We start from the raw sequence: 72,089 nt of genomic DNA on the forward strand, positions 1-72,089 counted from the left end.
AAGAGATTCATACATAAAAAAACAAAAATCGCGCATGCGTGTACTATTATAAAATTTTGAAACAACGCCAACTTATTTTAGTTTGAAAAAAATGTACTATCTTGCTATCTTAGTAACCAAAAATGGTTGTCGTAAAGAACGTGTGTCAATAACATTTAGATGTGCAGTTGTTATCAATCTGCCGTTTTTGTATTATTTTTGTATTTTTTTTAACTTAAAAAAAAAGTAATTTTGACAGTTTTAAAATGGATGAAGAACACATAGATTTTCCAACTGGAAGACGATTAATAAATATTGAACATTTTTTTAAACAAATATTTGAAATGCAGTCTCATGAACCGTTTGGGTGTACTATACATGATATGGTACTAAAATCAGAAAAACGAAACGGTTTGATTAGTACATTTAAATTAGAATGTAAAATGTGCAACATTACCCGCATAATTAGAGGATGAGACCCAAATTTGAGACTTTTTTTGAAAATTCGAAATAAAATACATTATCAACTTTGTTTTGTTTTATATTGTTTTACAGTACTCGGTTAGTGTATTAACAAAACAGTTGTGCCATAAAACTACATAAAAAAAGCAATTTAGAAAAAATATTGAACTTAAAGTAACTTTCTGCAAATTGCTCTCTATAAAAAAGAGGTGCCTAATTTGAGACAGACTGGCGTCTTAATTTGAGATAGACATACTACTCAAAAAAACCTTTTCCTTCGCAAAAAGAATACACAAAATTAACTTCTTTAATTTCCCCGCAGTCTTCATGGGCCCATCTGCTGCACTGAACACATTTTGCCCATTTCTCGCCATGTTTGTTTTCGGAAAACCTGCCCGAACAAAATAAACATTCAGCATCACTTCCACCGGATTCGTCTGAAGAGGAATCAGCCAAAGTGACACTCTGGTCGGTTTCTGAGCTTGAACTGGAGGATGATCGTTGTTTTTTCTTTTTTTTTTGTAGCCCCGATGTAGAAGGTTGATCTTGTTTGGAAATTGAAGATTTTAGTGAAACTGGAGTAGATTTCTTCTCCATTTTCCTCGACTGTTTTCGTTCTGGTTCTAACCCTCCACTGATCTTTTTCTTAGGTATTTTTGTAACACGTTTCTTTTCAAAACCTTCCTGCAATTCGTTTTTATAAGGAGTGAGAGTGATAATTGCTGCTTTACCACTTCTACCACCCCTACCATTTGGCTTACTGCCTTTGCCTTTGTATGCAGGCAAAGGACAAAGATCCTTGGGAGAAAAATAGTCCCTTTGAGGCCGATTTGCTGAGACTGGACTTGGTGTTCGTTCAGTTCTGTCTTGGGTTGGAAGTGGCAATTCTTCATTCTGAATTTGGCTCTCAAGATGAGGATCGTGATTATTTGATTTTTCCAAGAGGTCTACATCTTGACTCACTGGTGTTTTGTCCATCCCATCATGTACGCCAAAATCATAATCTCTGAAGACATGTCTGTTTAAAGGCACTACTCCGGTTTTCCGAAATCCATTACATGATGTTTCCATAGTTGCAGCTGTGTTATAGGCTTTGCCGAAGATACTAGCTATTGCGTATGGAGATACAGTACTAAATTGGTTTTCGCGAAGCCAATTTTCTATCTCCTGGACATAAAACGTTTTTAACGGGGACATGAACGAAACATCTAAAGGCTGCATTTTGTTGGTCGAATGGGGCGGAAGACAAATTATCGTTACATAATTTTCTTTTGCCAAGTCTATTAATGCAATGTTTCTTGTGTGGGAGTAGTGTCCATCTAACACAAGTAGAACTGGATCAGCAGCTGAGGGTTTTGTAATCTTGATGAAGTGACTCAACCACTTTGTAAATATATCAGATTGAACCCAGCCAGAAATGTGACAGTCAGCTACTGCTCCAGCTGGAGCACCAAGCATTAGCTCTGCCCTCATATTTTACGGGGAAAAATAAGTAATGGTGGTACGTACACTCCTGCAGCATTCATACATGTTACCACGGTGATTAGTTTACCTCTTTCAGCGGAGGTTAATGAGGAAACCTGCTTTTTTCCCCTCAGAGATAAAACCTTGCTATGCTTATGTTGAACTATTGTAATGCCCGTTGCGTCTACATTGAAGACTCTCTGGAAAGGATCTTGGAGCTTGTTATATTCTGGCTCATAGAGATCGAAGAACACGGATACTTTTTCGGGTGTGAAAGATTTGATACGAGCCGCAGACATGCCTTGGGGTGTTCGCATCGAGAGTTGTGGGTGCCTCTTCATAAATAACCTCAACCATTTTTCCCCAGCTGATTTATTAACTCCATTGAATGGATGCGGGAGCTTATTTTTTATTGCAAGCTGGAATGCTATTCTTTTAATATCCCCTGACCTAAGGCCATAAAAGCGCTGTTCCATTTCTAATGCATATTGAAATAGGTCATGTTCTAGTTCTGCAGAAAAAACTGGTTTCCGACCAATGGATAGCTTCACAAGTTCTTCTGGACTTTTTTCTGATTTTGAGTACCTTTCTACGGTGCCTTTAGGTACACCAAATACTTTTGAGGCTTTTAGATATCCCATCTCTTTATTACGTACCGCCTTTACAGCTGCTACCATTGCACGAGGGTTCCATTGTTTATGTTTCTTTGCCATCTGCAACCGAAAAATGATAAACACGAAGTTATTGTTTGGGTGCCTAATTTGAGATACTCTCAAATACGGACACCATTTGGTATCTCAAATTAGGAACTTTCAGTATTACAAATTGACAACAACATTTTAGGTTAGTTATAGAAGAATATTGCCGTATTTCTATGTGACATCATTAAACAACACCTATACTAACTACTACTACACATAATATATTTTTTGCGCGATCGGTCATTTCTGACTATTTACCATGGGTGTTTCCATGACAGTACGTAGAATTTACCAGTTGCTATGATTACGACGACGCCAAAATTACTTACCGATCTAAAAACAGAACAGCAAAATTACTTACCGACGCCTTTTTAAAAATCAACAGTCTTACATTACATTTAATCTTTAATTATTGTTAGGTACATTAAACGTACAATTTGTGCTGCTGTTTCCTATAGCAAGACGCTCATAAAGTCATAAAGGAAGTGCAAAGCTAGTAAACTACATCAGACACATGCACATTGCACATTTTTATGAAATTATTCATTTCAATTTTGACAAGTAAACTGGTTACCTAGTGATGTACACCATACCACTTCGATCATTTCGATTCATTCTGCTCGTTAATTTCTTAGTGCATATTTATATTGGTTGCATAATTTTAATTTCGATCGCGCAAAAAAATGTTATAAGCACGTCGAACGTTAAGGGTTACCGTTCTCAGACAATAATTGGAGTCGTCGCTTCGCTCCTCCTCCAAACAATTGTCTTCGAACGGTAAAAATCCCTTATCGTTCTCCATACTTAATATACTATTATTTACGCTTACCTTGACTGTAAATGCCGGTTCAATCGTATAATCGAATAGTATATTAAGATACAAGTGTATAATCAAGTCTTTAAAGCACGCGCAACGAGTTTAAGGGCACGACGCAAAGCGGAGTGCCTTTAACGTTGCAAGTGCTTTAAAGACCAATTATACACGTGTATCTTATAGTATTTTTTTTATACCTGCAGTATAATTTAAAAATAGGAAATACAATGAAGTCATATTGACGTTATACTCGAATACATGTCTAATTAAGTGGGCTGGGTGTTCGTAATTTCACGATTGCCATGGAAATGTCACTTGACGTTTGCTTATAAAAATCATCGTCTTTGTGAATTAAACGATTTCCATTGAAAAAGATCATACACCGTTCATTAAATCGCTTGTAAAATCTAAACAAACGTTGGTAGGTGTAAAATCCAGCTCCAGTAAAGCCTATTATAAAGAATATGAAAAGTTGTTTCCATGGATGAATAGGAAGTTACTTACGAATACAGTCTTAAATGAATTGATAATGCTGGCATACATGAAGGAAATGTCAAAGGTATTTAAATCTTCTATATTTTGGTGCATTCATTCAAAACTTCCAAGCAATGTTGCGATTAAAAAGTGGAACAGATTTGGAAGCATACCCTAAATTACGCGCGTTTGTGAAAGCTTCAACCAAAGGATAGGTACAAAAGCCAAAGAAATGTTTTGCATTTACAGAAAGCGACCTAAGAGGATTTTTTATTTCATCCAGATGACAGTTTCAAAAGTCATACTTGAAGTATCGTTACTTAGCAACTTTAAAGCACGTGTGTTTTAAAGGCCTTTTTTCCAGAGACTTGTTATAACTAGACCGCGCGTAACGTAGATTTTACTATAAACGCCTGTTGTCAATATAGGATAGGCAACCAACTGTTCATTGCGGGGCAGACGTACGTTCTGCAGCTTGCTTTAGCCATGTTTATTCTAAATTTTAGTAGCAAAAAGAGATAACATACAGCTGTTAACTGTTTTAATCGAATTTATTGGTATTTTATTTGAACTAAATTGGTATATAACTGCCTTACTCTAGTCCTAATTTGATTTATATGTGTATTTTGGTGGTGAACACGTATGAGAAAATATACTCTTAAAACTAAAGATGTAGTAGTAAAATATGATTATTTAGCGGATTTTGATTCAATATATGCCTATCCAAAAACCCAAATGGGCTGTAACTGTTATTTATTTTTCTTAGACTGCTGATAACCATTTTGTTTACAACGCGGTGTGGTGTGGATTGAATGAAAAACCTGAACACATTTTCAGCAATTTTGGCAAATTTTTAATGCATCGCTTGATACGTGCAACAATCCTCCACGATTTTTTCTAGTTAAAAGCTTTGAATGACTCTCTGATGCGAATATCGGATCTGCACATATGGAACATTTAACAGACTTAGCTATTTTTCTTGTAACAAAACCTGAAATATACTTAGTACCCGTAAGTACTTAGTTACGTCTATACCTAATAGGCAAATAGGTATTGCCGTTGTCTTGCTGGTAAAGGATGTCGAATAATAGTTCTACGTTATTTTAAGTGAATGGGAAAGTCGAAAACGCTCGGTATTGCATTATTGTTTAACACCTTCGTAGGTACCTTTCTAAAATCGGCTTCATTCCCCGCAAAATGCATTATGGTGGGAGTAAATTTTTCTCTTCGAATGGCTCTGATCCATTGGCCCTTTAAACTTTTATCCGTTGAAAATCAGCGTATTATTTACAAATTTATCGACAGAGTACATGTTGATAGGCACAAGTTAACCTAAGTTTATTGGTTTATTCTCAACAGAAATTTATCTGTTCACTAATTCGAGCTAATCACGAGAATGATTAATGAACGGAACATCTAAAATATCAGCTTATTTCATTATATTGCATATCATCTCAGCGATTTTTGCCCCGCGGTGCATTGTGTGTTGCATACTGTGTCGACAACACCTTAGATACGTTAAGCGCAGTCTAGTTATAGCAAGTCTCTGCTTTTTTCGCACGCATTTGAGTGTTTAAAACGGAGATTGTGATTCAGGTATAATAAAAAAAACTTTATCAGCCAAATTACACCAAACATGCGGTTGTACAAAAATAAACTTTCCGACGCACTCAACGACCACTGTACCACTTTCTTGCAGTCTATTTCTTTTAGTTTGCGCCATTCCTCTTAGATGGCATTGCATGTATGATGATATAAGACGCTATCTCAAATTAGGCACCTACTACGGATGATTTAAATACATCTTTGGCAATGGATGTAAACGATGCTGCTGTTCTCAGTTGCATTACAACGGGAGTTGGAGAAAGTCAGTTACTTGAACAACATGCAGCTTTAGATTTACCTAGTCTCACTTCTTATATTTATCGAAAAAGCCATTTAAAAGTGTCTGCAGCTATTCGGAAATCTGCATGGAGCTCTATGAAAGAAGCCGGTAAAGAAGAAGCAAGACTTGCTCGCGATCTTGGAGAGGTTACAGAAGACGGAATTCCTATGATAACTGTCATAGCCGATGGAGCATGGTGCAAGCGCTCTTATAAAACTAACTACAATGCTTTATCAGGAGTTGTATGAATATACTGTGTTGTACTTGAGTTTAATTTAATATTGTATTTATTTAGGGATGCATTATTGGACAGAGAACTGGAAAATTATTGTTTCTCGGCATACGCAATAAGTATTGTACATACTGTGAAAAAAATTCCCACGCCGAAATAAAACCAGAGTTTCATACGTGCTTTAAAAATTGGAGCGGCACATCAACCTCGATGGAATCCGACATTATAATAGAAGGCTTTAAAACCTCTATAAAGCTTCACGGATTAATTTTTAAGCGATTGGTAGGAGATGGAGACAGCAGTGTAATGAAGAAGTTAAAATTAGAAAAACCTTATGGAAACACTTTAGTAGAAAAAGTTGAATGTCGCAATCATTTGCTACGAAATTATTGTAGTAAATTGAGAGAACTAGTTCAAAAAAGAAAAAGTTCAAAAGATATCCTTGTTCCTCCTATATTACGTAAATATTTGGAAAAAAATATCATTAGGCTGCGAATCGCCGTAACAAAGGCTGTGGCATATAGGAGAAATACTTCGGATCCAATTGAGAAAAAAATCGAAAGTTTAAAGTCCGACTTAATCAATTCGCCCAGCCATATATTTGGAGAGCATAAAAGCCAGCCACTTGGATATTTTTGTGATAAAGACAAACCCGATGAAGATGACAAGGTGCAAGGTTTGTATATTTGTTGCGCATCAGTTAAGTTTGATAGGTACTTATGATACATCTTATAGATTTTAAACTATGCGGTTTTTACGACGATATAATGTGTTGTGTGCATCGTTTGGTGCAAAACGCATCAAGTTTGCTCATGGATATGGACAACAACGCAGCGGAACTTTATAATTCTATATTATGCAAATTTGTGGGAGGAAAGCGCATACACTTTGCCTCAAGCGGTGCATACCAAACAAGATGCGAAGCTGCAGCGTCGTCGTACAACTGCTCCTATGATTTATACAAAATACTATATCAATCTCCAGGTAGACACACCAAACAGTTTGTGTCTACTAGATTGAAGCTTAAGGCACAACGAAAAAAATACAAAAAGGCTGCCAAAACTAGGACAGTAATCGCTCCAAAATACTTCCCATACATTCGCTGCAGCCGATGAAGATTATGGAGCAGTAGAGGACATGTCCCAGGAGGAGTACCTATGGTCGCAAAAAAAACGAATTTTTAAATTCATTGAAAAAAAATGTAAACGAAAGGTTGGCTCTTGAAGTAAAAACTAGAGGTCAAACCACAAATCCGCTTTGGAAACAAGAGCGATCTTTGCGCCTCAGTCCTCAGTTTTTGGAAAAATCTGTAAGATGAGGCCAACAACATCATGCGTTAAAACTGTGGAGTGGTTACTCTATAAAGATTTTTCTGGAACAGCAGCTACACGATATGGAGTTGAACATGAACCGATAGCTATTGCTAAATTTTCAGAAGTCACCGGTTTAGATGTTCAAACATGTGGTCTATTTTTGCATAAAGACTATCCTTATTTGACGGCTAGTCCAGACGGGTTAGTAGCAGACAATGGACTACTTGAGGTAAAATGTCCCGCTTCAGCCGCAAAGTTATCCATCGTTGAAGCTATTCAAGAAAAAAAATTAAATTCCTGTCTTTAGACAGAAATGGAGAGGTCTGCTTGAAAAGTGATGATACATATATGTATCAAATACAAGGACAGATGGAGGTATGCCAAAAAAGACCACTGTTACTTTGTCACTTGGACTCCTCTAGATTTTAAAATTTTGAAGGTAAGTAAGGTGGGGTAAGTGAGTAGTAAAATTGTGAAAGTTCGCATGAATCATATGTTTCTAAAAACAGATTTATGTTTTAGGTTTCCACAATCTGAGCAATCTAATTAAGGTGCTATTTTGCTACTTTGACGGCTGAGAAATCATAAAATTATATTTTCAGAATTTATTATTATTTTTTTTAAAACAATGCCCATACTACACACTTACCCCTAATAATGGGGCAAGTGTGTAGACAGTTGTGTGCAGCCATATAGAGTAAATGTATTTCCGTCTGGGGCAAGAGTGTAAAACTGCGTACTTTTTTATATATTTGCCATCAAACTCTTTTAGAAAAAAATACTTAAGGCTATGTGAACGTTTTATTAAACTATTCTTATAAAAATATATCATTTAGAGAACATTGTAATGTCCAAAAGAAACTCCAAAACGATAAAGACCTCTTTTTGCAACAGTTGGAGTTGGAAGTAACATCACGATGTCGTTTCTGGGAACGAATGCAATATCTTCAGGATCTGCCCAGACAAAACTATTCGGAACAGAAGGATTTAAAGTAGGGACTGTTCTGGTAAATTTAACTTCTACGTCTTGACTTTCGTCAATCGATATAACTTGTCCCACGTAATGACGTCGAGTTTTTTTGGTTTCAAAAACTGCAAGAATCCAATCCTTGGCAGATATACTGGATATATCTATGATTTCTTCAACATATTTTGCAAGTGACCCTTCCTCTCTAAATTCTTCTATATCATCGCTCTCATTGTAAACTATTTCTTCGTCCGATGAGCTCTCCGATTCTATGAAAGTTCTACTCTTTTTTGATTGAACTTCTGGTTTATTGCTGTTTTCGTTCAAGCGTTTCATAGCCTAATGATTTCTGCTCCACTAGCTACTTTTCTTCGGCGTTTCACACCTGTATTAACGTGCTGTTTTACAGTAGAAAGTAACAGCTCTTCAAAAGATTGTCCGGTATTTAAAGCAGATTTTTCTGCACATTCATTTGACAGCATATTTGTTTCTGACTCTACAGTAGACGTGCTTGTTACAGCAGACGTGCTTGGCACAGTAGACGTGCTTGGCCCAGTTTGCGGCTGTTCAACTCCTACATGCAGGTTTCTTTGTGTTTTCCATCTTTTTAGTACCATCGGATCATAGCTTTCTTCAGGTATGACTTGAGAATTAAATGGCAAGATTCGACCCTTCTTAAAACCATTGGAAATGATTTCCGGATTTGTTTCTCTCCAAATTTTTCCAACCAGTTTACTGAACTGTTTCTTCGGAATTTTATATCCCTGGTTCTGTCTTTGCCATTGTGCTAACATAGCGTCCCATCTTGACTTTACAGAGCGAAATACAGTTAAATCTAATGGTTGTAACAGATGGCTCGAATGCGGCGGTAACTTCAGTATTGTTACGTTATTGTCTATTGCCAATTTTATGACACGTTCGTCAACATGGGATACGTGTCCGTCGTATATGACTAAAACTGGTCTTTTATCGCCAAGTTGCTCTAAGAAAGTTTCAAAAGTTCCAAAATAACGTACAAATAGGTCTGCCTCCATCCAACCATTCGATGTGGCTGCATATGTTGTACCCGGGAAGCTTTCGTTTTCTGGTGCCATCCATTTATCCCAGATGTTTTTGCCCTTGTAAACTATCAATGGAGGCGCTTTATATCCGGCAGCATTTGCTGCCATTAAAACAGTAATATTATCTCTACCCACACCCCCTGTAGTTCTTGAAGATTTATTTTTATTTTGCCTTTATTTTTAAGTGGGCGGGGTTTCAGCCGAGGCTGCTCTACCAACCCAACCCACTATACATTTACAAATATCCATGCCCGAACCCGGATTCGAACCAGGGACCCTGTACCGCAGTCGAGCTTCCACTGAACTGCGCTACACGGGCCGGCATGATGCTCCTTTTTTCCCCACAAGTGTCATTTGACGAGGATTGTCGCACGAGGTAGTTTGCCGCATAAGCCGCGTAGCGGCGAATGCGGCAAAAGCCGAGCGCGACAAGTAGACAAATGACACGTGTGCTTTATACTATTTTTTCTATTTCGACTTTTATTTTAAATAATAAATTATACAAATTATAAATATTGCCTTTAGGCGTTGTTAGGTAATTTTAAACTATCATTCAGTCCTGTATTTTCAAACTTTTAATTATTTGCTCTGTAAGTGTATCGTGATTTGGTCATAATTCCATTTTGCGGCAGTTATGATGAATACGGATGACAAACACGTCTCTTGTACCCCACCAGAGATCCAAGAGATTGCCAATGAAGCGACGTTAAATTTACTGCCTGTAAAATCGAAAGTAAAGTACGAGGAGTACAAAATTTTTGAAAACTGGCTGGCCGAGAAGGGAGTTCAAAAAGTAAGCAAGAATGTACTGCTGGCATATTTTACTACGCTAAGTAAAAATAAAAAAAGTTCTACCCTTTGGAGTATATATTCAAAATTAATCGGAATTAATACAATCGGTCAAGTTCCTCGTACGTGATTTACACTTTACAGGTTATGTTTAGTTTTGATTTGACGGATACCGTTGACGGCAAAAAAGCGAGGGGTACCTGTAGTATAGTAGCAAGCTGGCAACAGCGCTCGAGGCCTGGCAACATCTCGACCTCCATCTATCTGACGGCCTTCGAGAGAACCTGAGCGGAGCGCGAACGTAACAATTAACCTTACTTTTAAGACAGCGATTAACACGAGGTCATCGAATAATATTCTGAAATATAGAGCTTAGTCGTTAACAATATTCTTATTTCAGATTAACAAACACCCCCTCAAACATCAGAGTATAACAGTACCAATCCAACAAAATAAAAAAAATAATACGTTTCTATTTCTTTCAGCATCATTTCTGTCTAGAAACGCACGCAAACTGGGCCAATCAAGTACGGTTTCGGTATTGTTCCCACATCGAAATAGAAAAAAATATTTACCTGGGGTAAGTGTGTAGGTACTACACACATGGCCCAAGAAAATAATACACACTTTCCCCCTCCTACTATTTTTAGTGGGGCAAGTGTTTAGTACAACGTATTTTTTTAAAAATCAACGATATGTAAAAAATACTACGAATGACAAGAAAATATTACTAAAGCTTACCTGTTTTTAAAAAAATATATTTTAAAAGTATCACTTATACCACTGTTGTCGCTAGATTTCGAAAAGCCTGCGTACTCGTGTTAAATCGCCACACGACTGATGCAACAACATCACCGGTTTCTACGAAAATTTTGAATAATTGTAACAGTTTAAAATAGTATTAACCTTTGTAGTCATATTTCTATTTCCATTACCCTGTATTACATGTTCGCGCATCGTTGAGTGCAACCAATATGTCAATTCTCTAGTTACTTTTATATTTTTGTGTTACCTGCCCGTTTTAGTTTCTCGATCTACCGATCAATGACGTCAGTTTACTGTAATTCGATACCTTGCTGTCATTGGTTTTAAATTCGTTTCCTTTATCGATAAGCATTAAATATTACCATTTATGGTATTGACATATCCATCGGCTCTCGTGGTTGGTTGGAATTATTCGTCGTCGGTTGCATCGTGACCGGAAACAAGAAAGTTAGCGTCTTTTTTTCTCGCCACCTGCTTTAGAAAGACGGTCGATTTGTGATCCCGAGTTGGGGGTGCTTGTTATATCTTCCAGTGGTTGATTTGGGATCGAACACCCTTGCGAAAGCATCTTTTAACCAAGTCAACCCAAATTAATGTTTGCACCAAGCAGTTTCGTTTTAATGCTTGAGGACAAACTTCCGTAAGGAATTTTTTTTTGTACTGGAGAAATTTCAAGCCACCTTAATCGTAAGTTATACTCCGTGTGATCGAATCCACTTTACCTTCTTTCTATTTCTAGGGGGAATCCATCGTATTTATGGTATAAGAAGGCTACCTTACTTTAACGAAGTTCTTTTTTTTTGTGTACTCTCTGCTTTAAGAGGTTAGCGCATTATATTTGGTTAACCGTGGCCATAATTACATTATATTTTCGAGTCCTTGTAAGGAGTCAAAGTCCAACGATTCCGTAGCTTCTACTTACTCTCTAAGCGGAACACATCTACGTTAAACGACAATATGCAGAAGTTCCGTGTACTGTAAAATCTGCCATTGAAACGTTACTATCTCTAAGGCGCAGCCAAACAGATACTGCGGACACCAACCCTTTTGACACCTGTTGCGGTACATAGAAAACCGTTAGCCGTTTACACGTACACCAGGAATCTTAGGAACCAGAGACCTACCTATCGTAGTGGTGATATCTTATTATTGTTTAAACTATTGCTTTTGTGTATTTGCATTTCATTTAACCCATACTTATGTGGTAAATGTTAACTGGCCGAACACTAGAGCCACCCATATTACTCTTAATTAGTACGCTTGAACTTGAAAGGGACTAATTTGCTTTAATTAACTGCATTTACTCATGTGAAGTAAATCACCTGTGAAGTACAGAGCTCTATATCATGATTTAAACTTCGATACCCTACAAGCTATCAAGGTATTCAATCCACTGTCAATTTAACCCATTAAACTCTAATCACTGTGCAACGGTAGTGGGTGTTCTATACCTACTTTCAGGATTTTTGGTATGAACTAGTTTCAGCTACTAAATTTATGTAATATTTCATTGGGGGAATTTTATGTAAACCTTGGAATTTGGGATAATTATTTCAACACTTATACTTGGGGTTGTTTAGTTTTTACATAACGTGTTTATTATACTTTATTGATTTTTGATTCCCATTCGGGGAACATAACTTTTGTGTTGGTGTTACGTATGCAGGTGCAATTGCACCCAATAAACACTTATTTTTGTGGGTTATCAGTTGCCTACTTTAAAGCTAAAGCTACCTTTCCTAGTTCCGGTAGTGGCAAGCGAAACTTAACTTGGAATTAGGTGGCGCCCAAGAGATTTTAATTGAAGCGACCAAAAGTAAGTACCTACTGACGACCTAGGCTGGATCGAGGAGTTATAAGTGCCAATTACCAATTGAGTTAATTCTGTTACCCACAACCCTGTACATTAGTCTTTCTCTCCGCTGTTTGCTATTTGGTCAACAGAGCTAGCTGGCCGGTCAGCGGCGTGTGTTTTATTTATGAAGCACATGGTATTTTTTGTAGTGCCTTGCATTTTGCTGCTTGCGCGTTATATAATGCGCGACATTTAATAATGAATTAGTGTACAATGAGACCTTCTTAGAGCACCGTGTAAAAGGCAACTTCTTACATATAACAGAACTAGATTTTATTGGATGTCTACACTCTTGCCCCAGATACACACTTACCCCACTTTACCTTAATTTTAAAATAAAAAAAATTATATTTACATGACCATTTTAGATATCGCGGGACAATACGTTTTGGGAAAGTAAAATGAAAAGTAAATTATCAAACTTTTATGAAACATGTCTTCTCCCCGAAATTATCGACCCTAGATTTCCTAGGAATTTATCCATAAGGAACCCTGAATGATAATTATTTTAACACTTTTCTTATCCGAAGCGTGGGTAGGCAAAAATTTGTTACGACTTTATATTTATTTTTGCATTTTAGTGAGTTTGTCGAGGTGGATAAAATTTCATTTACTTTGCACATTTTAATTGAAACTTCAAATCGTATATACATTTAGCAACGAATTACAAGCAAAAAAGTCAACGCATTGCTTTCCCAATTCCAATATACGTGAAAACCACGGAGAAGGGTTTCGGTACTATTCGGATATTGTACGGAATAAAAAGGTACGTTCTAATTGATATTGGTTCTTGTCTTTCCGCCTTAATTCTGTATTCCCTTTACCGTTGCCCTGCAGATGCAAGTCGAATGATAGTTACAAACAACCTTAACCTTTGTAAAGTGCACGTGGTTGACATGACGTGTTTCCAAATTGAAGTATCATTTTTATGGCATTTATTAGAGGTGAATACTTTCAGTATGCAGTGACTTATTAACAACCATTGTAAATTGTTTACACTACAGAAACAATCTATTGTGTTGTGTAACCAAAAATAACTGGAAGTGAGGCCGACATTTTTGTTACTTTTTCCAAGGTAAGGCGTAGGATGAAATGGGGCGAGTTTGTACAGTCTCATCAAAGAAAACTGAGCGTTTTTAATTGTGGGTTTTGATTCTAGTTCTGAACATTTTAACAACATAAACATGGTCAGGGTATATAAAAAACGGTTGGGTAGTAGAACGTATGGCAACTTTTCTGAGGAACAGCTCAACAGTGCCCTCTTGGATGTAATTGATAATGGAATGTCGCTACGCATGGCTGCCAAAAAACATAAGATATCTCTTGGAACCTTATGTAATAAATTTCACGGACGTAATATTAGGCATACAGGTGGTCACCCAGCCATATCCTCAACAGAAGAAGTTGCTATAATTAATAATGTTCTAAAATGTGCAGAGTGGGGTTACCCATTGAATACAACTGATCTACGAATGTTTGTCAAAAGTTATTTGGACAAGACTGGTAAAATTGTACCTAAGTTCAAGAATAACCTTCCAGGAATTGACTGGGTGAATGGTCTATTGAAACATCAAAGTATTGCAGGTAAAAGGCTCGCATCTAATATTACCGCCAGACGCTCATAAGTAACACCCGACACCATAAAGAAATATTTTTCTAATTTTTTAAAAAAATACTCGGTTCTACTACATTCTTGTTTTGATATGTAAGTGTGTTTTAAACCAATATTTATAATAAAATATTAAATCTTGAGTTGTGTTGCCTCAGGTGTACAATTTCGCCCCCGAATAATTTATTAAGATATTTTAAAAACTGCTTGATCAAATTTCTTCTAAGGCGAGATTGGACACTTAAGATATATACTATTGATCTATGCTATAATATAGCGCCGTTCAAACTCGCCCCGTACCCGTGTATGAGATTGTACACCATATATTTATTTTTTTTCGTCTTCGTTGCACAGTTTTGAAAAAGTGAATTAGTGCCTTATATTCCTTTCAAGTCACTTGATGAAATTGTGTTTAAAAATAAAAAAAAGGGATACATGTAGTCACTTTTGAAACAAAACAAAAACAATTTCCGAACTGTACAATCTCACCCCGTTTTACGGTACTTAAGAAATCTCCTGTCATCCATCCACTTTCTTGAGCTAAACCGAGCGCGCCTACTGGGGCATGGTCCATCAATTCGTACTTCATGTTTTTTCTGGGAAATAGTAAAACGGGCGGCACGTAAGTTCCAACAGCGTTGAAGCAGCATGCAACTGTAAGATGTTGACCTCTTTCTGCACTTGTAAGTATGCCAACTTGCTTCCTTCCTTTAGTTGCAAGTATTTTGGAATTTTTTGTTGGGACCGTTGAAAGCCCTGACTCATCCATGTTATATATATTTTGCGGAGAAAACTTTTGTTTTTCTAAAACTCTTTCCATAGCGTCAAAATACTTTCCAACTACCACCTTATTAAATGCACGGGCTCTGGCTGCAGAAGTTGCCTCTGGTGTGCGAAGTGAAATAGTCCCAACCCGCCGCTTTCGTTTCCTTTGAAAATTTATGCGGAATTTTCTTTGCATCGGCAATTTCATAAGCAAGCTTTCGAACGTCCAATGTGGTTAATCCGAAAAAACGAACTTCTAGCTCTTTTATATGACTACCCAATTCATCTTCAAACTCTCCATTAAAACTTGGAACACGTCCTCCTAAATAACCTTTATTGGCTCCACGATCATTCTTCGCACGCCTCCTTAATGTTCTGTGTGGTACATTAAATGTTTTCGAAGCTAACAGCCATCCCATTCGTCCTTTTTTAACAGCATCTAACGCTTCTGCCATATGTTCCTCGTTCCAGCTTTGGCGGGTTGATTTTCTGACATATTTCCCTACCATTCTTGAAATAAAATCTGTAAAATTTGAATGCTGTTATAATTAAAAACTAATAAGGGTAAGACGGCATAGTAGTAGGTATGACATCTCAACCTGATCAGTACTATGCTATTTCACCCCAAAATGCAATACATTTATACTTGTGACATTTACTCAGAGTTTACACTTACATTATAACGATAAGTTTGTGTGGCGCTGATTTTATACAAAACCCACGTTAAATAAAGGGGATGCCTCGACTAGCGGCTGGATAAACCACACAAAATGTTAATGCTCAGGGTATGATCGTATCGATTGTCCACCTGTCAGTGGGTAATGGTGGTTCGTCTTTCGTCCACTTAGCCGGGATCGAGTGTGCCGTCTATAGCTGGCTTGTGGAGATGGCGATTCAAATAGTAACGTAACTGCGAAGTGGGAACATGGCAACAAGAAGGCAGAATGAAACTCACACAAAAAAAAAGAACCCTAAAAGAATGCCAGTATTAATTTGAATTCCTTTCCCTGTTTTTTATTCATACCTCAATGAAAAAGAGGGTTTCTTTTGTAGTTTACAATAACAAGATGGCCTTGATCGTTAGCTATCGAAATTGATTGAAGTGTACAACAGGTGTCAATCTAAAAGAACGTCATATGTGAACAATAGGTACACGACAGAGATGGTACTTACGTCGAAAAAATTAACATATCCCATAAAGGTTAATGGGCTAAATGGTCTCCACCAAATCCCAACTCATTCGTATTCCATGGACTCAGAAATCTGCCATCAGCGATACTTAATTAACTTAAATCCATGAAGAATTTTAACGACGAAAATTTACAACCTGTTGCTATTCAAGGCATTCGAACAAGAAGGTATCGCCGACCGTTAAATTTATCGGGGAGATAATACTCATGCGCAAAGCAACCCAAAACGCTCAATGTCACATAAAACAGTGGCGCTCACAAGAAAATTGCCCCAAGAAACATAGGCGTAGCAGAATTGAACGGTGCAAGCGAATTTAAACCGTTACAACATTTTTGACCTGACCAATAGTGCGGATTGGTAGAGATTTATCAATAAACACTGCGATATTAACAAACTTAATCGGAACTTCACCTCACTCAACGTAAAAAGCTTTTAACGAAAGCTGATCAGAAAACTTTCCACTCAGTTGGAGCATAAAATCGCGCAAAAAGAAGACTTTGCCATCTGCCACTGTGTTCGTCGCACCATCTGCAGAAGACGTCAGTGTCGCTTCTCCTTTTCTTTTAAAAAGTCTCTACATAACTTAGAGGAGTGTTTGGGATCATTGTCCTCTTGAAATGTGAAGCCTCGTCCAAATAATCGAAGCCCAGTGGGAATTGCTGTTGAAGACAAAATATTTTTATAGTCTTCTTTCTTCATTATGCCTTCAATTTTTACCAACCCACCGACTTTATTATTACCAAAACATCCCCAAACCATTGCTTCACCCTCTAAACATGCTCTCAAATAATGATACTTTTCAATAGTCTGAATTCGGCTACTAGTACTAATTAAGGAGTATCTTGAAATTCCAGCCAATTATTTAGATTTCCATTAAATTTACGTAAACTAATTGCTGACAATTTTACCCCTAAAACATTAGAAGAATCTCCGCCACTGTCGAGGGACCGCAAAGAATTCGCCATTGAATTGCTATTCTCAACAGCTTTATAACTTTTTATGACGATGTTTGCGTTAGTTAAATACTGAATTCAGGAATCAAAAAATTCCTGCCTTTCATCATAATATTGGTTTAAAATGTCCTCACTACATAAACATTCTAATTGTAATTAAATCTCAAATTCTTGATTAATATCTTGAAACTTATCTAACCTAATCTGCAGAGTTATTTGTCGTTAATCAATGACCTCATTGTTATTATAGTTTCTTTTTTTATAGATGCAACACAAGCTTGTTTGGATATCAAGTAAAGGATTGGGTATTCACATTTATGAATGGTTTGCAGATAGTAATAGAAGCCGAGCTGGAAAAATATATTAAGAGATGTTCCGATATTAATTATGGGCTTACGTATGAAGCTATACAAAAACTAGCATACGAATATGCCGTCGTTAAAAAAAAAACATTCCTCAAGAGTGGCATCTTTCACGTTGTGCCAAAAAGGGTTGGAGAATTGGGTTTATGAAACGCCATAGAAGCTTATCTCTCAGGAAACCGGAAAGTACCAGCTTAAGTCGAAGCATTGGTTTCAACAAACCTCAAGTTGAAGAGTTTTTTGAAAATTATAAGTCTGTGCTCAACGACAAAAATACTGAACTTAGATGAAAGTGGTGTAACTACAGTTATGAAACCTCCAAACGTGGTAAGTACATGTGGGAAGAAACAAGTATCTCAAGTTGCGTCGGCCGAAAGGGGGGAACTTGTAACAGTCGTTGGAATTGTTAATGCAGCAGGTCAAGCATATCCACCTGTTTATGTTTTTCCCAGAATAAGAAACGTATCTGAATTGATAGCAGATGCTCCAACATTGAGTTTAGCTCTGGGAAATAAATCTGGTTGAATGACATCAGAACTGTTTATAGAAGTTTTAAAACATGTATCTAGTCATACCAACTACAGTATTAATGATCCAATTATTATTTTGTTAGACAACCATGAATTGCAGGTCAGTTTAACTGCTGTGAAATTTTGCAGAGAGAATGGGATTAATTTGGTCAGCTTCCCACCCTACACAACGCATCGCTTGCAACCGCTTGATGTCGGAGTCTTTGGGCCCTTCAAGTCCTATTGTGAGATTGCTTTTAATGATTGGTTAACTTGGCATCCAGGTCAAACAATATCAAATAATTTAATGTTTTTTATTTTCTTTATGGGTTATCGATTTCGAAGTTTCACTTCATCATCAGACCTTGCTGAAATATAAATGACTCTAGTTTTACATAGAAAATGGAATATTATAGCTTACCTTCATTTAAAATACTGAATGAAAATGGGTACATCTGTATGAAGGATCGTATGAGTTACATTATAATCTGGTAGTGTCGCGACATTTTGCAACATATTTGGTGTCGGCGGTGTGTGAGACCGCGGTATCAAAAGAAGCTTTTTTTTAATGTAGATTAATCGGCAATTATTTTCTAAGGTGTGTTAATAGGTGTAGAATTTATTTCCAGTATATACAGGATCAAAAAAAAGATAACTACCTACTAATTAATTAATATTATTAACGAAATGTATCTTTAAAAACTAAAGCTGACTTGTATAAAAATATGAAAAAATAAGATAGTACATTAATTATATCTCCAATTATTAATTAACATTGAAATTGGAAAACGTTTCCCTGCAATTTTCGCAAATAGTTGAGGAGCGTCTGTTCAAAACCAGACATGTCCAACTTCGAATGAATTTCGTTTTTCGACTGTTTCCGAAAGATTTTATTGAATTAAATACGACTGTGGTAACAGAATTGATCAAAACAGATCATGTCCCTTGTAAAATGCATAGCGAAAGTAGAGCGTTTGATCAAAATCAGACATGTCCACTATTTAACTTCGCAAGTGAATACCTGATCTAAACTAGACATGTCCTTAACTTTTATAATAGCATTTGTAAATAACTGATCATAAGCGGACATGTCCTAAGTGATGCAGATTCCTTTGTATAGGTTTATTTTGCATTATTGTCGCAATATTCGTCAGTGGATGGCACCACCTATTAGCGATACGCTAAAATTAATCACCTGTTAAATTTTGTTGTGTTGTTTCACCGCTAGATTAGTGCTTTTCGCCTTGTGCGCTCTTCAGGTGAAGTTGTGGTTTATCTTATTGAATTTGAGTGTGTTTATCAATGGAAGAACATACTGTTGGCGAGATTAATAGTGGATCACGAAAAAAACGTGTACCTACATCCGCACGTGCTTCAAAGGCAACCATGAGAAGATTTTGTCATCTTTTCCGTGCAATGTTGAAAATGTTGGTTAATATTATTTAGGTACGCAGAGGCCGATCCTGATTTAAAATCATTTAAACGTCCTTGCGACCATCACACTTCCCAGTTTGAATGCAACCTAATAAAAAAAAATGACCTTATAGTTGCTAGGTCGAAATTTTACGAAACTCCAAATAAAATCGAACAGGACCGCAAACTATGCCATTTCATCTCTTGTGTCCGTTCCTCAGAGAAAACGCCCAAGAGACAATGTTGCGGAAAACAAAAGAAAACCAAAAACTTTAAGTGCTTACTACTATTTTCGTGTTGGTAAAGAATTAAAACCAGTGTATAGAAAGTTTCTTAGTGCTGCCCTTAGTATCAGCAACAATAGGCTCACGACAGTAATAAAGACATTACAAAATGGTGACGTTCCCAATGAAAAACGTGGAGGTGATAGAAAAAGTAACAAAAGTACAGCCAAAAAAGACAAAATAAAAGAGTTTATTTCCTCATTTCCGGCTACTGAAAGCCATTATAACCGAAAAAAATCGTGTCGGGTATACTTATCGTCTGATTTGACTTTGCAGAAGATTTTTAATATGTATGACGTGAAATATGGTAACACTGAATGTAAGGTATCTGACTATGTTCAAAGATACTTTTTACAAAAATTTTAATATTGGATTTAAGTCACCTGCCTGTGATGTTTGTGGAACATGTCTGAACTTAAAGAATGCCATAAAAAATGAAAAATTGGAGCAAAAAGCAAAATTAGTTACTAAACGACGAGTTCACAAATTGCGTGCAAAACAGTTTTATATTTTGGCAAAAGAAGAACCTCCCAACTCGATTTCATTTGCGTTCGATTTACAGCAAGTCCATCCTTTACCAAAACCACCCATACAAGACGCCTTCTACTTGCGCCAGATTAACTATTACTCATTCTGTTGCGTTGATATGAAAAGCAGAAATCCCACATTTTATACGTGGACTAAGGAACAAGCGAGAAGGGGATCTATAGAAGTTGGATCGGCTTTACTATCTCATCTAAAGTCTTTAGATTTAAAAGGATGTGAAACTTTAAGATTATTTTGCGATGGATGTGCCGGGCAAAACAAAAATTCCTTTGTTGTACATCTTTTGGCATACTGGTTGCGCCAGAGCTCTTCGTCAGTCAAAAGTATTATGATGTACTTTCCTGTTAGAGGTCATAGCTACCTTCCTGCTGATCGCGCCTTTGGTCGGGTAGAAAAGATTTTAAAGAAACATAACATTATTGTATCTCCAGAAGAATACAATGATATCTACTCCAAGGTTGGAAAAGTGAAAGTTCTGGGCAAAGACTGGGTATTATTCGATATTAAAAGTCTTACCCAACAGATTTATAACAAGCTTCCTGGAATAAAAGATATCAAACGTCTTGAACTAAAAAAAATATATGAAAAAAATAAATGGACTATAAAGTACAGGGGTATGGAATTGTGGCGGCCAGCGCCTAAAACATATACAATTAAGCACGCCGAGACTACCCCCAGCTCGGCACGGCAGTCAAGCACGGCCGAGAACACCCCGGAGACATGCAAAACGGTTTCTCCCCACTCCAACAGACGGCCTTTATAAGGCGAGCCAGCAGCAGAATAAATCAGATGCACCTGTTTCCTTATAGCGGTCATCTCACTAATACTGTGTTGTCTCATAGCCAGTATTCAATTTAGGGCAGTGTTCTTAATAGCCTGCCTCACCAACCGGCGTTCACCGAGCCCGATAAACACAATCAGGTTACCCCAGCCGGCGTTCACCGAGCCCGGCATTCCTACCAGCATCCACCGCGGACAGTACGTCGGGCCCATGCCCCCTACGACGCCCAGGAAGGTGAAGCGCCAGCGACGAAACGAGGTCCGCCGTTTCTTCCAGAGGAGCCCACTCCCGACACCCGTTTCGCCGCTTCCGCCTAGCCCGACGAAACCACAACGCGCGTGGATACTACAGCCCATCGAGCAGCCCGTTTCCTACGGCAACATCGACCCCGGGACCATAGCGACTTAACGATCCCCGCCGATTTATAGTACGCGATCGTCATCGGAAGCAGCTGATCCAGCACCTGTTCGGGGACGACTAGAATTTGCATGTACTGTAATGTAAATGTAATGTTATGTAAATATAGGACACAATAATAAACGAGCACGCATACAACCAAAACTGGTGACCCCGACGTGATCAAGAATCCAAGATGCCCGACCAGGAGCCAGGCGCTGCACAACCAAACATGAACGAAGAGGCATACCGACCGGTAGTCCACAGAGTTCAAATGAAGCTACCTCCATTCTGGCCCGTAGACCCGGAATTATGGTTCGCACAGGTCGAGAACCAATTCAGAATCTGCGGCATCACGAAGGACGAAACAAAATACGGATACGTCGCCAGCAGCCTGGAAGCGAAATATGCATGTGAGGTGAGAGATATCTTAACAAACCCGCCGCAGGAAGACAAATTCGGTAAGCTAAAAACCGAACTCACGAAACGACTGAGCGCAACGCACGAACAGAAGATGAGGCAACTCCTAGAGCAAGAGGAACTCGGGGACAGGAAACCTTCCCAATTCCTGAGGCACCTGCAAACTCTGGCCGGGACATCAGTACCAAACGACCTGCTGAAGTCAATATGGGCAAGCAGACTACCAGCCAATATTCGTACAATCTTGGCAGTCCAACCGCAAGCCACACTGACGGAAGCAGCGGAACTAGCAGACGCAGTCCATGCAACAGCAACCCCGCAACTCCACGCGGTACAACAGAACAACACGGTGCAAGAAGCTATCACAAAGCTCACCGCAGAAATCGCAGAGCTGAAACTACAGTCGAGAGGACGCACCCGCGACAGACGAGGCGATAACGCAAGACGTCCCAGCCGAGGCCGATCACCGCAAAAACAGTATGACACTTGTTGGTACCACTACCGGTTCGGGAACGACGCAAAGAACTGCAAACCACCATGCAAAAAGAGTTCGGGAAACGAACAGGCCAGTCGTTGAAGGCGGTCTACGACTCGCACAACACACCACGCCGCCTACACGTTACAGACAGACTAACAAACATAGAGTTCCTAATCGACACTGGAGCCGAAGTTTGCACTTTCCCAGCCCGCAAAGTTAACAGCAAAAGACCGGCATCCTCATACAAGCTCTATGCAGCAAATGGAACAGCCATCAACACATATGGCACCATCAACATGAACCTGGACCTACGACTTCCCAGAAGTTTTCCATGGAGGTTCATCATCTCAGACATCGAGAAACCCATTATCGGCGCAGATTTTCTTTCGCATTACGGACTACTGGTGGACGTGAAACACCAGCGACTAGTAGACTCGCAGACCTCACTAACACACCAAGGACGGAAGGCCACAAATCATGTAAATATTGTATATAGCACCTGTAAGGCGGAAAAATACCACGCACTGCTGAAAGAATTCCCAGCACTGACAAAACCCGCAGGAATCATGGGAATCCCGAAACACGCAACGAAGCACCACATTCAGACAACGGACGGTCCGCCGGTAGCTCACAAGCCGAGAAGGTTAGCACCAGACAAGCTGGAGGCGGCACGGAAGGAATTCCAATTGATGCTCCAGTTGGGAATAGCCCGACCTTCGGCCAGCCCATGGGCATCGCCATTACACCTGGTACCTAAGAAAACCAGCGAGTGGAGACCATGCGGTGACTACCGGGCACTTAACGCCAGAACCGTACCAGACCGGTATCCCATCCCCCACATAGAAGATTTCGCCCAAGAACTCGCCGGGAAAACAATATTCTCCACTATAGATCTCACGAAGGCGTACCATCAAATACCCGTAGCCGAGGAAGACATACCAAAAACAGCGATAACAACCCCGTTTGGACTCTTCGAATTTCCTTTTATGACGTTCGGACTTCGCAACGCAGCACAAACATTCCAACGTTTCATGGACGACATTCTACGCGACCTGAAATATTGCTACACATACATTGACGACATCCTCGTGGCGTCCGAAAGCGAGGAGCAACACGTGGAACATTTGCAACAGGTTTTTCAGAGGTTAAGCGAAAACGGGTTGGTGATCAATCCAGACAAATGCAAGTTCGGCAAAAACGAGATACAGTTCCTAGGGTACACAGTGACGAGCCAAGGAACACAACCACAGGAGAGTAAGGTGCAAGCCATCCGAGAATACCCACGCCCCGACACAGCCAAGAAACTAAGGCAAGTCTTAGGTATGATAAATTATTACCGCAGATTCGTCAACAAGGCAGCGGAAACACAAGCACCCCTCCACGATCTGCTCAAGGGAAGGTTGAAAGGAAACCAGCCGTTACACTGGACACCGGCAGCCAGCGAAGCCTTCGAGCAATGCAAGCAACAGATAGCACAAGCCACCCTGATTCACCATCCAGTAGCGAACGCGCCATTAGCGATCACGACGGACGCATCAGATTTCGCGCTAGGAGGTGTAATCCAGCAGTACGTTAACGGAGACTGGCATCCGCTCGCATTTTTTTCAAAGAAACTATCAGCGGCAGAAAGCAAATACGGCGCCTATGATAGGGAACTCCTGGCCATCTACAAAACGATAAAGCATCACCGCCACATCCTCGAAGGACGCACATTCGCCATCTATACGGATCACAAGCCAATTACCTATGCATTCAGCCAGAGGCCCGAAAAATGCACACCCAGGCAATTCCGATATTTGGACTTCATAGGTCAGTACTCAACGGATATCCGACACATCGCCGGTAAAGAAAATGTCGTCGCCGATACCTTGTCAAGAATCGACCAAATAAACGGCGGAATCAATTTCGAAGCTCTAGCCGACGCCCAGGAAAACGACCCAGAGCTACGAAGATTACAACAAAGCAATACAAGCCTACAGCTGAAAAACGTACCCACCCAGGGAAACAAGACGGTATGCTGCGACGTATCACAAGAAAACGCACGACCATACCTCACGCCCCAGTTTCGAAAGATAGCATTTGACAGCCTGCATCAACTATCCCACCCAGGATCGCGAGCCACAGTCAAACTCATTGCTAGTAAGTTTGTATGGCCCGTGATGCGAAAGGACTGCAACCGATGGGCCAGGCAGTGTCAACAATGCCAACGCTCAAAAATCATGAGGCACAACAAAACGCCCGTGACAACCTTCGCACCTGCAAATAGTCGGTTCGAACACATCCACATGGACATCGTAGGACCCCTCCCCGAAAGCGAAGGACAAAAGTATATTCTGACGTGTATCGACCGTTACACACGTTGGGTGGAAGCGACGCCATTAGCAAACATCGACGCCGAAACAATCGCCAGGCAGTTCGTCAACACTTGGGTTGCGAGGTTCGGGGTCCCATTACGAGTCACGACCGACCAGGGACGCCAGTTTGAAGCACACTTGTTCCGGAGCTTGGAGACGCTGATCGGGTTCCAACGGATAAGAACCACGGCTTACCACCCCCAGGCCAATGGGATGGTCGAGCGTTTCCACCGCCAACTCAAGGCATCCCTCCGTTGCCACGACCGTGCCTGGACACAAGCACTCCCCCTCGTGCTCCTCGGAATAAGAAATGCGTGGAAGGAGGATATTAAGGCCACAGCAACGGAAATGACATATGGCCAAGGCGTCCGCCTCCCAGGGGAATTCTTGTCCGACTCCACACGGGACACCCAAGTGGAAGCAGAAACCTACGTTACGCAGTTAAGGAAGCAAATGCAAAGCATGAAGCCAACCCCAGCGTCGAATCACAATACACAAAAAAGTACATTCCAACTCAAGGATATCGACACAGCAACGCATGTGTACATCCGAGTGGACGCAGCGAAACGACCACTACAGGCACCCTACGAAGGACCATATCCTGTAGTTACAAGAAACGACAAGACTACAACGATTCGACGGCACGGTACAGACATCACCGTTTCCAACGACAGAGTGAAACCAGCCTACCAAGAAAGGGACGAAGAGCAAGCAGACACCTCAAAGGTAGTACCACCATCGCCAGCTCCACTAGCAAAGCGACCCGTAGGACGACCACCGAAACTATCAATACCACCAGCAGAGGCGCAGACAGCGAAGCGACCTGTTGGGCGGCCACGCAAATATAGAGAAGAAAAACCACAGCAAAAGCCAACCACGACCATACCCACGACAACAAGAAGCGGAAGACAGAGCAAATCCAGAGTCCGATTCCAGTTAGCCGCAATCACCACGACTCCGTCGCCAGCAAGGGGGTATTGTGGCGGCCAGCGCCTAAAACATATACAATTAAGCACGCCGAGACTACCCCCAGCTCGGCACGGCAGTCAAGCACGGCCGAGAACACCCCGGAGACATGCAAAACGGTTTCTCCCCACTCCAACAGACGGCCTTTATAAGGCGAGCCAGCAGCAGAATAAATCAGATGCACCTGTTTCCTTATAGCGGTCATCTCACTAATACTGTGTTGTCTCATAGCCAGTATTCAATTTAGGGCAGTGTTCTTAATAGCCTGCCTCACCAACCGGCGTTCACCGAGCCCGATAAACACAATCAGGTTACCCCAGCCGGCGTTCACCGAGCCCGGCATTCCTACCAGCATCCACCGCGGACAGTACGTCGGGCCCATGCCCCCTACGACGCCCAGGAAGGTGAAGCGCCAGCGACGAAACGAGGTCCGCCGTTTCTTCCAGAGGAGCCCACTCCCGACACCCGTTTCGCTGCTTCCGCCTAGCCCGACGAAACCACAACGCGCGTGGATACTACAGCCCATCGAGCAGCCCGTTTCCTACGGCAACATCGACCCCGGGACCATAGCGACTTAACGATCCCCGCCGATTTATAGTACGCGATCGTCATCGGAAGCAGCTGATCCAGCACCTGTTCGGGGACGACTAGAATTTGCATGTACTGTAATGTAAATGTAATGTTATGTAAATATAGGACACAATAATAAACGAGCACGCATACAACCAAAATATCAATTCATCTCATAATAACTAAAATTAATACAATTCATCACGTGTACATTGTTTCACTGTATTTGATATTCAACGTAATTAAGATGTACGAGATAGACGACACAATAATTGATGGCAACGAGCAACTGCACAATGGGCACCAACAGAGCAAGGTAGGTCTCAAAATACTGCCGGAAAGTACATTCTCATTGAACAAATAGAATATAGCGGATATTGTGATCTGTGATTACTTTATGCGTGAAAATAATTTGAATAACTTTCTCGATGGAGGAAGTTTGTTTAGGCTAGACTAGAAAATCCTCAACCAGATTGCAGCATAATTAAGGCAGGTCGTAAATTAGTAGTACATATTTATCATATTGACGTTTAATAGTATAACTGGTTTCGGAATAAATTTTTGTCATTCTCAATCAATGAATTATGCGTTTATTCGAATCCTTTGTCCGACCCGGATAGAGTTTTCATGTCAAATTTCTCTCTTCATACCCAAGAACTGTCAGGTGTTAATGAAATTTTGTGTAGATAGTTAATTCTTTGGAATTTTTGGATCGAGAGTACCGAGTCTTATTAGTTTCAAGTCAATACATACATTGTGACAGGAGACAAGCGTCTACGAGAAAAATAATTACTATTCTAAATTTATAGTATTTTACATTATTAGCCAGGTAAGAGAGTTTTTACTGGCGATAGGAGAAGTTGACTGGCGAGCCGTTAGGCGAGCCTGTCATCTCCTAGAGCCAGTAAAAACTATTACCTGGCGTATAATGTACAATATTTTATTTGTTTGTAAACAATAGTAAACGTAAATAATTAGTTCTTAAATTGATCTTGAAGAAATGTCTAAAATATCATGTGATCCATGTAACAGAAACTTCGCATTAATTCTGGCCAATGAAATTACTAGATTACTAACTTGTAAAATTTTTACAGGTCTGCTGTCAGTTTTACAAGTCTGCTGTCAGTTTTACAAGTCAGTAGCGTTTAAACATGACGTTTACCCGTTTGCGTTTTGTCTTGTTAATCAACGTTTACAACTGAGTAACAAATAAAATGTTTTGTTTTGAGCTAGCTGGACACGTATTTTGTGGGTGGCGTAGTGACCGCATGCCATTGCACACAGCGTATATTTTACTCACTTCATACAAGTGTATTTCTTTTATCGAAATTTTTAGCGATGTACTGAGGAGATAAATAAAAAATCGAGCGCTGGGAACAAAGCTTGTCCGACCAGCTGCTAAGTTACCAAAAACACCTGATTTTATATACATCTATATATTTCTAAACGGTAAAGGTAAAATGAAAAATTAATTAACTACGAGTACCCGCTCCATTATAAAATATTCACGCGAATTGAGCTTTTAAAGAATCGAAGACATCCGCTCTCTAAAACAGGCTTTGTATTTTACACGTACAAGTTTATTTAGGAGTTTCCCTAAAGACGAACCGTGAATGACATAAATTTCTCTCATATTTTAAACATAAGTCTCCATTCTACTTAGAGCGTTTAAATTGAGCAGACTTCCGCATACGATAATTTGAAAAGAATCAACCAATTTCCCTCCATCACATTAAGTATTCTAGGGCATTTGACGCAGTACCTCATAAAGATTTAATATAATTCAACGGCGCGGTTAATTTTTGTTGAAGAGGGACGGGTCTCTATTGATTTATTTGTTTTAAAACGAAATACCAGACGTTACTTCATTTAGTACTTTCTCTAGAGAAACTTGGTTGTAAAGTATTTAATTTAATTTTCCAAACTTTCGTGATGCAATGTAGCCAATATTCGTGTCTTGGGGATTACGTTGTTCGTGATATCCCTACAATTTAATCTCCCGTGTACACATACTGTTTTGTTTCTTTATTTAATCGTAGGACACGACAATATTTGTACCCTTTTTGATTGATTTATGCTTATCAAGGCTACGGGCTGGCGTTAATAATATCCATAAGGTTGAATTGACATCCCTCATCCGTTGATACGATGGAAATGATCTGTCACAAATTGTATTTTATCACACTTCATGTGTTGGAATACGAATGGTTAAATTATTATTTGAATCATTTTACTGCATAAACAAACTAACGCATAACAGTTTGGACGGCTCGACGTATCAACGAATAAAGTCTCATTTTTATTGGATAAATTATTTAAGCACCAAAGGGTATTTAATCACTCGCATGTCATCGTATGAAGTTTAATCAAATTTATCACTTATTGCAGGTTATTTCTACCCTTTGACGAATAACGGGTGCTTTTTAAATTCACCCCAACGTAATACACACTTCCAGATAAAATGTACCGTAAGACAATAATTTTGTCGTTTTGTATTTGCCTCTTGCGGGAATTAAGATATTTAGAAAAGGGGAAGCAAGTGAACGTTCCGCTGAAATCCCATAATAGATAAGAATGGAGTCGTACGTGTAGGGGGTAGGCTCACTAACTCATCTTACCTGTTTGATAAAATTCACCCTAGTATTTTTGAAGCCGTACGCAGTGCATTTCATTTGAACAAACAGCTGAGACGTTAGGTAGAACGCATGGAATTTTAATTGCCATCATCCATATTCATTAATCTAGCAATTGGATTCATAATTTGAGGATTTCCGAAATATTGTTAGGAAGGGTTCACCTAACAGCTCCAATAGTGAGGACATAATTGCGGTTTTTCTGTGTTATCGTAAGACCGCCATTTGCATTTCATTTACTAAGAGTGTACTTCTTTAAGTTCGGCTGTCATCTCTTATACGACAATTTTCCCTCGAAAATTGTTGCTTCGTCCATAATTAGCCCTCTTATTTAAGAGTTGTGACATCAACGATTTTTTTAGGGTTTCAACTTTTAGTTTTAATGTTAGTTCAAATTCAAATTTAATTTAACTGTAAGGATCAGCTTAAGTTTCAAAGGTGCTTTCAACCTCAACAAAGAGACAACTTCCGTAACTCTTTAGTGTATTAATTCATAACTATTTCTCCCTTTAATTGCTTTACCATCTCGGTGAAGTTATGAACGAGTTTGAAACGCGAATATTATTGTAGTCCAACACTTCCAGCTGATGTGGTTGATAAATTAAGTGCCGTATAGTGCTGTTATAGAAGCAGATTACGAGTAGAGCATGGCCCTTCAGACATTAGTCAATTATTACTTGCATACCGAGCCTTTCGACTTGGGAGGTTTTCTTTTGATTATTTGCAGGTTTTGGATGCGAGAACGGAGCTCTTGGCATCGACAGCTAACCTTATGCAAGGTAAGAATTGCCTTATATGTGTTACTTGTACTTGGCCTTATACGTGCGAATTTTGGTCCGGAATATCAATTTTTTGTGGAAACTTGTTTTAAGATTCACTAATCAATTTTAATCGATCATTCTTAATTGGGGGTTAAACTGGGAAATTTCAAGTGTACATTGAAGTTACTAAGATTTTTGTGTAACGTAAGTAATAATTAGTAAGTATTCGGGAGGGGGGGGGGGGGTATTTTGAATATTTGTGTGTTACGCTACCCCATTGTGGAGAGAATTTTTATTTTTGCCATTTGTTTCAATAAACCAGTATCTCTTTTGGTACCTAAATTGATTTATACTGAATCGTGTTAGATTCAAAAAGGCGCGGGTAAACGGCGGGAGTAACTATGACTCTCTTAACACCTTAACTCTCAAAGCCCTCATAGAACAGAGGAGGAGGGCATGCAGGCCGTACCATCTCCCGAGCCTAGATTTGGCAAAGGCATTTAATACGGTCTCGCACCATTCGAGCGAGCGAGCACTCCGACGCTTTCGGGTGGACGCCAGGTTGAGGAGTTTCTTGCTGGAGGGTTACCGATCTGCGAGTACTCGGATCCAATTGGATTCCGGGGAAACCGGAAAAATTGATCTCCTTCGGGGGGTCAAATAAGGTGACCCTCTGTCACCGATCCTTTTCAACTTGGTGCTTGACGAGCTTGTGGTAAAGCTGGAAAACCTTCAACTCGGGCTGAGATTAAACGACCATCTGCAGGTCTCCTGCTTGGCATATGCAGACGATGTCGTGATCGTCAGCAACACGTATGGAAAGTGCCAAACCCTACTCCGAACCATGACTGATTTCTGCGAGCGCAGAGGGCTCAGCCTAAATCCAACCAAGAGCGTAGCTCTTGTGGTGCGCGTGGTGCCGGGCAAGAAGATCTTGTTCTCCTCGACTAGTTCACGTTTCTTCGTGAAAGGGGTCCCACTGCGGACCCTGGAAGCGGGGGAGCTGTTCAAGTACTTGGAGGGCAAGTATTCTGCTCAAGGCGGGGCTGGCCCAGAAAGCGCTTCGTGGAGAGAAGGATTGATTCGGATAGGGAAGGCCAGACTTAAACCAGCTCAAAAGCTGAGCTGGTACTTATCAAGACCTATCTAATCCCTAGGATATTGAATGATCTGACGTGTACCAAAGTAGGGAAGGGCATGTTGAAGAGTGCGGTCCGCCTCGTGCGTGTCGCCGTCAGACGCGCCTTACACCTTCCCCGTGCGGATGCCTTCATCCACGCCCCCATTCGCCTCGGAGGACTTGGGGTACCCTCCTTCGTCACCTTAGTGCCGGGGTCACTTCATAGATGCTTCGCTAAAATGCGAGCTACCGCAGACCCAATAACTGCAGGAGTCATGGAAATGCCTTACTGTAAAAAGTTTGTGCGGAAACTGGACTCCTGGATCAATAACACTTTCGGTACGACGACGCGGCAAGCGAGGAATGAAGGTTGGAGTCATCGTACTGAGGCAGAGCCACGACTCAGGTCACAACGGGCATTGGATCGACCGCCCTCCAATCTTCTGGAGCGGAAGGGAATACGTCTCGGTCGTCCAATTGCGGGGGAACCTTCTTCCCACATGGGGAATACCATCTAACCCACAACCCCAAAGACGATCTAAAACAACAGAAAGAGTTCCATAAAGTAGTCTTTTTAGTTTTTAAATATCTCCCCAAATAACGATTTTAAACCCAAAAATAAAAAACGTCAATTAAGTATGTTATTTTTCGCCATATTTAGGAAACGTTAAATAGGGTGTACATTTTTTGTTTTGATTTTATTTAGGCATAACTTGAGGATCATTTTGTCCATTTAACGAACTCTATGCTAATAAGCGAGATATCTGTACTTAACACGAAATTTGATACAACCTGTATATAAAAACCCCAAAATATTAAGTTACTTTTTAAATTAATGCCCAGTAAGTGATCATTAATATAGATGAGTAAAAAAGTATTTTCTATTCAATGTCCATCTGAAGATGAAGTTACAGACAGTAAGATTTAATAATGTCGCTTACTTTTAACTGGCTTCCGGATACACTTAACTCTAATTATCCCCGAAGGTAGGTTTCAAAACTTGATGCGGTTAACTTAATTTGAACGGGAAACTCGATAAATTCCTGCAAGGAATGTGATAGATATTGGAATATCTACTTAAAGCTACTTAACCAAATTTATCGGATACGCAAACGATATCAAATCAAACAGATTATATTGAACACGCTTAAAATCAAATTTATGCCCCTTTCGTAAAAGGTAATAGTACTAATAGGAGAACCGAATTTAATTAAAGCCTTCTTTCATTCGACCTTTTATACTGTAATGTGAAAAATTCAATTTTGGCGGTTGTCACTTTTCTCTTATTCGAATTTTAGAAACTGACAAGCAATAATCTGTGCGAATGTATAATTCTGAAAGAGATACCCATGTATGTTATATGCTAATTGAGAGCAAAACAAATTATTTGAATATCGTCTTCTCTCTAATTTACATGATACCAGTAACGTAAGCCATATAATTAATCGGCAGACTTTAATGAACTCAAAATTCAATATGTGACGGTTTCATACTACAAACATATCAATCATATAATTCGTCATTTCCATGAAGGCGCCCACTACGCCGAGAATCGGTTTATTGGTTGCCTTTCGTGACAATGGAGGTAAATCAGATGGTCGTTACTACAAAGCAATTTTGGGCTACACACGAAGTAGAGGTAAAAAATATTAATTAAGTTTTGTAGTTCGATGACCCATTTTAAACACAACCGTCACTCTTGTACTGATATTGATTATTAAATAGGGAAGGCGTTGATATCAGTTTCATTAGTTCAAATTACTTTATTCTATTATGATTAATTCATGTACAGAGATTAAAAATATTTTGTAAGCTGTACTCGTTGTAACCGTAGAAGTTTGACCAAACTGTAAATTGTTTTTCTTTGGAACAAAATGCGGAATAAGCTAAACTAATTGTGAGTGAAGATAAGGAAATTGATGTTCTAGGCTTTGTGGTGCAAGACCGTAGATCATCAATAAGAGAAATCGCGTGAGAGTGATATTCGTCGATCCTTAAAATGTCAGCTGCACGAACACCTTTCCGAAGATGACTACGCAAGAAAACTAGAATATTGCAATTAGTTACTACAAAACTGCCAATTCAATAGTATATTAAGGACCAAGTGTATCAAGTCTTTAGCACGCGTAACGAGTTTTAAAGACCAATTATACACGCATTTCTTATAGTATTTTTTTTAATTATATCTGCAATATAATTTAAAAATTAGGGAAATAACATAAAATCATATTGACGATAACCTCGATAACATGTCAAATTAAATGGGCTTATTCGTAACTCCATCATTGCTATGGAAAGGTCCCTCAGCGTTTGCTTATAAAAACTAGTGTCTGTCTTCGGTTGAAAAAGATAATACATCGTCCATTCAGAGGCTTATTGCAGAAGCAAAAGAAAAGTTGGTACTTGCAAAATCTGTCTATTATAAAGAATATAAAAAGTTACGCTATTACGTCCGCATTTAAGTATGGAGATTTTTTGCAACCGCGCCGGTTATACAACTTACAACGTAAGTGGCTCACCTACCCGAGTCGTAGCTTTGGAACCTGAAAACGTTTGGTTTGGGCATCGAAACTAGAATTAATTAAATATTAATTGATGGAATTGTCGACCTTCCGAGCCGGAATCTTTTTCCCAGTATACCCTTCCAAGATTGTGGATCAATTACTCAACGATTCCGATGTTTCTGATAACTTATAAGATAAGAGTTGCAGCCTTCTGCTTAACTGTCTAGGTATGTGCCGTAAGCAATAATTTTTCTTTTTTAATTCCACCCAATATATGCAAAAATCAGGACTCCCTATGGGGAATAACGTTTCTCCTTTCCTTGCAGCAATTTTCCTAGCCAATTTAGAGTTAGAATTCCTTCTCACGAACCCTACCTTTATAACTCATTTCAAATTTTATCGCCGTTATGTTGATGAAATTTTCGTAGTTTTTGAGGGGGATGATTCTGATTTGGATTCCTGTTTCAATATCTTGAACTCCGTTCACCAAAATATCCGTTTTACCCTAGAATTAGAATCGAACATATCTCTCAACTTTTTCCCTTCATTGGGAAAGGCTCCAATTGCTTTTCGAATATTTTTAAACAATACAACCTTAATTTAATATTTAAAGCTGAACAATCTCTAAAATCAGTCATTTCTCACACCAAAGGTCCTATCCCTCCGACTGAAAAATCCGGTGTCTACCAACTTTAGTGCTCCCTTTGTCAAGCCACCTACATAGGATAAACTGGGATGAAATTATATCTACCCGGATAAAAGAACACCTCTCCTGTATTAAAAATAACAACTCCTCTAGTATTAAATCCTCGTTTGCTGCCCACATTCTCCACACTGGTCACCCCTTTAATCATTTTCATTTTGACTTTGTGAGTACTCCCCTCCGATAAACCATTTTCGAGAGAAGGGGTCAAGGGGGCCTATAGTTGGCAGACATTGATTCCTTTCGTTGAGACCTTTCATTAGAGTGGCATGAAGGATAAAATAAATATTTGTACTTGCATTTTTTTGTAAAATTTGGAATAATACAAAATGTACATTTACTGTGGCAATTTTCTAATTGTGTACTTTATTTTAGAACTTTCCAACATCTCAAAGGATGCAAAGACCACTCAAGATCAAAGGGTGGACGACGTAAGTTTGAGCATTATTGTATTATATTTTATTCACAATGTAAAATAAAAGGTATTACTCTCGCTAGGAAAGATTGCCGATTACAGCATACCTTGTGCCGATCTACAATCTGTAGACCGGGATCAGGTGTTCTGTGACCGGGAATCTTTCCTGGCGAGAGATTTATCCGTTTGTTAATCATGTAACTATTAATAATTTGTTTATGAGTTTATAATTTTTAAATGATTGTAAGGAAGTTTTATTTCTAATTACACAGGCTTTCTTTATTTTCAAACAAATTCTTCTAACTCAAAACATTTTTTTCTCCTTAAAAAAAAGGTTTATCAGGTAACGCATTAAAATTAATGACGTAGAAAGGAAGAAGAGAAGAATGCGTCGATCGTTGAAGAAGAGTCACGTTTGTCATCTGATAGTCCGCCGCCTTCTTGTACCAAAAAACAGATCAATATACTAACGCCGACCGAAAATGCAGAACTTCGTATACCGCCAACGATAAACGACATAACCAGGCCCTAGATTATGGACGATTATTATGTATTCTGCAACGAAAATTTTTGGAGGGATACTACAATCCAAGATCGAAAGTGGACGTGGAATACATGGCATTATAATCTACATGGTGTACGACAAATGCAAGTCCATCGTACGAAACGTTCACTACACGATAGCCGTTTGTTAAGGAAGACAATCATTTCCACACGAAGGAACTTGGGGTAACCCGAAAAATTTCGAGGTTATGTTTATTCCGATCTTCCTTCCTGCGTCATTTGGACGGAAATAGAGGTGCAACGTACCTGCCCGCCATTAAAGCTGCCATTCGCTATTCCGTAAAGACGAAGATATCAACGTAGAAATAGTGCAACTTACAATGTGCAAGTGATTATTACAATTGCGGGTATTACGTCTCACTTAATGTCGAAACATACAAGTATTTAATGAAGAAGAGAATGCCATTGACAGATTTTAGCATAGCGACAGAAGTCGTAAAATATCGGTATTGCTAAGAGAACTATGCAACAACGTCGTTCCAGTATACGAACCGAGACCGGACAATCCGTTCGATTATTCAGAAAACATTGACAACGAAGTTTATGGAAGTTGTCGAACAAGCAGCGCATCCAAGCGCAGACGAATGTTCCGACTCTGACGTCAGCATGCGATCCACATCTTCGACAAGTAGTAGAAGATCGACCAGATCTAGATCTACAAGGAGTCGACTGGTAACGCCAAGTTTAAAATTTTGCAAAAGAACACACGTCGTTTACGGATGTTTCGTTCCAAATCATGCACACGATGTACAGGATTGGTGTATTTCGACTTCGAGACGATTGTACGATTCGCGACGAACCGACGGGAGAGACGCACTTTTTATATCCCTACGGTAGCATAATCTAAGAGTACATTTTGGATCAAAGCGTCAAGGTGGATCGACAGTTGTACGAATTTATTAAGAAAAGTTACGACCGTTTGACACGTCGACAGAAGTGCGTGAATATTTAAAAAGCGAACTCAGAAAAACCGAAATGAATAAAATTGCATTTGACACAAACATTTTCAAACATTGACAAAATGTGGCAATACGTGCAACTACAGGGTCTTTATATGCAAGGACCCAATTAAAAAAAAGGTAAATATACGTTTCATTTTTAACATACTTTTTAATTTTATAAACATTTTCAGAAGCAGCAAAATTTTAACCGCAGAGGGTAAGTTTCAAACAATCAATTTAAAATTTTAAATTATCGTTTACAGGAAAATAAATATGTAAGCCATATTCTGTGACATAGTTTTTAGTTATGTTTTTATTATTGATCATTTCTTTATTTTTGTACTTTTTCATCTTTGCTTAATTCATTTAGATTTGTTTTTGTAGCTCTTCATTCATTACTTCTTTAATTAAATTTTCTTAAACAATAACATACATTTCTTTCTTCGTTTCCATGTCTCATATAAGGCAATGAATGTAAAGACTTACGGGACCCTGGACATCGTGTCGTACTTGAAAGAAGGCTTCACATATGTGATAATCCTTACAATTATAATTGTATATTACCCATAAATAATTATTGCGCATGGTGCACCCTATTTTAAATTATTGCATTATTAATAAATTAAGTATATGATATCGATCTTACCGATCTGCGGCTTCCCCGCTTTTTTTTTCTCTTGGTTTTGAGCGAGTCGCTTCACCGCCACTCGCTACAATGTAATATAATATTGTAATGTGCACCTCAGCCAACACTCTTAGCAAGAATTTTAGTTTTTTTGGTTTGCCTATATCCTTGTTTAAAAAATTATCATTTGTAGAAAATCGATCTCTCTTGGAGTAACCATATTTAGTTTTAATATTTCCATCTTGTATATCGTTTGAGTTAGTTTTATATAGTTGTTTAGCTTTTGTAATACGTAACACTTCATATATTTGTTTCTATCCTATATATCTATTTCCATCTTATAAATCGCACGTTAAGTTATTACTTACTTGGTTGATTCACTTACGCACTGCTTTTCACGTTTCGTTTTACTTATATGTATTAATTCGTATATTTTTCTTTTGTTATAATGGTTAACCGTAAATGAATAAATAAATAAACAAATAAACATTTTTCTACAAATATTCCTAATATTAATACGCAAATGAGATGTTAGTTGCATATATATGAGGCGGAGGTCAAGTGCGGAGAAGGCGTTACCAGCACAAACATTTCGGACCTGCTACTACGCAGCGAAGAAGACTGGAATGCGATAGCAGAAATGATTTTAAAGATTATTCGAACAAAGATCGATAGATAGGGAGCACAGAACATGGCTAACAACTAGGGGGCGACCATCGGTCCCCGGGCAAAACATGACCGGAAGTAATGTGATAAACGGTTCCCGGTCATGTCCACTAGCTGAAAGAGGACAGGGTTTTGGTGGGTAAACCCTCTTGATGAAGTCATCATTATTACTGCCGTTTCGTTTGTAATTGTGAGATCTCGCAAGCATTTAAAGTATAAGAAGCAGTCTGATCTGACACCTAATATATTCAATCATTGATTGTTACCCGTTTACTCATCCAACCTTATGCTTCATTATCCGAGTCATAATTTATTTTGTACTTTTAAGAAGTCCCACGGGAGATTAAACATTATTTTATGATCCTCTTGATTTGTGTTTCTTATTTGTCTCCTTTTTATAGCCTTAAGGTGCGATTTCCTAGCGACGCGACGCCCAGCGGTTACTGTCCGCCGCGACGTCCAGCAGTTAATGACACATACAACGCATTTGAATGCAACGGTGTTATTTGAAGCGTCTCGGCAACGGCCGTCAGCGGCTACGTCCCGACTGCTCAAAAACAGGTCAAGACGCGGACGTAGGCCAGTTTGATTCCACACATTTTACCGAATTTGATAATCTTTAAAATCTTTATTTTGGTGGCCATAAATGCAAGGAAATTCGCGTACTTGGTCAATTAATAATTCATCGTCAGCACGGGTAAACTTTTGCGACATTTTTTTATCGGTCCTATATCACATAATACGCTTATTTCAACGGAATGCACTTTGCAAGTAACTGCTGGAGCACAAGCAACTCAAACTGCACAACTGTACATTCTGAACTATTTAATACTATTTCATACGCCAAAATCGCGGACGCCAGACGCTTCCAGCAATTCCTTCCTAATCGCTACGGCCAGTCGTTACTGCTGGACGTCGCGGCGGGCAGTAACCGCTGGACGTCACTAGGAAATCACACATTTAGCTTCCTCGACCACCAGAGGGCTATTTTCTAATTTTTGAGCACGGCCCCCTAACAGGGAAACAAAAGTTAGTGGCGCCTAAAATTTTACCAGCTCTTACCAATCTAGTCTAGCTAGAAGAGGTGCAAAGTGCTCATATTTAGACTGTGCCTCTACGTGGAAGGACAACATTGTGCTTTTCCATTTTCTAAAAAATGACTCCCTTTGCCGAAAATGGATTTTGAATAGGTAGTGGGAACAGTGCTCTAGCTCCTCTACAAGGTGACGAGCTAAGAAATAAGTTTCTTTGTAAGAAGCATTCCAAATCTTCGGATATATCAAACACCACTGCCCACCGGACAAGACCATCCAAATGCAGTGCCGATAAAATTCAACGAAGGTTTTAATGATTCCGTAACTACCAAAAAGCAAATTACACCAACATATGCTAGACCAGAACTTCTTATTATTGTTGTCGAAATATCTCAATCATCGTCCTCGTCTATCAAACGGTATTTAGAAGATGTATGCGACTTGCCAGATACACCAAGGAGAAAGAGACTATGCTTAAAGGAATCAAGCCGCTTTAAAAAGTTATGCCCTCAAGCTAAATCAGAAAACATCTCACCTGAGACGGGCACAAATACAAAATTCTAAACAGAAGAGGACGGTTTTAAAATATATACAATTAGCGACCACCAACATGTTTAGTTCTATCATGCGTAAATCCGATTCTGTAAAAGCTATGTTCTCCATGCAATTTTTACACAAGAGAATTTTGTTATGTTTGCTCAAAGTGAACGTAACAAACTGAAGCGAACTTCTGAATCGATGCTGCGAAAAGAAACGTTGATGGTGATGGTATTCCATTCATCACTGTTTATTTTGATGGTGGATTGTCCAAGCGCAGTTATGAACATATGTAATTATAACGCAGCATCCAAGGTTGTTTTTTAATTCCTTAACTTCTGCTATGAGGGGCCGTTGTGATCGGAAAAGAAACCCGGAAATTGAAAAAATAAATTTTGCTCAATTTGCATTCGACACATATTATATATATATTATATATATATATATATATATATATATATATATATATATACATTCATAATTTTAATGTATTTCTTTTTTACAAGATTCTACGACAAAAGTAATGTATAAAGTAAGTTGTAAATAAGCTAATAAGCTAGAGTTAAAGTTGCATGACAACATTGTTTGTCAATTATTGTAGATTGTTAACAGGCTTACTATTTATGAAATAATATCGCAAGTATAAAAATTGAACTAGGTATGAGACCTGGACCAGTTTCAGGAAGACCGCCTATAGCGTGAGGCAACGAAGAATAGATTTTTGTCAACGTTCCATGACAATTCCATGACCAGCAGCTTCACCAGATCTTAGTCTCTGTGAAAAAATATGGGGAATAGTGGAAAAAGTTGAACTAGCAGGTTACACTTATTATTCATGTAATTTGGTTCGCGATGCACGGATTCCAATGTGTAGTGAGAGAGGTTACATTTTTCTACTATAATTCCATTGATGAAGTGCAATTTGCAAGTGGATTTGTACTAACTTATTTAGCTCTACCTGTATTTATAAAATTTCATACTTTAAGTTAAGTTTCAGATTCATGTATACCGTAATATTAATATAAATGATTTCAAATGACTTTTCTGTTGTAATTTTGCGATAAACAATAAGGATAAGGATGACGTAGCGTAATCAAAACATTACAAAAATGATCACAGTTTCTTGTGGCAAATGAAGCTAAGTCTTCGTTGTATTAGATGTTTACTCGAAAACTCACAACTAATTTCAGATAGGCGAATAAGATTAATGTCTTGACTTCTTAAAAATACCTGATTAGCATAGTGCGTCTTCATGATGGATTTCTCTATATATCGCTGTAGTTCAGAAATCCGATTAACAATTTCATCATCATACATCTCGACTTTCCAAGCGAACTCTCCAAACAAACGGAATCACCATTATTGCTTTTGAAATCCTTAATTTATAATTTATATTCAAGAATAAATGACAAACATTAAGAAACATGAATAAGCTAAAAGTATAACATACTGCACAAGAAGGAATAATTTTACGCCATGAATGAAATTTAAATTTATTACCCTTTTTGTTTCCGGTCTGCTTTCACATCCACTAATGTAATATAGAGAGGTAGTTAACAAAGTTATGCTCGGAGTCTCAGTAGTTGTACAATAACGTCTGAAAGCGCCCCTTGAGAATTTCACCAGAATTCTAAATTTTGTTACGTAGTAGACATTTTAGCTCGGTTACAAATGGTGCTGTTAAATATCTAAGAGCTATGTCATGTCCATTTACATTAAGTAAACATTTTTAGATTGCTTATAGTGGAGGACGAAGTTTTAAATGTAATTAAATCGTGTAATCTCTATGGAAACGGCATATAATGTGAAATAAAAATTTAAATATTTACGGACTTAGCGCACACTCTACACAAAAAATGAGATTCCACTCGTTTTAGAAAACTATAACTGTGTCATTGAACCACGCTAGCAGATGGTTGCATGTTTTATACCATAGATATATTAATTATGAAACGTTAGTGTTGTATGTACTGAAAATTATGAATGAAGTATTCTAATAATATTAATTTGAAACTATTACCATTATATTAGGGCATCTATTGGGAGATACACGTTCTACCCTTTATGGTTTTCTAATGAGTCGTCTTATCGACATGAATTGGTTTCAACAAACTACAATGTTTCGGCGTGACCTCCCATACTCTTCACGATTTGTCGGAGGGCAGTACTCACACAGGCAAAATGAATCGCCTAGACAAGACATCTATTGGTGAAATTGAAGCGAATATCTTAAAAACGAAGTGTCAAAAGAGGGCAAGTGGAATGTCTGTCAAAACTTTCATATCTACTGAACGGAGGGTACCCCCAAACGGTGAAAAGATCTAGACGAGACATATCATGTGATTTTGTGTGCTCGAGTGCATTGAAGATGCTAGGATTTATATTTCGCCAGTGCCGTAATTTTGAGAACACAGGTGTGGTAAAGATGCTGTATTACTCTTTCATCCGTGCTAAGCTGGAGTATGCTGCAATAATTTGGAACCCCCGGCATCAATATTTAGTGGATAATTTGGAGAAAATTCAAAGACGTTTCTTAAAGTTCATTTATTACGTAAAATCTGTTAGGTACAAAATTTATTTATAAACTTATTCACCTTTGTTATATATATATATATATATATATATATATATATAGATTCTGCATTATTAAAATTCAATCTATACCATAAAAGTCCGACAACAATGTTGCCCATTTTAGCAATGGAAATGCTTATGTTTTGTATGGGTATGAATTTACCAGGTGTGCCGAGTAGAAAAGAAGGCAGTGGTGTCGCGTCTAGTGTTGATTGTACCGTACGCGACTGCAATCGGTAGATTCAGGAAAAGTCGCGGATACTGTCGATACGGTACTTACTTAACAGTGCGCAAGGGTTTTGTTAATTCGAATTTAAAATTCTCGCACATCGCCCGTGATAGTATTACAAGCATGTTACGCCGCTTATTATTCAAAAAGTTTACGTTTGATTATTCCGTGTGAATAAAGATTATTTACGGCTTTATAGGTTATACGGTTATCATTTCCAATGTCTCCGATGGTTGCAAGGATTGCGAAATCTGTGAATTGTCTGATCATTTCCTAGATCTATCCAGGGACATCACCCATTTACTAGTTGAAGGTGACCTCGTAAGTAAATGTGTAGATGTACACATTGGGGAGTCGGTGTTTCTTGTTTTTAGATCCCCTCAATATCTTATCTGTGACAACGGCTGCGATATGCAGATGAGAAGTAAACTTTTCGTATACCTTTGTGAACGTTATCAAGTTAAATTGGGGTTTACACCATTTTACTATCCTCAAGCAAAACTCTGCTGAACGAGTGAATCGTATGGTTAAACAGCAGATTTCAACATTCTTTAAAGACAAACAAAAACATGGGGATGGTAATTTAGCGTCAATTGCCTGTGCACTTGGTAATTCGAGACATACCATACCGTGCAAACTTCGAAAAAGAATTTCCGCGGTGGTATTTGCGACCTGGACTTGACTAATGACGAACTTATTAGGGCCGGTATTATAAAGCCCGCTTGAACGCAGATTGGCGTTCAACCGTAGTTTGAGTGCGATTGCGCGTATTATAAAAGCCGCTTAGTCTTTAACCAGAGCTCAATCTCCGATTGTAGTCAACCCGCCAATTTTCTCGGGTTTTGGCGCCCAAACGGAGATTAGGCGCGCGAACGTGTAATGAATTGAGGTTATCGTAACCATTTTGTTTTGTGTCATTAGGGAGTTTGCGGACACGTATTTTTCGTTACGTTAAACGTCCATTTTTTCTTATGATATAACGTAAGGGAAATTTAGTGAAACGCGCTTGCGGATAAGTTTATTGTTTATGATTTTAAAGATCCTAACCTTACACTTACTATGTTGTGAGAATGGCGAAGCTGTCTGAAAATGAAATACTTTTGTTAGAAGATGATGATATTGCGAGTGCTATCCTATACGAGACTTTTGAAAGAGCAATTGCAGAAAGGAAAAAACTTTTTTCCATAAATAAGTTTAATTTTGATTCCATTCCCTTAGATAATTTTAGTTTCCTATTCCGATTTGAGAAAAATGACATACAACATTTGTACTCAGCTTTGCAATTACCCAACAGGTTTGAAACATGTGACCAGCACATTCTGGATGGTAATACCTAAAAAGTATGTCATTTACCGCTCTTCTTAAGTATTGAAGGGATATGCATGTTGCTCCAACGATTAGCTTATCCTAACAGATTGAAGGAACTACAACAGCTGGAATTTGATTGATTTACGTTATTTATAACCATAAGGTATAAAAGTGTCTTTATACGGTACAAATCTTAAGCTTTTTTACGTTATAAGTTATAACAAGTTCTATAACATGAAATATACATCCGCAAACTCGTCATTATTTCTATTTATAACGAAATGGAAATAATTGGAATTGGACGTGCAAGGGATCGGTTAGAGTGCGCAGTAAGCGACGATGACTCTTCATCATAGAATGAGTTAATTAGAAGAAGAGCAGAAAACGTGTTGATCATTTCGACAAAGTGGGATGAAAAGGAATTTCGGCAGAGATTTCGGTTATCCAAGGATACTGTTAGATTCCTGGAAAACAGGATTGTAGGACTAATTGTCTGTCATCCTACCCCTTGATCTACCCTACCTTCTATAGCTAGCTGTACTAATTCTCCGTGTCTGAGCACGTGTCGTATCATTTTATCTCGTCTTCTCTGTACGGTTTTCCACAACGGGGTGTTTAACTAATTAATAATTTACAATCAATGGTGAGGCTGTCATCGTCACCAGTTCCAGCTTCATTACCAGTGAGGTTTTTCACTGTACCAGCGACTTCGTCATACAGGAGCGTTAAGCTCGGCTTAATATCAATCGAGCCGCAGCCACCCCTCGTTTTATACCTGCTGGCCGCTCACCGCCAACACTTTCCTCATTTCTGATGAGCGTCCGCGTCCGTAAAAGCGACTGGCTTGTCTGTCATTGGCACAGTGGCTGGCAGAACAGCGCTGCGTAAAACGATTTCGTAAGGTGATGAACATATCAGCACAGTGACAGTGGCAAATGGCACATAAACGAAAAGAACGAACGGGGCCGGTGCACCGATGCGAAAAGCTGTCAGCTGACGTATCGACCACTGAAACTTTGCGCTCTGATTGGTCCTCGGTCCGCCCGCAGTGTTGCCATCCTAGAGATCGTAAACGTAAACGGAGATTAACCAAACGCTCTTCCAAAGGTGTTTATAATACGCAACCGCTCTCAATATTGGTTTGACGTTCAATCGCCGTTTTATTAATCTCCGCTTGAACTATGCTTTTAACCGGCCCTTAAAGAAGCTGGGTGGTGCTCAATTCTATGCAAGCTCTCAAAGTTCTCAAAATTTATGGTCAATCGAATCAACCGCTGTGAGGAGTCTTAAGCCCTTTTATTCTACAACCCTGGTCTCCTAGGTACTATGTTAACATATTTTTTTGTATTTTTCAGAACACACAATGTCCGTCGCATCAGGTAATACAAAATTGTAATTGTAAAAAATAAAATAGCTAATATTTTTGTATATTTCTTTCAGAAAACGAAATTAGAGTTTTCGAGGAGGTGGTGGAGGTCCATCGGGACACCGAAAGCGTTGGCGACGTCCCAAAGACAGATGTGTAAGTGAACGGCAGAATCAAATTTATATTACATTAGTATTTCTATTTATACACGTGTTTTTTACAATTTTTCTTTCTGTAGAACTCAGAACCATAAAGAACGTGGACCTAGATGAGTACCTCGAGGTGGACACGGTCGAGGGGGTGGACGAAAACGAGGACGACCACAAGGAAGAGGCAGACATGGTAAGGAGGGACAAGGATAAGCAAAGGTAAGATTTAAAAAAAATAAATTTTAAATTCACTAACACGTCAGCAAAAGCAGGTAGTTACAAGATTGATTGCTTCTGTAAAATGTAAATTCAAAAATTTCAGAGAGATACAAAAAAGAAGTAATTTCTTTTTTAGAAGACCATCAGCCCACCGGCACCGGCTCCGCCCGCATCGGTGCAACAAGATGCCCCCTCACAAGGGGGCAATACATTCATTTTTAATTTTAATTATTATAAATAAACATACTTAAATTATGTAACGTGTTTAGATTTTATCTCGATCTGTCTCGTACAGGCCACATAAATTGAACCATCAAATCTAAAAGAATTATTAGTACCATATCCTAGTCCTTATTTCATTTACATTTAAATTTAAAACGTATTACAAAAAAGATGCAATTAGCTTTACTACTACAATGATAAATGCCTTTCATATCGTTGCATCAACTGGCATTAAGTGATAGACGCCGAGGAAACGTGACAATATCGAAGCGACTTTCTTTATTAGAATGACAGGAATTCGTACTATGTCTAGGCACCTATCGCACCCGATCTTTTGACTTGTAATGTTTATGAATTCCTGACTCGACCTGTCACTTGTCCTGGATAGATTGCTCCGTTCTTATACATTTCTAACCAACCAAGATGGATGGTGCACCTGTAGGTCACCTGTGGCAGGTAGAATTGACAGGTGTACTTGTAGGTGTGCAGCTATACCTTCTAAGACTGCGCTTTTACACGAGATACAGTCGCTCACAAGACCTCTATCTCCTCAGATATAACTGTAACATTGAACGTTATAGTAGTTATACGTGTAACTATCCGTTTATTCAACAATAGTGGGACGACTTCGGACCGCTCGTGATTGACACAAAATAATGTATGCCCTGCGACGTAGGCATGTCGTTTATAAAATTGGAGACCAGGTATGGAGGAAAAACAAAACCATATCCGTTGCTACTAGGGACTATTCGGCTAAGTGAGCTCCTCGCTTTCTAGGACCTTACCTTAGCTATGAGATAAACGATATTCCGCAGGCGTGTAGCATCCCCAAGATCATAAGTCTTACATCGAACCAGACGATCATGGTTAGGTATCGTAGTTATTGAGTATTTTGACGACGGGCTTGGGGCTATGCTACGGAATTTCTACGTTATTTTGACTTATACTCGTACTTCCCGGATTATACTTCATTTGTGTAGGCACTTTGTCTACACCTGAGTCCTCAAATAATCATCCATTTTAGTGCGCGAACGATGGTGGGAGCTGATGAATGCATGAGAACACGAGGAAGGAGATGACTTGTGCGAGCTTCGATGAGCACATGCTTTCTAGAATCAGAGTAAGTTTTTTTCTTTGCGATTGTGTTGAAAACCATTTCTATCTTCATCGAGCCTTTCGTCATTTCATCTGTGCTAAGATGCCTCACGATTAACTTTTGTTTTTTTTTCCTTAATGCTAGTACCGGCCGAATGCCGAAGAACTCTTGGAAGGAGTGAAGAGTGTGGCTGTTACCTACCGAATGTAGCGCATATGTGCTATGACTGAATCACCCTAGGGGAGGGGTAGGACGGATAAGGTGTATTTCAAGGTTTTCATTGCCTTGGTTGTAATTTTTTTGGGTTTTAGGCGGATTGTCGTGAAACTTTTGAATCGGAGGATAGGGGGGTGTAACAGTTTTATTTCGTCAGTCTTCATTAATGTAAAATCGATGTAGAGCTTTGGGTTATTTGAAAAAAATCCGTTTGTTTTGGTGTCTTCATTTCACTTCATTCATTTTTTTCACATATTTACACGTTCCACTTTTTTTTTGTCACTGAATGCATTACAAAATATTTGCTGGGATTGTATTATTTGTGCCCTTTTAGTAAAGTGAAATTATTATTGTAACTTAAATTTGAATCTGGAATATAATGCAAAATGTAAGTAAATTAATTATTACTTTCATTTTTCGCCTTGAGAATATTCATGTGCAATATAGGATATAACGTTAAATCGTTCCAAGTTAAAAAAGAAAAGAGTTGTCGACATTTATAAATGTACCGGCGTTACTACAGCCGTAATTGTTGCGCTTAAAACTTCAACTGTGTAAACCCCAGACGCTTTTATTACACTCTCTTGCAAGCTCGAAGTATATGAAGCGTAACTTCAGCATACGTTGGATCTATGCCCCAATCAACATTTTTTACCGTTGTGAATGGTGATGTATCGTATATGCGCAGAAGTTTTTTTTCCGAGAAAAACAAAGCTTTATATATATATACATATATAGTTAGATACACTGTTCAAATGCGTCGAACATTTAGAAGTCCGGAGAAGAGGATAATCGCTGAGCTATATTTGAAGTCACTGTGGTTAAAGGAATGGCTGAGACGCCTAAAGCTAAGAAAAGACGTACTAGATTCACAGCTAGGACCAATGATTAACCCAGTAGCTCACGATACGACACCACAACAAGATCAGAGACAGCACAAAAGATACTTGAATGAGAGAACATACCTAACCAAACACTCATATAGAGGAAGTAAAACGTTTTCTCAACTGTTAGTGCTAATGTTTGGAAACGATAGTGTCGACATTGCTAACGCCAAGTTAGAGCTGTTAGCTACATCTGAAGAGGCTTGCATGCGGTATTCACGAACCCAGATATATACATCGTTTTTAAGATTGTGTTCCGCAGCATCACTCACTATGACGGAGCTACTATCATATAGTTTAACAGTGCTACCGAATCTACGAGGCCTCAAGAGCCAGAAGATTTGTATATGTGGAAGACTAGACACCCAGATGACTGGTTGGAAAATCCACGAATGTAGGTTTGAGCGCTGGTTAATCGATCTAGGACTTGCGACACGAAGAGGACCGACTTTAAGTGTTAGAGATAATGTGAATTGGGAACAAATACTCAGAGATAATGACCCAAACACCTTATCAATTAAATTTAATTACCTAGATTTTACACCGATAAGGGTGCACGACGACCCAGACACAGACATGGTCTACACTTAATTTGGGATGCGACTTGTTCTGATACACTTGCCTCTTCTCACTTGTCACTTTCCTCGCATTCCACTGGAGAAGTTGCGAGACAAGCTGCTGCTAACAAGGTGAGGAAATATCAGGAAATTATCAATGCAGGTTACCAGTTTTTACCTTTCGCTGTTGAAACCCTTGAACCGTGGTGTACGGAAGCTATGCAATTTGTAAATACTTTAGGAAAGAAATTGAAAAATGCCACAGGAGAGCACCGTTCAAAATCATTTCTTATTCAAAAAATTAGTCTGGCCATTCAGCGCGGCAATGCCGCTAGTATTATGGGCACTTTCCCTTCTACAATATCTTTAAATGAAATTTTCTTCCTTTCTTAAATCTTGAAACCTTCTTTTTTTTTTTTATTAAATACATGTAAGTTATAATATAAAATAGGTGTTAAATAAGCTTTATGGTTTGTATTTTAAAGTGTACAGTAAACTAACATTAATTTTCCTAATACAACAGAGAACTTACCCTTGTCCTCCCTAACAGTAGTGCATCCATTTCACCTTCTGCATGTGCTTGAGCAGCACCACTCACAGTTGCAATAACTGGCTTTGAACCGCTTCTTTCGGATGACATTTTATGACATTTCAACTTATTTAGTATTATTAATTATACGAACACAGTCTAATATTTTGGGCCCAAATTATGTGACGAATATAAAAATATCAATTCCACCAGTATATCGGAGATAAAACTTGTATCAAAATTTAAATGGGGCTATTATTGGATGTATCGTTTTGGTACGAAACAAAATTTGCAATGTTAAAATATTTGGCTTGGTCTTGTCTTGTGGACCCCAATGGTTTGCTAACATTAAGTTAAATTGAGCACATCAATATTTCAAATTCTACTTATAAAATAGTTAACATTTAACAGTAACACTAGATTGGCAAAAATCGAATTCTCTAAACATACAACATTAATACCTTTATCAAAAATACTAATCTCTCTAACTGATAAATCTGTTTTACGGTTTCCAAGTTGATATGTATAGTATAAAACCATGCACATTAAACTTTTAATTTCAAATTTAGTCGGTAATTTTTAAGTTTACCCGAACCGGTTACTGGCCAGCGTGTACGAAACGCATGTTGTTTACATTCAGCAACATGGTTAACCGATAATTAATTCTTTGAACTGAGAATACAGAGTTCTTTATAGTGAGATTTAAATGTCACATTATATAGAAGGAAACTAAATTAAACACGAAGACATATTAAAGCCGTTCGTTCAACAGAACATATCCGTTTAGCATGTGACTAGATGAAAGCGCAGAGGAAAATGTTTTCAACGACCTACGTTTTCAGTATATCAAAAAAGTGTTTGCAGAGTCGACTTTTAGCGCACCTAGCGTTCGTGAACAGTACCACCATCACGGTATTGATCGCCGTGAGAAATTACATATAAATTTCTAACGGAAAAAACTAATGGATTTTCGTCCCGTTCTTCAAACCCTGCAAAAAGGAATCCGTCGTTAGGTGCGACGAGATAGATGTGAAACAGGATAATTACAGGACTCGTGTCACTTTTTACATCGAAGTAGATTTCTAGTCGGTAGAGATGGTTTGTGTCTAGAATTCCTGAACAGAGCCCTGCGTGGAAGCTCTCCAAGAATTCCAGAGATCGAGCACAGCAGTCTGTACGAGTATATTGGTTTATTACCGTTAGTCCAATTTCATACTATCACCAAATACAGTTAAGGACGCGCGCGAGAAAGTGGTTGTATACATACAACCATGCAGTTCAAAATAGGTATGTTTACGCAAATTTAAAATGCAGTCGCAATTTTTCATCCCTTTTTTAAAAAGTTTTACTTTGCATCAGCCGCACGGTACAGTCAAGACTAATGTGTATGTCCTTTTTATTTAGTGTAATTAACAAATGAAAGGATGGATGATATTGGATTAACTTTTCTAATGAGCTTACCAACATTCATTCATCTGCTACATTTCACAGGAAAAATTCAGATTCTCTAAAGTAAAGCATAAACCGATCCGTTACACCGTTAAAGAAATTTACGATTTTCGGAAAATTTCTACCACTACAGGAGCGCGCATCTATATAATCCTTAAATTTCGACGGATTTTGTGATACGTTTTTGCTTAAAAGTCGTAGCATTCCCCTTTTGTATTTCCTTTTCCTTTTAACTTAAGATATAAACTGTATACCAATTTTGTAATGAAAAAGCGGCAACTGTTAGGTTTTGCCTATAAAAATACATAAATAACGATTTTTACATTGCTTAATAAAAAAACAAGCCATGGAAAGTGCATAGTATTGGTCAACGAGACAATGCGGTCGGACGTTTGCACACCGAAAATGATTCCTCAACAACGATTTTGTGTGTTTTATTAAAACACAGGGCGTTACGATCAAGCAATCACAAAAGTTTTCTTGACTCAGGTGCAGCAATATTTCCGAAATTTCAGTTGCAATTTTTCAATATGAGGTGACCTTCGGGACCAAAGTTCCGTCGGGCCGAACAGTCAACCAACTGACAACCGGTATCATTGTGTTCAGTATGATTTCCTGAACACGAATAAACCTGTTCTAAGGTGGTGGAGGGGGGAGGGAGCGAGGAGGAAAGGTCCGGTTAGGTTAGGTTAATTTCTTAACCCAAATAGACCCAAAATAATTTTTTCCCAAAAATTTACAAAATTTTCATAAAGATTTATTTATTTCATTATTTAGGAACAGAAATAATTTAAAAAAAAATTTTTTTTCTTTAACTTTTCTAAAAAACGATGTTCTTTTAAAAGGACAGTGGGACTCTCGTGTGCGTTATATGATACTAAGTATGAAATAAAACGCATTAACATTTACATTTTACTTGTTGAACTAAGCTGTATGATATTTGACAAAACAAAATTTCACGTGCAAAGCCACTTTACATTTTGTGCAAAACGATTGTACTTTCTTATGGCATATCTTGCAACGGGTCTAATTTTCTTGATAGCTTACTAAGTGGTCTAGTCTGTCGTATCTCGAAGACTGATGTAGTAATTGTGATGATCTTGATGGACCTCGTTTTGTTGTTTTCTTATACGTTTCCAGCAACGCCAAACCAATACTGCGCCTAAATTCCAATTGATCCATTTTACCAGAATGGAGGTGCCACGCGTTTTGTATCGCCATATCAACACAATGTGAAAACAAGCAACTATACCATTTCTTACCTCTTATCCCCACCCTATATAAACTTATGTTTTGATCTGACCGATCAACGCCCCCCATGTTTTCATTATAGAGCTTTATGTTGTTTGGCAGTGTGACCGAGATCTTCTTTTTGAGAATATCTTGTTGTACTTGAAGTAGGGTTCACAGGTGAATGGTTAGACGCGATTGACACTGCATTGTTGTCATTCCATTTACATACTACGATTCCTTCTGCTGATATGTAGTCGTGCGATCCTCTTGCACGCTTTTTTAGCTCAGCCGTAGTCACCAGTAGGGGGTATTTGGGAATTCTATTTTCTCGTACGGTTCCCGTACCTTTTACTCCTTTACTCTTCAGCACCTGCAGCAGAGCAATCGACGTAAAGAAATTGTCGAAAAATATATAAAATGGGTAATCTCCGGTCTGCAACAAAACATCGACATATGTCAAAACCACACTTGCACCGAGCCCCATATCCTTATACATATATTCTATTCATGGTGACAAATTTTCCCTGGTCAGGTTGAAACCATACTATATAACCTTTGCGAGTTGCTCCAACCCAAAACTTGTAACCCCACCGTATGGGTTTGCCACGAATATATTGCTTGCAACTATGCCGGCCATAATAAGGTACCATAGCCTCATCAAGGCTGTGACACTCTTCCAAGGGTGCATGTTCCAAGAATTTATTTTTTAAATGATCAAATACTGGCCTAATTTTAGCAAATTTGTGGCCTTGAGGTAGGGAAGTGTTATCGACAAAGTGTAAATTACTCATATGTGTAAATCGGTTTCTAGACATGGCTTCACTTATAAGTTCATTTTTAGAATCTTTGCTATTTTGCCAATACATTTTTCGCCTGGGCACAGTATTATATCCACTGACTACCAATATTCCAATAAAACATAATATTTCATCAGTTGCTATATCACCAGCTAAATTGTGCTGAGAAGCATATCGGTTGCTTTCATTTGTAATAATTTCAATTATTGCGTCATCAAAAAATAATCGAAACAATTCAAATGGTGATAACTGCATTGGCGGTCTTGGTAAATTTTGCCACTGAGTTGTTGGTATATCTAAATCGTCTTTTGTCCAGTGCATAGCTTTATGTTTTTTAGATGAAGAATTTAAAATGGTTTTATAAACGGATAATGGTATATCATCATCAGAGCTATCGAATCCTGCGTTCTCACCATTACTTACAGACATTGGTTGTGTAGCCTCGGTTTTGTAATCATCGAATTCAACTTCCACTTCAGTATTTAGCTGATTTTCGGGCAGATTTTCTATATTTACAGCATTTTCATGTCCAGAATCTTCGTCTGTTGCCTGATCATTATGTTGATTTGGTGGGAAAATAACAACGGATATGTCCGACGGTAATTCTTCTGAAGGACATTCTTCTAGGGCCAAGGACAGCAAATGCAGTGTCCTAGCACGTAAAAGATTTCTAAAACACAAAGGTATATATCAATTACCGTAAGCATCGAAAATCCCACTGTCCTTTTAAAAGGACATACCAAGTTTCGCAGTAATAACGTTTGATATACACGTTTATTCACAAACATAACCTGTCGATCACGTGTTCTAACGCAATTGTAATAAAACACAAACAGAAATAGTACACATTTTTAACAGATACTGTGTTTTTTACTTACCTCAACTGTGACATCACCTACAGTAAAAACTCTATCACATTTAAGTGGTGGCAATTACTGATAAACGCAAAATACGGCAAATCTAATATAGTAGCATCATAACAAAGTGAATGTATTAACCTCCACCTATGAACAACACTTTGAAACAAAACGCTGTAGAAATCTTCACGATGTCCTTTTAAAAGGACGATGGGTCTATTTGGGTAACTACTTTTCCAATTGGAACAGTTGTCATATGATAGATAATAAAATGCTTAACAGGGGATCAAGACAATAATTTACATATAAAAAATATGTATGTATCACATTGTAACGTGAATTTAATTGCGTCGTTAGTTATTTACAAATAAGTAAGGAACAAACGACTTACCTGTAGGAAGTTCGTTTTGGATTATGAGTATACTCGTCCAAATAGATATTACACATGTAGTATCACTATTTTTTATTTATTTATTATCCCTCTCTTGTTCTGTACCCTCAACATGCTTGCGCCCAATTACAGAGTCTACCGCATAATGCTTTTTAGATGTGCCTCTTCAGAAGGTCTTAAGTTGTTCTATACTACTCCGGTATTTACCTTACGAATTAGGAAAACTGCAGGAAAACCTAATTCGGAGTAGCCGGCAGAATGCTCGAAACTGGTCTAAGGTAATTTCCATCTCTGTCACAGATGAAAAATTTACCTCAACCCAGGTTCGAACACCCGCCCTCCGGATTTATAACTCAACGCTCTACTATTGAGCCAAATGCCTGTTTTATCTTATTTAAAAACGTTGTTTCCATTAGAAGACCTTTTATTAGAATTGCTTACGAAAAAATTAGTATCTTTACTAGTTTTGGCAAATGGTCAACGAGTGCAAACTATTTCAAAAATAGAGATAAAAAACATTCAGGAATTAGATTCTACAAAAATTAAGATTTTTATTACACAATTACTAAAAACTTCAGGCGTAAACCGCGAAAAACCAGTTCTGGAGTTTAACACTTTTACTGATTGCCCAGAGTTATGCGTCATCAAGACATTAAAGGCATATTTCTTAAGAACAAATTTGTTTAGAAAGGTTAATGACGGATATCTTATGTTGACTTTTAAGAAACCTCATCGAACAGCTGCCGCTCAGTCTATAGGCCGTTGGGTTAAACAAGTATTAGAAAAAAGTGGAATAAATACAAATTTTTTCCATGCGCATAGTACTAGACATGCCACTTTTTCAGCGGCGTTACGAAAAGGGTGAAATATAGATCAAATTAAAAATACTATAGGATGGACTCAAAAGTCGCATGTTTTAAAAAAATTCTATAATCGGCCTTTGGCACTGGAGAAAGTTAATTTCCTATCAACAATACAAGACTAAAAATGGGCGTTGTATTTTTTATAGGTTATGTTTCGTTTAGTTTCGTTATGTACTGGTATTTTATACACCATTTAATACAAATGTATGTTTTGATCTTAATATTTTTAGTGTTTAATATTAATTATTAGGAGTTAGTTTTGTATGAGTTACTTGTGTTTTGTACTTGAGTTTATATCTTAATAGTGTGAGAAGAATAGAATTATAAAAGTTCTTTAAACATCTACAAGTGTAATATCTATTTGGACGAGTATACGAAATATAATGTAAGGAACAAACGACTTATTGCAACTCTCCCAGGGAATTCTATTTTTCGCACTAATAATGTATGAGGATAAGCCGGCTATGGGCGACACGAGTAGGAAGGAAGTTTTGATGGCGCTACTAACGGCGCGTTTTTGAATATGTGCTCGATAAAGTAAAATAGTGATACTACATGCGTAATATCTATTTGGACGAGTATATACGAAATATAATCAACAATACACAGTACTAAAATAGGTTAGTTTATAACAGTAATTATTATTTATCACTCACTATTTACTCAAGCGAGTCGATGTTGAAACCGCTGAAATTCACTACAATTTGCTTATACAGTGCCCATTATGTAGTGGTCCTTACTGAAATAGTCGATAGCTACCAAGATGTATTCTTTCAAACAGACTACCCCACATTGTATTGCTATTGGTGCTTTTTTCTTTCCTACTGGCCCATTGCTTGTGACACACACTGCACATTTCCTTCACATCTTGTTTGCAATTCACCCAGTAGAATCGTTCCCGCACGTTAACTAGGGTTTTCGGCACGCCTAGATGTCCTCCCGATATACCATTGTGTATCTGCCGTAGTACTTCAGATTTTCTGCTCTCCGGTCTCATTATTTACTATCTCTCTTAAGAATACCATTTTCTAATCGTGACGTGTCCCACTGAGCTCAATACGCCTTTAAAACTGGACCGTATAGAGATACCTCTTCCCAGGTTGCCCTTCTGTCTTCCATTTTCCAATTTATCATCAGACTGAAATCACGGTCACTTTCTTGAGCTGTCTGGAGCTAGAGGTGCCCAATTGTCATTCACAAGTGCAGTGCGTCGTGAGAGTTGTTCTTCAGAGTTGTGAGCAGTGTCGACAATCCTCAGGACAGGTCAACGTGCCGTTTTAAAATATATCCTGAGTCGATTTTCACTTCGTAGTGTATATTTCCTAATCTTCGCACAATTGTACCCAATTTCCACTTTTGTTAACCACTGTAGTTTCGTGAAAGTATTCGTTACCCTGGTTTGAAAATTTCGTTTTATCTTCGGTGGTTATTCCCGGATGCGTATTGGCATTATGTACTATTATTCAGAGCAGCTCTGGTCTGATTCGCAGTATACTATGGCTTCACGTTATGCCCAAATTGATTATACATTATGTCCTGCGATCCAGAGCACCGATATGGTTTAGAGTTCTGAAACCCTGTATATAATGGGTTCTGCAAAGCGCGTGTACATTAGTCAAAATTATACTGCGATTCAGAAATAATGTCAAATCGCGCAGGAGAATAGTTTGGTTATCTCTAAACATCTTTAGATTGTCAGACACTTACAAGACGTGTGTTTTTATTGTTACCTTGCAAGAAAAGTACATTTTTTTTGTGGTTTGTGTGTGATCAAGGTTCTCAAACTGCACTAAAATGAACTATAAAGAGGTATTGGTTGAAATGTGTAAAAGAGAATACATTTTCATTTGGAACGAGTAGAACATGGATTTAAAGCGAAACGTCGACTTAAAAAACGGGTGAAGATATTAAACAGTGTTTGGTGCGACAAGTGGTTAGCTGATTTTAGTAATAAAACAAACACTAAACCATATAGGTGCTCTGAATCGCAGTACATAATGTATTATTCATTTGCGCATAACGTGAAGCCATAGTATACTGCGAATCAGACCAGAGCTGCTCTGAATCATAGTACAGAATGCCAATACGCTTCCCGGATTCCTCTTCTTCGTTGAAACTTTCAAATGTAATATTATGTGTCATGAACGTTTGGCTAATAGGTGGAATGGCTGGGGTTTGGTTTACATTTTGATTTTGTAATTATACCTGGAGAGCTGCGCCCTGTTGTCTCAAAGCTTCTATAATGGCTTCCATCCCTGGTTGTGTTTCATTCCTTGTTGATGGCTTCTGGTAGGACTTATTGAATTCTTTACCCTCGTCGCCATTTTTACATATTTTTATCGATTGAAGTGTAACGAAGCACCCGGAACTTCTGAGTGGAGTTTGCCGTTTATGCCATCCGGTATAGTAACGATTGGTTTGGGGCTTCGTTACGCAAGAAAACCGTGATTTTGAGAAGTTTCCGCGATGCCATGGAGACAAGGAGACCCTAATTAATTAGTCCGCCTACACCCGTTGATGTTAGAAAGGTTATATGTCATTAAATGTACAAGTAGACATTGTAATTCGGTGGCCTGGATCTGCACTTGACAAGTGGCAAATTTGAAAAATGGGGGGCCAGTATGGAATTTTGTATTTGGAATAACTCAAAAACAACGGAGGCGCAAACGAAGGTATTGGGAGCGCAAACGATCACAAGAAAAAAAAGTCAAATTTGTAAACTTGGGGGGCAGTTGTGAAGTTGCCCCCCCCCCCCAAATTTGATTCCTTCGTAATTTTGAAACCGGCAGCGCGCAAACAAAATGCAATTGTGCGCAAACGAAGCGCAATCCATTTCATTCACGAAAACTATTGCTTTCTAAAGTTGGGGGGCCAAGTTCACACAGGTTTTTTTCAATTCTACTTTAGTCAGAGTCATTGGTTCATTAACTTGTGCTGTAATTTTGTGTCTAAATCTATTGATTTCGCGAAGTGCAAACGAAACAGAATCGAAAATACTGTGTAACTAACGAGTGTAAGCAACCCAAGGACACATGTTTTTAAATTTCTTTTTTCTTCTATTAAATACATTGATACTGTGTTTTAATATGCCAAGAAAAGTCCAAATTGAACAATTGGTACACCAAATTCTCACCTTGGAAAATATATCGGATAGTAACGGTGAACTGTTTGGGCCCCGTCATGATGCTTGGAAAAAAGTAGAAGAAGCACTCCAAGGAAAATTATCCTAATCCTGCCGTGTATTTTCATATTACAATGCCTTATTTATGTCAAAAAGAATATTCGTTCATATGAATCAAACACCATCAACCACCAACATTCGACAAGATACAGTTCTCTTCTACGCAATTTAAACTTCAAAAATGTTTTAACGGTCCTAACTATTGGGGTGTAAAATTTTACAATGCGTTAGATGATAATATAAAAAGGTTAGAATTATCACAATTTATAAAGCTTCTGTAAGAAAGATTTTAATCACGAACGCTTTTTATTCATTTGAGGAATTTTTACTGTTCATTCAAAAACTTAAATAGTTTGTTGCCATATCAACTTTTTCCTATATGCTGTGTTATTTTTTTTAAATGCAAGGCTAATTATGTATATGAACGCGTTAAAGAGAACAGAGATGGAATCTACGATACATGGCCTAATAAGAGTATGGTGTGCTATTCCCGTGAACGAAATGTCGCATAAGTCGCGCATGACGTCACGCGGATGTATACACTGAAATATTGTACTCGCGCATATGAATAAATATGTGCTAATATTTCGATATTCCATTGCATATATAATAAATACGATTAGATAGCTATATTACTTTATTACAATGGTCCATAGAAACATAGAAAAACTAAATACAAGTTATTATAGATTTCCAAAACATGTTGCTTTTCAGCGGGATATAAATGTATCGGCATCTGATTGATGGCTACACCTTCACTCAACGATCTAACCGATCGTTAATAGATTTGTATAACGACCTAAGAAATAGGTAGACAGGTACGATACGGAGTATGTTTTGACACCAAGATTTGTTGGAAAATATACCTTCCAAAGGGCCGGCGAAAGCTGCTTTGCTCAGCTATTAGAAAACTTGACGGAAATTAATAGGTACTTGTTTAACGGGCCAACATTGCAAGAAGGTATTGCTTAAATACTCGTACATTCATTTTGCTCAAGAAACAACGAACATTCATAAAGAAGGTTCGCTTTATATGACTGCTTACGTTGCATACAAATTAAAAACGAAATACCGATTCTTAGGCGAAATCGCCGAATTGGAAATAGGCGATAATTGGATTAATTTTATATCTGAAGGGAATTTAAAAAAGTCAACCAATTATTTTGCTGTTATTGAAAAGTAATAAACTTAATGCATCATGTGATCAGACATTGATACCTAACGACGCTTTCGATTACATAGTTAAAGCAAAGAGTATTTAATATAACGATACTCTTTAGACTCGAAGGACGTATATAAGAATTCGGACCTTCTGCAGAAAGACAAACAATTAGTAACCAATGAAAAACCTCATGTTTTAAACAGTCTGAATTAATGTTTTGTACTCGTACATATTTTACATTAAATCCTAATGATTTTCTACTTTGTTTTTGTAATACAACACAATTTGTTACGTAGATATATGCAGATAAGCTCTAGTTAGGTGTAAGCACTGTAATTGCTAGGCTTTCTTACTTCTTATGGGAGTCTTGCCGGCACCAGTTCGTTTTACAACCGCGTGACGTCACATCAACGCCAGCCGACTAATGCATTATGCGCAATAGCCGACCATACTCTTATTAGGCCATGCTACGATATACTCTCAAAAACATTTCAAATGAAGCCTTTTGTTGCTGAACCATTAAACGCATCAGTCGAACTCTTTGAACCATCCTCACCGACAACTTGCGAATCATTATCTACCGATGGTACCGTCCAAGAAATTACACCCAAATCGACATTTTTAATATATATTTCACCAGAGGTATGGAAAACAATGCAACCTATAAAAACTGCTTACAGACGTGGTTATGTGAGTCAAAGTTTCAGAGTGAAGGGTCCTTAGACCGAAAGACTGGGGTTTTATTTTAAACTTTTTATGATGCATACCCCTAATGAAAAAACACTACACACAAAAAAATCTATTCTTCAATTAAAAATAGCTATTTATTCAGAAATATCATTTTGTATCAACATTATCGTGTTTGATGGAAATTTTTATCTTAAAAATAAATAAGCAATAAAGTCGAATACAATATAATAAATACTTGAGTAATACTTTTGAATGGACGAGAATAGTCTCAAGTCAAGTATTCACATGCTGCTATAAAGTATTTCAGTTTTCTTCAATTAAACTTGGCAAATTGTTGCTTGAAATATACGGGTAATTTTAAATCGACACAGAAATGATTAGTTTAATAGTATATTAAGATACAAGTGTATAATCAAGTCTTTAAAGCACGCGCAACGAGTTTAAGGGCACGACGCAAAGCGGAGTGCCTTTAACGTTGCAAGTGCTTTAAAGATAAATTATACACGTGTATCATATAGTATTTTTTATTATACCTGCAGTATAATTTAAAAATAGGAAATACAATGAAATCATATTGACGTTATACTCGAATACATGTCTAATTAAGTGGGCTGGGTGTTCGTAATTTCACGATTGCCATGGAAATGTCACTTGACGTTTGCTTATAAAAATCATCGTCTTTGTGAATTAAACGATTTCCGTTGAAAAAGATAATACACCGTCCATTAAATCGATTGTTGTAAAATCTAAACACACGTTGGTAGGTGTAAAATCCTAATCCAGTAAAGCCTATTATAAAGAATATGAAAAGTTGTTTCCATGGATGGAATAGGAAGTTACTTACGAATAAAGTCTTAAATGCATCCATAATGCTGGAATATATGAAGGAAATGTCAAAGGTATTTAAATCTTCTATATTTTGGTGCATTCATTCAAAACTTTAAAGCAATGCTGCGATTAAAAAGTGGAACAGATTTGGAAGCATACCCTAAATTACGCGCGTTTGTGAAAGCTTCAACCAAAGCATAGGTACAAAAGCCAAAGATATGTTCTGCATTTACAGAAAGCGACCTAAGAGGATTTTTTATTTCATCCAGATGACAGTTTCAAAAGTCATACTTGAAGTATCGTTACGTAGCAACTTTAAAGCACGTGTGTTTTAAAGGCCCTTTTTCGCACGCATTTGAGTGTTTAAAACGGAGATTGTGATTCAGGTATAATAAAAAATATTGATTCATTCAAATGTAATATTTACAGTCAATTTCAGCCAAGTTTTAAATCAAGCATATCAATCATTTATTTCTTGATCTTAAATGCATGATAAACTTGCAAAATGTTTATCTATCTATCTATCTAATACAAGCATCCGATCAGTACCTACTATTCGTCTGGTATAATGTGTGTTATTCAGAGTGTGTGCCAGTGTTTTTTCGTTGTTCCTGAACTTATTGCTTTATAGAAAGATCAAGTATGGTCTTTGCTTTATATTACAAAAATGGAAGAATCTGTTGACAGTGGAACGTAGAACGAGGAAACGATCGCCATATTCTTAGGCAAGAAAAGTTTATGATTTTTAAAAATTGTTTGCATATGGCCTTCCCCAACTAATTTTTGCGGGAAGAGTTTTGGTCTAACAAATCAAATCTTGCTTCTGCAAGAACATAGGTTAAATATCTAATAAACTACTACTAATCCAAAAACCTCAAAATAATACACTTATCATTCTTTGAAAAATCATCCAATCACATGCGTTAACAACATAGAGAGATATCTTCACACTTTTTTTATGTTATGTACTAAATTTGCATATTTAGGCTTATTGTGGTTTACTTTTTATAGCCAATGATTTCACCGTTGAGGTTCTAAATACCCTAAGTACCCAAGATTTAAAAGAATTGATATACAACTCCATGGGAATGGGGACGCTTACAGGAAACAATATAAAAGTGGAAAATGGTAAAGAATTGCACAATATTACACACATGGTACTTGGTTGGGCGCGGTATATTTGAAAAGTTTACAAAGTATTTAAGATATTGTGGTACACCAAATAGTCCTAATTTTCTATTGTATAGTTTGTAATGTTACATCATCCCAGGATGAAATTTTGGCGAAGTATTTAAACTCACTTTTTAACTGCTTTTCAGTTTTCTCTTTGCGTCTTATAAGGGAATCTATATAGGTGCCTTCTGCTGCAACTTGCAAGTCCTTGTGTTTCAACATTAGGTAGTACCTAACTACCTAATTTAGCAGGTTATAATCATCGGTTGGAATTAACGCAATGGATATATGATATATCACATCTTAATCCACAAGTTAATTCCAATCAGGGGTTAACCGGACTTTGTAAAAAGGATCCTAACACACTCAAATGAATGAAGGTTTGTTTTTATGGAACAAAATTTTAATTTTAAGCTGGCATTATGAAGAGCTTTGTTTGAATACAAGCTATTCTAATGGTTAGTATTTTGTATAATTACATTGAATATATCATGACGTTATATTGAGCTAGTTATAAAGCTAACTCAAAGCATAGTTGTATTAAAAGTAATAAAATGAAGCTCTTACACCAAAGTTAACGTAAATTTGGATTTAATATACAGTACTTTTAAATTAAACGTTTGATTTTGTTACTCTTAGTGCAAACTACAATTATTGCCATTATATGTTACATTAGATTTGAATACATCGCTATTTTAAATGTAATTATACTGTTTTATTAAACCAATAAAACGACTTATATCAAATTCAAATATATGGCAGTATTGAGTTTAATACATCATTGATTTCTTTAATGAGCATACCAATTTCTTAAAGTAATTACAACATTTACTCGCGCATATAGGAAATTATGTTATACTTAAAGTAAACTATTTATGGTTAAATCAAGCAATCATTTTTTGTGTGTACCCGTGTAAAGCCTTTTTTGGCTTTTTGTTAGATTCATAAGTTTCACAATTTTCATTTTCCTTTTAAAGGAATGACGGATTTGGGCGGTCTTTAAAAATTCATTACTTGACAGCCATTGTGATGTAACACCTTAGCGCGCATATATATATATATATATATATATATATATATATATATATATATATAATTCGGGGTTCTTAAAGTAGATTACACAGGACCTCTGCTATGAAGTTCACTTTTTTAAATGACGTAGCCAGATCTAGAAACCAGACTCTTACTCACTATCGCGTTTGATAGAAAATCAAAATTTATTAATAGATTGTGACTTATTTCCTTCTTATTGCATTTATACATTTTTCTATTGCAATCACACATTTCCTATAGGCGACAGAAGGAAGCAGGTTGCTAAAGAGGTACTAAATGTATCTACTTCGCTCCATCGGCATATAGATGAAGATGACCTAGAGCAGGGGTCGGCAACCTTATCCAGCGTAAGGGCTCATTCTAAAATAGTTTACTCATGAAGGGCGCATGAATGGTGAACGCAAATCAAATGTTACATAAGGACAAAACAAGATGTTTATTACAACAGGAATACATACAGTTAATATAAGTCTGTTGTTACAAAGATTAAGTACTACTTGCTAGTTAGTGTGATCCCTGACCTTGCATTTCTTCCGACAACTTGATGAAATTCGGCTCATAATTTGAAGTACCTGTCCTCATACAATGGTCCAAATTTACATTTGTCATTCTGTTTCTATATTTTGATTTCAAGTGCTTCATTGTTGAAAATATAGATTCGCATGTGTAAGTTGATGCACTATAGGCGTGTATTTTAAGAGATAATCCTCTTAAAATAGGATACTTATTTGAATCAACGATATTCCAAAAGTTTTCGTCTCGCATGTATGATTTCAGGTTCAAGTCGTTCTTCATGGTTACTATTTCCAGCTCTAATTCCTCATAATTTTCTATGCCAAAATAGTTTTTGATCTTTTGCGAAATATCACCTTCTGCAAATGGGTTAATTATGAACTCCAAGATTGGCTCAAGATTATGAAATTGTTGAAAACCAGAATTAAATTCGTCCAAAAGTGTATCTAAATGAGGCACAAAGGAAATTGTATTAATATCCTTTTCACATAAATTGAGGTCGTCGAAAACTTTCTTTAAATTTGGAAAGTGTGATGTTGAATTTTTCAATAAATGAGATTTCCATAGAGTCAGTTTGGCTTTGAATGTATTCACTGATCCAACCATCTTCGCAATATGACGATTTTTCCCCTGCATTTCCAGATTTAGTTCATTGAGTTTTATTGTTAAATCAGTGAGAAACCCCAAATCTGCAAGCCATGAGTTATTAGTCAACTGTGGATAATCTTCCCCTCTTGTTGCCAAGAACTGTTTAATTTCGTTTATTAAACTGAGAAAGCGTACAAGCACTTTGCCTCTGCTCAGCCATCGAACTTCTGTATGCAATAACAAGTCCGCATACTCGACATCTTCATCTTGCAAAAGCTGACGAAACAAACGGTGTTGCATTAAAGCAGCCCTAATAGAGTTTATTATCTTTACGACAATTTTCATGACGTGTTCGAAACGAAGAGTTTTGGCACACAATGCCTCTTGGTGGATGATACAGTGATAATGAGCGAATCGAGGAAACATCTCATTTGCCATACACAGTGCAACGAAGCCATTTCTATTGCCTATCATTGCAGGCGCACCATCAGTAGCTATGGCAGCCAACTTTTTTAATGGCAATTGACTTTCTTCTGCAAAGTTTATAAATGCATCGTAAATATCTTTTCCTTGTGTGCGACCCTTCAGCGGCAACAACTTTAAAAATTCTTCTTTTGTGGTAAAATCATTAAATACCATTTTAATAATAACACATAGCTGTGCAATGTCGGTAATGTCGGTGGACTCGTCGAGTTGAAGAGAAAAAAACTTACACTTTTTAATATCACTTTCCAACTCCGATTTCATATCAATAGCGATAACTTCTATTCTTCTCGACACTGTCCTGGCTGACAATGGTATCGCTTCAATAGCTGAAATAATTTCACTTTTGTTTTTAAAAATGTCAAAAACAGAATCAGCAGCCGTTAAAAAGGCTTCCTTTATTATTTCTCCGTCTACAAAAGGTTTTTTCTTTTTAGCCAACAAATGAGAAACCTTTAAAGATGCAATAGTAGCACTTTTCGAAAGTTGAACTGGTCTGGTGAAAACACTTTGTTGTTTTGTCAGATTTGTCTTCAATTCTCCGACACGTTTCTTTCGGATTTCAGTATTTGGGGGAAAACTATTGTTACACGACGAATGCACAGTATTGAAGTGTCTTTCAATGTTACTTTTTTTAGGCACTGCTACACTGGCGTTGCATAATAAACAAATACTTTTTCCGTTAAACTCTATAAAGAAGAACTGTTCTTCCCACTCTTTATTAAAATAGTAAGTCCTTGGTCTTTTACTCATGTTAAAAGCACAAATTAACAAACCAGTACTACAAATAATTATGTAGGTAGGTAGCGCACTGATCACGAAACACGAATGGCAAGTTGTTACTGAATACGAAGATACGAGCGCTCGTGTGTTGTGGGCACATCAAAAAGTTCTCGCGGGCGCACGTGCGCCCGCGGTCACAGCGTTGCCGACCCCTGACCTAGAGCCTCCCTTTTTGTACACTTTTTCCATTCTACGTAAAGCAAAACAGGAAGCAAAGGATTTAAATACTAATGTTATACTTGGACCAGACCCATTAGTTTGCTTAGAATTGCTGAAACACGAAGAACTGTACGCAGGAACCATACACGATATAGGTATGGACAAATTCAAATCATTAGAACTGGACCAAGGAATTCTGAAGAACGTTTTGATTTTAATGAAAAAAAAATCTGTAGATTACAGTCCTATTGAAAGATTATGTGATTTATCGTTCGATGAGATGTAGATATCAAACCGCGTTGGAATTGACAAATTGAAGCAGCAGAAAGTGGGTCCACACAAGACATGCCAAACCGTTGTGTCGTGGTCTAATCGGTAACTGGAAGCAACCAGTCTTCTATAAATATGACGAACGTATGTCATCCAGAGACTTGTTATAACTAGACCGCGCATAGCTCAAGTTGTATGTTGTCAACATGGTAAGGCCACCCACTCGTAAAGGCAAGAACTTTCGCGCTCCAATCTTCACTATTTGTTTTTGCTGGGATTATATCGCTGAACTGGGCTAGTTTTTCAGTATTTTTTAAAATTTCTTTGCTGAATCGAAAGCGCACACTTTATATACACATAATGTTCTCAGAAAAGTTTATAAACGTTAATAATGGAATAAATGTAATCTAGTGTAAATTTTCGTATGAGGTATTTTTTTACCGGATAGTTACATCTAGGTATAGTTATGTAGAATGGAATGGAAAAAGCAGAAGAGCACAAGAATATTTTGAGAAACAATCTTTGCGATAGTGTAACAGATATATGAATTTGTTTAGTCGGCGTCTTTGTTGTACGTCGCGCAGAAATTTCCACGGATGTAATTTGTTTTTGGCACTTCAAGATCATATCATCATCATATATATCATAATCATGTCCTGCAGGCTGCAGTGAATGAACTTAATACTGAAGGTATTCTTTACAATACGTATTCATTACGAAAATAAGAAAATAAACGAAGTAGATGTGAGAATTAGACATTTATACAACAAATGAGTATTGTTTAAATCCAATAAACATTTTTATGTCGATACGCACATTTCATTTTACCATTGAATAAAATTTTTATGTAATGATTCTAGTTATTTCGACTGGTTATATGTATGATCTTGCTAAACTGGTTCGTTCTTTGCCTTTACGTATATGATGTGTTGCCTAAACATGTTGGCAACACTCTTTTATACGCGAGTGGCATTGTATGCGCGGTCTAGGTATAACAAGTCTCTGATGTCATCAGACATTTTGAAGGATATTATTTCACAGTTGTATATAGCAGGGTTTAATGTAGTGGCTATAGTGTGTCAGATTGGTTCAGGAAATATGAGTCTATGGTCTGAGCTCAATGTTGGTCACGGTAAAAATGGTTTTTTTAATCATCCTAAAGATCCCGAATCAAAGGTTTTTGTATTTAGTGATGCGCCTCATGTTTTGAAATTGGCCAGGAACCATTTGTTAGATCAGGGTCTTGGTATTCAACGAAAAACTGTTAATCAGTCTACGTTAGAATCAATACTCTCCATTTCAACAAGTGAATTAACCTTTGCTCATAAAATAACGGGCTATCATTTAGATGTAAAAGGTTCAGAACGGCAACGAGTTCGTCCAGCGGTCCAAATTTTTTCCAACACGTACGCAAGGTATTTTGGCAGATAGCATTGCTTGGGAGCAAGCATCAAAAATTATTTAATGACTGGTTCAACATTTTTAATTCAAGGACAAAGTATACTCAAAATTACCATAGTAAAAATGCATTTGGTACCGATTTGAGCAATCAGATTGACATTTTAAAACTAATGACAAATTTGATGACAGAAATTACTATTGGAAAGCACGTGTCATTGATTTCTTTCCAAAAAGGCATTTTACTCAATAACCGGTCCCTTGTTGAAATGTACCTAAATTCTAAGTTCAAAGTTGAGTATCTATTAACATTTCGTCTAAATCAAGTACCATAGAACACTTTTTCTCGTATATACAGGGCATGGGAGGCAGTAATGATCATCCAACATCTCCGGACTTCCAGTATAGATTAAGGTGGTTCATACTAGGAAAACATTCTGCATCTGTATTTACAGAAAAACAATACCATAGCAAGCTTAGAACCTTGCCTATTAAATACTGGGGAGTGTATGAACGATATGAGCGAAACTGATGATGATTACGTAACACAAAAATTATTATCAAATATTTCACAGTATACACTTCTGAGGAAATAGAAAAGGAAATACAAAAGACTTACTCTTTTGTGGAACCATTGCATGATGATTTAGATGTAGATGAATGTGATTATACCAACACCAGCACGAACATCCTTGATGATAATGAAAGTGTCAATGTTCAATCATCAAAATATATTGCCAGCTATATTGCTCATAAATTTAAAAATAAATATGATTTAGCCACTTCCACAGCGACATTAGCTTCGAGTGTTCCCTCTGAGTGGATTACGGTAATGTCAAATGGCAATCTGTTATATCCAAATGATGAATTGATTAGAGTTGCCCAGAATGAAAAACACATTTTAAAAAAATTAGCTAATCAAACAATATTGAAATCACAAACAAATATCGCAGAAGTAATTTTGTGTTTTAGCAGAACCCGTACATATATTCGCTTACGCGATATGAATAGGCGCTTAAGTTTTGAAAATTGTAAACGCAGGCTGACAAAAAAAATATCAAAATTTACGAATGTAAAACAATGAATCACTTTTCTGTTATGTAATTACATTACGTGCTTACATTATTATGTAAAAATATATTAATTTTTATTTAAACATAACTTTTTTATTGCGTGCGATGCAGCTTTACATTACACTTTTATCTTTCCTCTTTGGCTGGCTGGCAGCAAATGTGGGCGCGTAGAAGAACTCTTGTAGAAAGGCAACGGGTGTACGTGTATCTACAAGGCCGTGTAATTTGTAAACCTTGGGGACAGGGCTACATGATGTGGGATTGGCGACATCTGGGCGTCATCCACGAGTGTAGTATACTAACGTGAAGGTTTTTCAGTTTTTTCCTATCTTCTACTACAGTTTTGGTCCGATTCTTTTCAAATTGGTGTCGGCGGAAAGATGTTGTAAACGCGCACAACTCCTGCGTGGCGGAATTTTGTTTTTTGGCCTAGAGGCGAAATTAACGACGTTTTGCAAGGCGCGCGCGCGCGCGTCTTTGAGAGGTAGTCAACTTCGGGCACCTTTTACCTTCCGTTGCGAATTCTGTCACGCGTTTTAACGTTTCGTAAATCTCGAATGTCTGTCTCTCTTTCTCGTGTCGCCAATAGAAGCGAATTGCGGGTGAACGGGACGTCTGAAGTGGGTACCGTCAAAGGGAATGTGGTAGCCCCCGACACGATCTTACTGATGGTGGAGTTAAATCTTCAAACGCGAATTGCGGGTGAACGGGACATCGGAAGTGGGTACCGTCAAAGGGAATGTGGTATCCTTCAACAAGATCTTTTATTCATGGTTGAGTAAAAAGTGGCTAATAGAATACTGATCTGCCACACAAAAATGCGCTGAAGTCCCTTCGATCTCACACGAGGACTTTGATAATTTGTATAGCAAGCATATATGCAAGCGAACAAACTCAAAACGCACAGGCGCGCGAGCACGATATTACAGAAAATTTCGGTAAAAACAACAAACTTTTAACCGAAAAATAGTAAATAAGCAGGGAGCAATATAGCGTGATGCGCACGACGCGACTACAAAGACGCACTGAAGAGGGATCTTGAACTGGTTTCCAGAGGACACAAAAAGCATACAAACGACCAACAAGAGGGAGGGGGAAGCCAGAGGCCCCTTTCTAAAATAAGGACAAAGAAGCATCCGTTATGACCGGGACCGAGGCCGCCAGAGATGCCCGAAACTGCGCGTATAGCGCCTTATGCCAGTGCCGTCGCGCGGCGCCAGGAAGAGAGGTTTTGCGCTCGCCCCCTCCCCCTCCTCCCCCCCTTCATCGGCTCCGCACACGTGCACTTTCCGAAGTATTTTTCGTCTACTTTCATTTTGGTCCTTTGAGTTTTTTCTCTAAAACCAACATTTAGCGAGTTATTCAGAGAAATTCCGTTTTTTTCACGTTTTCCAACAAAATACCCTTTTTTGACCCCCCTCTTATCTCCGCCCCCGTTGGTCCTAGACCAAAAGTGTATATATCACTTTTCCTGCAAATTTTGTGTACTTTAATTTGGAACTAAGGTACTTTGGGCCAAAAATCTAAATTTAGCGAGATTTTTCCAAAATTCTGAATTTTGGGCCGAAATTTTGGGGTTTTTTGCATTTTTGGGGGGGTTCCCACCCCCTAAGGTTGGTGGGAGATTAAAAATTCGGAATCTACGCCAAAAAATACATAAGAATCAGTCATAACCTCTTGGACACCAAATTTTTGACTAAACTTTTCTCTATTGACTGGACTAAAAGACTTGACACCTTTTCCGGAATTTCTATCAAATGCAAAACTTGAACTCTGTTTTCTCAACCGAAATCTTTTGAAAAAAAACCAACGTCGCACATTCATTTCATACAATTCCTCATCGCCCGAGGAATACAAATCTGCGAAATCTTCATTAATAATAGGTGATCAAGTATTGTGTTTTAAGGTTATGTAATGAATTAATACGGTCATGACGTCCAACGTTGTGACGTCATATATGATCGGTTGATTAGTACTTATACTTAGTAGTAAAGTAGTCATGATAGCACCGCGAAACGCACTTCTTGTGCGTATTGTGTGCTCCTAAATAATGTTATAGTAAATTAGGTATAAATGTGTGAGTTTTATTTATTTAATTTTCCCTGAGACCAGACATTATTACATGGCGATCCTGCCAAAAGAACGATTAAAGTGTTTAACGTAGATTTTTAAATAGTGTAAAATGTTTAATATTATAATAACGTGCAGTTCGCAATATAAAAAGGAAAGAATTATCATCGAGGCTGCTGGATCGGGTAACAACAACGCCAATCAACCCAGTTCTGACGTCGAGGGCACCAAATTTACAGAAATTGGAGTTATCGTCATCATTGTCCTGCTGTCCGTCGCCATTGCCTATTTCATATGGGAAAAGTGTAAGAAGAATTGGGAAGGCAGCGTACGTAGAGAGGTCATCCGTAGCCACGAATTACTTGCAATTCCTGCACAAACCGCCCCAAGAAGGAATTATGAAGAAAACGAGTAAGAGTTATGGTAGAATTAGTAGATTTTTTAGATTTACATGCTAGGACCAGTGCGTTTTTAAATAATAGGAAAAAAGACAATCAGGGAAAACGTAGTGATTTAGAGTACAATAGGAGAAAACTAAATGATTTAAGAGAATTTGCGTTAGAATTAAATAATTTGCGATTAAGGTTTTACGAAGAACGTAAGTCTTCAAAATTGAAATTAGACCATCAGGTGAAAGGTACGATAGGGTCTATTGAAGATATTTTAGCAGAATGTCGTAATTTAATAGAAAGTAGGTTAAATTTAGGTAAGCTAGACAAAATGGGAGAATCCTTTGCGTTAAAAACCGCTTCGAGTCTTTTACCCTGTATGGATGGGAAAGAGGCTACTACGAAGCAGTTGATTGATTCTAGTAGATTATACGCAGATTTATTAAAAAAAGAAGATCATGGAATTCTAATTAACTACATTTTAAAAACGAGACTCTCGGAAAATGCTAAGGTTAGATTAAATACGTCGTACGCTACCGTAGATTCTTTACTTAGTGATATTAGTGACAATTTCATTACGAAAAAGTCAGCCACGGTTTTATCTCATCAGCTACACTCTATTAAACAGTTAAACCAAAGTATAGACGAATTTGCCGAAAAAGTTGAGCAACTTCTAGGTGATCTAACTTTGGCACAGGCAGGAAACGATAACGACTTGTTAAAATCTTTACGTCCGGTAAACGAAAAGATTGCTGTAAATGCATTTTGTAATGGTTTGAGAAATCACGAGGTAAGAACAATTGTTAAATCTAGAAATTGCGAGAAGTTGAAAGATGTAATAACTGTTGCTAAAAATGAAGAGTTAAATAAACCTACCCAATCAACTCCCAATGTATATCACTTTAATAAATTTAGAGGAAATAATTCCAATACATTTCAAAAATATCAACCCCGAAAGTCGTATAATCAATCAATCAATCAAAACTTCAAAAAGTATACTCAACCGAATCACTCGCCGAATCATCAATATGTAGAAAAAAATTGCGCGCGTGGAAATTTCAATAGAAATTACAACACTTCCTATAGAGGTAGATCCTACAATTACACACACAGCACTTCTTCACCAAGGTTCATGCCCCCTAGATATGTCAATGCATGCCATAGCCAAAGCTCAGCAAATAATTCCAACACTTCAAATACAGGTAATTTCAATAATGCAGGAAAATTTTTTCGTCCCTAATAAGGAAATTTACAGTAAATGTATATTAAATATAAATGGGTTAAATTGTTTAAGAATTCAGTATGAAAACAAAAGTTTGTTATTTTTACTTGATACAGGCGCATCTATTAGTGTAATTTTTCCAGCCTCCTTAAGTCAAAATGAAAAAGTACAGTTCGACAAGAAAGTAAGAATTAATGGGATTTCAGGATCTATAATATCAATTGGGTTTGTTGATATCCCACTTCGGTTAGAAAATTTTGAATTCAACCAGGAATTTTATATCATTGACAGTTTCACTCAAGATTTTCATGGCATTTTAGGATTAGATTTCTTCACAAAATATAACGCCGTAATTGATTACGGGTGTTTCACAATATCTCTCTTTAGTAAAACTGACTCATTCACGTCTTCTTTAGAATCTAAATATAAAACATATAAATATTTTACGCACTTAGATTTATCACAGGGATTTTATCAGGTGGAGTTAGAACCATCTAGTAGAAAATTTACTGCCTTCACTACAGCGAAAGGTCAATTTCAAATAAAGAGATTGCCTATGGGGTTAAAAATTAGTCCCAGCGCATTTTCACGTATAATGACAATTGCATTATCTGGTTTAAACTATGAATCATGTTTTGTTTATCTCGATGACGTTATAGTATTTGGAAACACCTTAGAAAATCATAATCGAAATTTAGTAAAAATTTTACAACGATTCAGGGAGGTTAATTTGAAATTAAATCCATTAAAATGTGAATTTTTAAGAAAGGAAATAGTATACTTGGGTCACATGATTACACCTAAGGGAATTTCTCCTGATCCTAGTAAATTGGAAGCTATTCAAAATTATCCTGTACCAAAAAATGCAGACGAGACTAAGCGATTTGTTGCTTTCGCTAATTATTACCGTGTAATGGGGTGAAATTGATTTCATGGGGTGACTTTGATAACTATATCGAAAATATGGGTATTTGAATTTGGCGCGCGCATTGCTGCGCGAATGTAAAATCTAACTGTCATATCTTGTTTACCGCCAGTGACTGAAGGAAAGTTGTGCGTGTTCGCGCTTTTCAAGAGCGAGTTGTTCCTGTAATAGGCTGTGAAATCGGTAAGTACTTTACACGATGATTTTAAACTTCTCAAAATTTGTGCCACATTTCAGTTTTGAAATGGGTTAGATCAGTTCCTTTAATCATTTCATGTTTCTTCATAACCTATACCATGATTTACTGCGCTTTTACATTTTGATCGTTA

The 72,089-nt window shown here is 37.8% G+C and overlaps 2 long non-coding RNA genes across 2 annotated transcripts; both read left to right on the forward strand.

Annotated features, from left to right (window-relative positions):
* Positions 1 to 34,729: 34,729 nt before the first annotated feature.
* On the forward strand, positions 34,730 to 36,344 carry LOC116159807. Its single transcript, XR_004143058.1, has 3 exons — positions 34,730 to 36,137; positions 36,191 to 36,216; positions 36,263 to 36,344. It is a non-coding gene; the product is annotated as an uncharacterized LOC116159807 (long non-coding RNA).
* A 5,552-nt stretch (positions 36,345 to 41,896) lies between these two features.
* LOC116159182 lies at positions 41,897 to 44,885 on the forward strand. Its single transcript, XR_004142905.1, has 4 exons — positions 41,897 to 44,351; positions 44,413 to 44,494; positions 44,577 to 44,706; positions 44,843 to 44,885. It is a non-coding gene; the product is annotated as an uncharacterized LOC116159182 (long non-coding RNA).
* Positions 44,886 to 72,089: the final 27,204 nt, after the last annotated feature.

Source organism: Photinus pyralis, unplaced genomic scaffold, assembly GCF_008802855.1.
Source record: "Photinus pyralis isolate 1611_PpyrPB1 unplaced genomic scaffold, Ppyr1.3 Ppyr1.4_LG1, whole genome shotgun sequence".
NCBI lineage: Eukaryota > Metazoa > Arthropoda > Insecta > Coleoptera > Lampyridae > Photinus > Photinus pyralis.